A 60,482-nucleotide genomic window follows, 5' to 3' on the forward strand; every position below is an offset into this window, starting at 1 on the left:
GTCTCGTGGGCACCTCGTGTGCCTCCCGGACTCCGTTTTCTTGCACGTTACATATTTTGGTCGTTAAAAATTCATTATATATACTCCCGAAGGTTTTGACCACTGTATCACGCAAATATCCTCTGTTTTCTTTTTGAGGTGTTCCTGTTTCAGATCTAGAGCATCATGGCGTCTCCAAGCGATCCCAAGGACAAGTTTTTCGAGAGGGTTATCTACCCCTATCTCGCGGAGGTGCTGCATCATCCTCAAACCATTGATATGCGTGAGGGGGTGCTGCACATCCGTGATGTGGAGGGACCAAGGCATACCGGGAGCATGGAGACAAAGCTCGAAGCCGTGGAACAGGAATTTTCAAGTGCCAAGGGATGGTGGAGCGTGGACACAACGCCAACCAGATGATGATCACGGAGTTCACCAACAACCACAAGCTAGATGCTAACGTCATTGGGGAGACCATCTTCAAGCTTCAAGAGAAAATCTAGCACCTCCAAACCCAGATCTATGACCTACAAAACCAGAACTGTGAGTATGAATATATAGATTCAAGCGAATGAGTTTGGCTGTAGATTTAAGGATCCCGGAGACTCGATCATCCTTCTATGATGGAGAGCATATGCCTTGGAAGACGGACGACAAGCCTACATCATCAACAACTCCTACTTCACCAGCTCGGAGGACATAATCACATGGGTATGGGAACTCCCCTTGGCAACTCCCAATCTTGGGGGAGGTGCCCCGGTATCGTATCGCCATCACACTCCTATCTTTATCGCTTTCTTTAGTTCGATCCTTTTCTAGTAGATTGAAACTTAGATATCAAGTAGTTTTGAGTTTTGCTTTGTGATCTCTTTATGTAATCGAGTCTGTGTGCTATCTATAATAAGGATTAGTGTTGAGTCAAGGGCTTAGCTATGTTGCTATGATCTTGAGAAAGTAGAAAGAATAAAAGAGTTCATATTGATCTTAGGATAGTGATAACTTCACACATAGAAAGTATGAGGCATAAAAATTGTTGCGAGTTGATGAACGTAGCCCTGTTCATCGTTGCAATTAATAGGAAGTGATAAGGAAAGAGGGGTTCACATATAAATATATTATCTTGGACATCTGTTATGATTGTGAAGCGCTCATTAAGTATGACATGCTAAAAGAGTTGATGTTGGACAAGGAAGAAAACGTAATGGTTTATGTTTTCCAACATCTCAGTTAAAGTATACTATCATTGACCTTCCAAACATGTTGAGCTTGCCTTTTCCCTCATGCTAGCCAAATTCCTTGCACTAAGTAGAGATACTACTTGTGCTTCCAAATATCCTTAAACCCAGTTTTGCCATGAGAGTCCACCATACCTACCTATGGATTGAGTAAGATCCTTCAAGTAAGTTGTCATCGGTGCAAGAAATAAAAATTGCTCTCTAAATATGTATGACTTATTAGTGCAGAGAAAATAAGCTTTGTACGAACTTGTTGTGGAAGTAATAAAAGCGACGGACTGCATAATAAAGGTCCACATACAAGGGGCAATATAAAGTGACTTTCTTTCGCATTAAGATTTCGTGCATCAACCCTAAATGCGCATGACAGCCTCTGCTTCCCTCTGCAAAGGGCCTATCTTTTACTTTATGTTTTTTACTTTATGGTTGAGTCAAGGTGATCCTCACCTTTCCCTTTTTATTTTTATCCTTTGGCAAGCTCCTCGTGTTTGAAAGATCATGATATATATATCCAATTGGATGTAAGTTGGCATAGGCTATTATTGTTGACATCACCTAAAGGTGAGCACGTTGGGAGGCAACACAATAAGCCCCTATCTTTCTCAGTGTCCGGCTGAAACTCTATAACCACAAGTATTGCGTGAGTGTTAGCAATTATAGGAGACTACGAGATAATTGAGTATGTGAGCTTGTTGAAAAGCTCTATTATTGACTCTTTCTGATGTTACGATAAATTGCAATTGCTTCAATGACTGAGATTATAGTTTGTTAGTTCCCAATGAAGGTTTTGAACCATACTTGACATTGTGAATTGCATGTTACTTGAGCATAGAAAATCATATGACAAAATCTATATATGTTGTTGTTATTAGAATGATCATGATGCGCTCATGTCCGTATTTTATTTTTATCAACACCTCCATCTCTAAACATGTGGACATTTTTTTTGATTTCGGCTTCCGCTTGAGGACAAGCGAGGTCTAAGCTTGGGGGAGTTGATACATCCATTTTGTATCAAGCTTTTATATCAATATTTATTGCATTATGGGCTGTTATTAAACATTATATCTCAATACTTATGGCTATTCTCTCTTATTTTTACAAGGTTTACCATGAAGTGGGGGAATGCCGGCAGCTACAATTCTGGCTGGAAAAGGAGCAAACGTTGGAAACCTATTCTGCACATCTCCAAAAGTCCTGAGACTCCACGAAACAACTTTTTGGATTTAATAAGAATTTATGAGTGAAAGAAATAGGCCAGGGGGCCCACACCCTGTCCAGGAGACAGGGGGCACCCCCCCCCCTATAGGGCGCCCCCTATCTCCTGGGCCCCCTGGTGGGCCTCCAGTGTCCATCTTCTGCTATATCATCACTTTTACCCTGGAAAAAATCATGGGCAAGCTTACGGGACGAAACTCCGCCGCCACGAGGCGGAACCTTGGCGGAATCAATCTAGGGCTCTAGCGAAGCTGTTCTGCCGGGGACACTTCCCTCCGGGAGGGGGAAATCATCACCAACGTCATCACCAACGATCCTCTCATCGGGAGGGTGTCAATCTCCATCAACATCTTCACCAGCACCATCTCCTCTCAAAACCCTAGTTCATCTCCTGTATCCAATCTTGTATCAAAACCACAAATTGGTACGTGTGGGTTGCTAGTAGTGTTGATTACTCCTTGTGGTTGATGTTATTTGGTTTACTTGGTGGAAGATCATATGTTCAGATCCTTTATGCATATTATTACTCCTCTGATTATGAACATGAATATGCTTTGTGAGTAGTTACGTTTGTTCCTGAGCACATGGATGAAGTCTTGCTATTAGTATTCATGTGAATTTGGTATTCGTTCGATATTTTGATGAGATCTATGTTGTCTTTTCCTCTAGTGGTGTTATGCGAACGTCGACTACATGACACTTCACCATTATTTGGGCCTAGAGGAAGGCATGTGGAAGTAATAAGTAGATGATGGGTTGCTAGAGTGTCAAAAGCTTAAACCCTAGTTTATGCGTTGCTTCCTTAGGGGCTGATATGGATCCATACGCTTAATCTTGTGGTTAGGTTTACCTTAATACTCCTTTTTGTAGTTGCGGATGCTTGCAATAGGGGTTAATCATAAGTGGGATGCTTGTCCAAGTTAGGGCAGTACCCTAGTACCGGTCCACCCACATATCAAATTATCAAAGTACCGAACGCGAATCATATGAACATGATGAAAACTAGCTAGACGATAATTCCCAATGTGTCCTTGGGAGCTCCTTCCTCATTATTAGAAATTTTCCAGGCTTATCCTTTGCTACACAAAGGATTTGGCCACCTTGCTGCACTTTACTTCCTTTACTTACTTGTTGCTTGTTACTATTTATCTTATCACAAAACTATCTATAACCTACAATTTCAGTGCTTGCAGAGGAAACCTTACTGAAAACCACTTATCATTTCCTTCTGCTCCTCGTTGGGTTCGACACTCTTACTTATCCAAAGGACTACGATAGATCCCCTACACTTGTGGGTCATCAGCATGCAATGATGAATCACTCTTGCATGCTATAGTGTACATTTAGGCATCATCATACATCGCATAACCTAATACATGTGCATTCCATTGTAGAATCTGGAATATGCAATGTTTATGTTATTTCGTACGTTGCACATGATGTTTAAATGCCCCTTAAATCTGGTCAGTCAAGTGATGGTCTTTCAGCCTCCTTCTTTGCTTCTTTTCTTGATATGTAAGATTTGCTCACACAATTGTTCAATTGCTTGTTTGCATCAGCCAACCATACTAGGACTGTTTGCTTTGATTACTTGTTGTTCTTGACCTAACACTCTAACAGATCTTGTCAACAATTTAAACACTAAGGGCTGCTGTAGTGGGGCCTTGTCTAACTCATAGGTGACATAAAGGTTTGGTTGTACACTAAAGTAGGCTCTCCAAGAGTACCTAGAGATCCAGTTTGAAGGTATACCTAGTTTTACATAGTGCAGACATAGTAAATGCTCATTTCATTATGTGCAAGTGCAAGAGATGCGGCATGTTTCATTATGTGGTGTTGTTTTGTTATAATCTCATCCTTTTGTGTTCACAGACTGGAAAGTATGCATATTTATGTTCCAAGGAGACGAGTAACTAGTTTGTTTCACCTTGTAGAGGGGGTGCAATGAAGATAAGATTGAGGATTTCCAAGTACAAGATGTTAGAAAGGAGCCTTGCAAGAGAAGTAGGAGTTGCGCTGAGCCTCTTCAACCTGTTAAGGTAAGTCACTATTTCCAACTCAATAGTTCAACTCTTTGTTTGTTTCAGGCATAGTTAATTTGCGCTTTTCAATTGTTTTATTTGTCCTTAGTTAATGAGATGCCCAAAGAATGATGCCTGATGTTGGGTACTTGTATAACTATTAGTTGACATAATTAAAGGCCTTACCATTTAATTACTCTGTCGAAGTGTGCCTGAAGCTTTGAAGTCTATTAACCAACTATTATTGCATGAGGCTCACAATCTAGTTTATACCAGGCTGATGATTTCATAGTTTTGCTTGATGTAGTATGTTTGTCTGAAACCCTCTGTTGTTCATTATCATCCCTAAGACTTTAATTGAGCTATAGAATGTCCAACTGCTTGCTTACTTGTACGCAACATGTTGTCTAAATTTGTAACTTGTCTGTGTTTTGGATTGGGCCCCAACATCATGCTCCTCTAGTGAGCTAAGAGAGATTTCTGTATGCAGGCTGCACAGACTACCTTTTTATAATTTTTAAAATATCACCTGCTTATGTTTCATGACGTGTCACATTATTGTTAGTCCTATTTTGCCATGTACAAAATAGTCTGTATTGCTTGCTTCACTGTTGTAACTATATTTTTGCCCTAGTCATGTGTACTTATAGAAACATTTCAGGACGAAGTGACATCAACACAAAGATCTGCGAGCAGTGCGGCATGGCCATTACCGAATGATTATGTATTAGAATTGGAATGTGCTGATGTTCTCGAGCATCAACTGGAGGTGGCAAGACAACGTGTACATGATTCTCAACGTACAATCAACAAGTTGTGACTGGACATGCAGGTATTAGATGCAGGAGTCAAAAAAATGAAACAAGACACTGAGGTAACCATGAAGCAATTAGAGATTTTGCATACCGAAATTTGTGCTATCTGAATCCGGCCAATCCTATTTTCTGAAGAGATTATAGTTCAAATGGTAAGTTATGTTGATGCATGTCCATGATGTATGAGTTGTATTTGCCCAGTGTATGTAATTTTCTGTTTGTGTATGCTTTATTATCACTGGTGCCGAACCATAATGCCCAGTGGGTATAATCGGCTGTAATTTCTTTATTGTATAGTGTAGGATTATCGTACGTTTCTATGCCTTAGTCTCTTTATTGTATAGTGTATGTTTTTTAGAGGTGATAGTATAGAGTAGGATAATTCTTTGAATATGCTATATCATTCAAACGGGGGCCAACTCGCCCAAACGTTGTAGTGAACATGGCCCTCCACGGGCCATACAGTCCATGGGCCATCTACGAGACAGACGATCCATGGCCTTTTATGGCCGTCGGATCTGTGGGCCTTCTATGGGTCGTCGGATCCATGGGTCTTCTATGGGCCGTCAGATCCATGGGCATTCTATGGGCTGTCGGATCCATGGGCCTTCTATGGGTTGTCAGATCAATGGGCCTTCTACGTCCCGTAGGATCCATGAGCCTTCTACGGGCCGTCTCCTCTATGGGCCTTGTACGAGCCGTATAATGGGCCATAAATGGGCTAGAGTGGAAATCGTACGGTTTATGGGCTGACCATAACGGGACGTTAATAGGCCATATTTGATGATGCTATGAAAATGGCCCAACAGATTAACGGGCCACAAACGGGCCAACTATATCCTTGGGCTGAATTTGGCCCACAAGCAGAAAAGACCAGTAATGGGTCGTAAGTAACCGAATGCTGGAAATGAGCCCAAGAATAAATGGGCCCTGAGAAGGCTGAAAGGTAACATGGGCTGGAAACGACTCAATGGAATAATGGGCCGCTAATGGGTATAAAGCGATACACTGTTCATTATGGGCCGGTTTCACCACGGGCCGTTAATGGGCCAAGAGTTACAAAGGGACTCATATGGGCCGAAAGACGTCATGGGCCATACATGGGCCGGAAGTTACAATGGGCTGGAATCATATTGGACGGCCCAGATGACGCTACTAGGCCTAATTCCGGTAGGCCATAACGGGTCGTGAGTTAGCGGGCTGTAAATGGGCTATATGCAAACATGCCGTTAACAGGCTTTCTGTGGGCCGGCCCACCACCTTTTGACGAAGTCAAACGGGCCAGCCTTTTCACACGAATGGGCCTCTATTGGGTCGTGCCACATGTCGACGTATCATAGGCGCCTTGGGTCCAATGAGTGGATGACATCTGTCCCAACGGTGAGCCGACATGTGTTTTCTCCAGCCAACACTACTAGGAAAAAGGCTTGCTAGTGGCACACATATTTTGGCCATTAATGGTGCACTACAGGTGTGCCACTAGCATCATGCCATTAGTAATTAATACTAAACAATAGTGGCGCACCAGGGAGTGTGCACTAGGGAGTGCGCCATTAGATGTCAAGTGGTGGTTTTTTTCTTAATCTCGGGTCACAATGGCTTAATCTCAGGTCAATATGCTTAATCTCAAGTCAAATCACACTCCGTGGTCAAACTTCCCGAAAGTTCACCCATCCTCACACTACTCCAGCCCAAGCACGCTTAACTTCAGAGTTCTATCCAAGCCCAGCACCAGCTCACTTAACAGGCACTTGTTGATATATCTAGCATATCAATCCTATTAAACCTTGTTGATGTCTAGGACTTTGTTCATGTTCATGAGTGTGATGCATTTTGAAAAAATATTTCAAACTTCTGTTCATATTATGTATCATATTTTGAACATTTCTTCAAAAAATAATTGAAACTATTTTTTTTCTGTTACTAGTGGCGCACCTCTACTAAGTTTGAAATTTTTTCCATTCTTCCCCCTCTAGATCTTAAAAGCCCCATATCTTTTTTCTGTTAGGTGTTTGGGGATTCTGTTAGTTTTTCCCCTGAATTCGGATGTAACTTTTCGAGTAGATGATTTTTCATATAAAAAACTTTTTAGTCCGAGTTCGTATGCAAAAGTTATGCCCATTTTACAAATTCCAGAGAGATTTTGCAAATAACAACGAAAATCATATTTGTAAATTTTCCCAACAACTAGACTACATATCACATGGGAAACTTATTTTATTTTACTTTTTTTACATTTCCATCATTTTCTATTATTTTTTAAAACTGAAAAGGCGGTCCACATAGGGGGTGCATTCGGTGGAATTTTTGGGCAAAGTTAGTAATGGCGCACCACACCCACGGTGCGCCATTACTAGTTTTGAAAAAAAAATAAAAAATGAGTAGTGGCGCACCGAGGGTGACTAGTAATGGCGCACTATCCCCTGGTGCGCCATTACTAGTTTTGAAAAAAAAATTGTTTGTAGTGGCGCACCGAGGATGTGGTGCGCCATTACTAGTTACCCTGGTGCACCAATACTTGTTTTGAAAAAAAATAAAAAATTTGTTAGTAGTGGCGCACCATCGATGTGGTGCGCCATTAGTATTTGGACACTAATGGTGCACCAACACATGGTGCGCCACTGCAATATAGCAGTGGCGCACCACATATGTGGTGCGCCATTAATGTCCATAATATCTATAGGTCTTTTCCTAGTAGTGCAATGATAATTTTACACGTGGAAAATCCCCATTGGTCGAGGCTGTTAACGGGTTATCGGATCCAAAACCGAACCCGATAGCTTAACTGCGTTCCATTACGGTGGATGCCACGTGTCGGTCACCCTTGATGAAAGCATTTCCGTGACGCGCGATTTATTGTCATGGAAGTGGACACTTCTGTGATGATAATTTTGGTAATGTCATGGAACACTTCTACGATAGCACAGGTATGACTATCTTGATTCTGTCATAAAATCGTCATGGATGTACATGCATGACAAAAAACACGACCTACTGTGACAAACTCGTATGATCACGGAGGTGTATTTTTTGTAGTGTATACAACTCTTCTTCCAGAAATCCATTCAGGAATCCAGTTTTGACATCCATTTGCCAAATTTCATAATCATAAAATGCAGCAATTGCTAACATGATTCAGACAGACTTCAACATAGCTACGGGTGAGAAAGTCTCATCGTAGTCAACTCCTTGAACTTGTGGAAAACCTTTTGCAACAAGTCGAGCTTTGTAAACAGTAATATTACCATCTGCGTCGGTCTTCTTCTTAAAGATCCATTTATTTTCTATGGCTTACCGATCATCGGGCAAGTCCACCAAAGTCCAGACTTTGTTCTCATACATGGATCCCATCTCAGATTTCATGGCCTCGGGCCATTTCGCGGAATCTGGTTCATCATCGCTTCTTCATAGTTCATAGGTTCATCATGGTCTAGTAACATGACTTCTAGAATAGGATTACCGTACCACTTTGGTGCGGGTCTTACTCTGGAAGACCGACAAGGTTCGGTAGTAAATTGATCTGAAGCTTCATGATCATCATCATTAGCTTCCTCACTAATTGGTGTAGGAATCACAGGAACTAATTTCTGCGATGAACTACTTTCCAATAAAAGAGCAGGTACAGTTATCTCATCAAGTTCTACTTTCCTCCCATTCACTTCTTTCGAGAGAAACTCCTTCTCTAGAAAGGATTCATTCTTAGCAACAAAGATTTTTCCTTCGAATCTGTGATAGAAGGTGTACCCAACAGTTTCCTTTGGGTATCCTATGAAGACGCAATTTTCCGATTTGGGTTCGAGCTTATCAGGTTGAAGTTTTTTCACATAAGCATCGCGGCCCCAAACTTTAAGAAACGACAACTTTGGTTTCTTGCCAAACCACAGTTCATAAGGCGTCCTATTTAAAGTGAATGCAGTTGTATCTAATGCATAACCCCAAAACGATAGTGGTAACCGGGTAAGAGACATCCTAGATTGCACCATATCGAATAAAGTGCGGTTACGACGTTCGGACACACCATTTCGCTGTGGTGTTCTAGGTGGCGTTAATTGTGAAACTATCCCATGTTGTTTCAATTGAAGACCAAACTCGTAACTCAAGTATTCTCCTCCATGATCAGATTGTAGAAACTTAATTTTCTTGTTATTGTGATTTTCCACTTCACTCTGAAATTCTTTGAAATTTTCAAATGTTTCAGACTTATGCTTCATTAAGTAGATATAAACATATCTGCTCAAATCATCTATGAAGGTAAGAAAATAACTATACATGCCACGAGCATCAATACTCATTGGACCGCACACATCGGTATGTATTATTTCCAATAATTTAGTAGCTCGTTCCATTGTTCCAGAGAATGGAGTTTTAGTCATCTTTCCCATAAGGCACGGTTCGCAAGCATCAAATGATTCATAATCAAGTGATACCAAAAGTCCATCTTTATGGAGTTTCTTCATGCGCTTTACACCGATATGACCCAAATGGCAGTGCCACAAATATGTTGCACTATCATTATCATTGCATCTTTTGGCAATATTATCAATATGTGTATCACTACGATCAAGATTCAATAAACCATCAACATTGGGTGTATGACCATGGAAGGTTTTATTCATCTAAACAGAATAACAATTTATTCCTTGTCGTAGATGAATAATCGTATCGCAATAAACATGATCTAATCATATTTATGCTCAACACAAACACCAAATAACATTTATTTAGGTTCAACACTAATCTCGAAAGTATAGGGAGTGTGCGATGATGATCATATCAATCTTGGCACCACTTCCAACACACATCATGACTTCACCCTCAACTAGTCTCTGTTTATTCTGTAACTCCTGTTTCGAGTTACTAACCTTAGCAACCGAACAAGTATCAAATACCCAGGGGCTACTATAAACACTAGTAAGGTACACATCGATAATCTTTATATCAAATATACCCTTTTTCACTTTGCCATCCTTCTTATCCACCAAATATTCAGGGCATTTCCGTTTCCAGTGACCATTTCCTTTGCAGTAGAAGCACTCAGTTTCAGGCTTTGGTCCAGCTTTGGGCTTCTTCACGGGAGTGACAACTTGCTTGCCATTCTATTTGAAGTTCCCTTTCTTTCCCTTTGCCCTTTTCTTGAAACTAGTGGTCTTATCAATCATCAACACTTGATGTTCTTTCTTGATTTCTACCTTCATCAATTTCAGCATCACGAAGAGCTCAGGAATTGTTTTCGTCATCCCTTGCATACTATAGTTCATCACAAAGTTCCGGTAACTTGGTGATGGTGACTAGAGAACTCTATCAATCACTATCTTATCTGGAAGATTAACTACCACTTCATTCAAGTGGTTGTAGTACCCAGACAATCTGAGCACATGCTCACTGCTTGAGCTATTCTCCTCCATCTTTTAGCTATAGAACTTGTTGGAGACTTCATATCTCTCAACTCGGGTATTTGCTTGAAATATTAACTTCAACTCCTGGAACATCTCATATGGTCCACGACGTTCAAAACGTCTTTGAAGTCCCGATTCTAAGCCGTAAAGCATGGTGCACTAATCTATCAAGTAGTCATCATATTGAGCTAGCCAAACGTTCATAACGTCTGCATCTGCTCCTGCAACACGTCTGTCACCTAGCGGTGCATCAACGACATAATTCTTCTGTGGAGCAATGAGGATAAACTTCAGATCACGGACCCAGTCCGCATCATTGCTAGTATCATCTTTCAACTTAGTTTTCTCTAGGAACATATAAAAACATAGGGAAGCTACAATGCGAGCTATTGATCTACAACATAATTTGCAAAATTCTATTAGGACTAAATTCATGATAAATTAAAGTTGAATTAATCATATTACTTAAGAATTCCCACTTAGATAGATATCCCTCTAATCATCTAAGTGACCACATAATCCAAATCAACTAAACCATGTCCGATCATCACGTGAGATGGAGTAGTTTTCAATGGTGAACATCACTATGTTGATCATATCTACTATATGATTCACGCTTGACCTTTCGTCAAGTTTAGCCCGAGTACTCTGTGTGTGCAAAACTGGCTTGCGCCCGTTGTATGTGAACGTAGAGATTATCACACCCGATCATCACGTGGTGTCTCAGCACGAAGAATTGTAACAACGGTGCATGCTCAGGGAGAACACTTATACCTTCAAATTTAGTAAGGGATCATCTTATAATGCTACCGACATTCTAAGCCAAATAAGATGCATAAAAGATAAACATCAAATGCAATCAAAATATGTGACATGATGTCAGGACCCCGACTCGATGCCACATCGATCTAGCATGTAACACCACATATCACTTTGCGGCCTCACGCACGGTATTCCTACGGGTGTCATCTTACCTTTGCCCGGGACCCTTTGTGCCTTTTGGTACACGTATATGATAGTGTCGCTAGCATCCATATGGTAAAGAGCCCGGGCTGACATGGCTAGTCGTAAACCCAAAGTGGCACAGACTTACAGGGACAGGCATCCATGACCCAGCATCGAACGTGTCGGTCATCAGCAAGTGAATCCGGGCTGTAGCACTAGGCTAGCAGGACTCCGGTAAACCGGGCTGTAGCGGGCTAACAGGACTCCGATATCCATCGCGTGACATTTCCCCGCAGGGACAGAAACAGGAACGAAGAAGGACACATGCCGGCCAGCCTAAGTGTTCCGGAGCAGTAGCAAGCTACCAAGGCTCAATGGAAACACTAGGAGACATTTCCCAGTAAGAGAGGCTACTAAGAATAAACAACTAGATAGTCAGATCCTACACATAGCAATACACATTACACGTACGCATAACATGCAAGTATGTGCTGTACAACATGGCATCACAGCATAACTCAACAACTCATATAGATAAAAGCTCAGAAGAGCCATCATAGCATTTATTGCAAACAGGGGTCACAAGACCCATCATACAGAGCATACAAGCAACAAGCGGAAGCATTACATGTCTGGGTACAAACATCTACAAATAAAAAGGCTGAAGAGCCTGACTAACTACAATATCTGATCAAGATCGTAGCTGAGGTACAAGCTACTCATCGAAGTCCACAAGACACTAGTAAGACAGAAGTCTCCGCTGCAAAAACATAAATAAAGCAACATGAGTACAAAGGTACTCAGCAAGACTTACATCAGATCCTATCATACATGCATTTGTATCAAGAGGGACAACGTACCAAGGCTCCGGTTTAGTTGCAGCAAGCCAGCTTTGACTCTGTGGCTATCCTGTTCTACGACTACCAGAACTTCTTGAGGTGAGACAACGTACACAAGTCCACTAATCACCACACAATACACTACTATGGATTCATCCCCGTCTCCCTACGGGAAAGCCATCCATAGCACTCACACTTGTCTTGAGCATTTTATAGTATCCACTTCAAGTTGTCTATGTACCATGTAAGCATCCAAGAAGTCCATAACCGCGGACCCGGCTATTCGAATAGATCATGTTAACCCTGCAGGGGTGTACTTCTTCACACACGCTCTCGCCACTTACGCCATGTACACGTCATGTATCTCGGCAACCTTCAAGCGGAAGCCTGGCGAGGGTGTCGGCCACGACCTGACTAACCACACAAGACTCTAATCCAGGTTTATCGCCTATTCGGGTTCCATCCGCAAGGAGATCCGGCCGGGGTTTCACTCACGGCCCCAAACGATGCATGCAGGGTTCCCAAGCCCACCTCGCCGGATGGATCTACGCTTGGTACACCGTGCCACTTGTGCCTAGTCTGTCCCAAGCCCACCTGGCCGGGTGCCACTTGGTAGACTACTAACACTACCTACAAACACCAGAAACTAGTTGCGACTCCTGGACAGAGATCAAGTTGGTTAATAAGTCGAGAGGGCTTGGAGCGCCCGGAGCCCAATGTGTGGTAGTATCGAGTCATTGGACAACATACATAGAACTCAGTGCTTAAGGACGGTTCCAGTGAGACAACCCACCATGTACTCCTACATGGCCTCTCACCGCTACCTTTACCAAATCGTGTTGACACACTTAACTCTCAGCATCAGAACATATCGTAACACTCCAATTCATTCCCAATGAACCAGACTTGACACAACTGTAAGCAATAGCAGGCATAGTATGGTAGGAACACAACATGGCTCAATCAACTCCTACACATGCTAGTGGGTTTCAACTATTTACTGTGGCAATGACAGGTCATGCAGAGGAATGGGTTCAACTACCGCAGCACAAAGTAGCAGATGAATTGTTGTTGTCCTAATGTAATAACTGAGAGCAGGAGCGAGAGAGTAGGATTGTATCGGAATGAACAAGGGGGTTTGCTTGCCTGGTAGATCAACAAGGGGGCACTGCTCCTCAGACAGGTACTCTGGAACGGTCTCCGGAGCAGGACCTATCGAGAAGGAACGGTGCCAACAATCAATACACAAGCATATGCAACAATATGATTCATGAACATGGCATGAAGATGTGATGCTGTTTGAGCTAATGCAACTAGTATTCATTTGGTTTGAAGTCCATTTGAACCAAAGGTTCAAATGCATCTCCAAATAAGCTCTTTATATAAGCCATTTTAGTGTTTCACTTATACAGTAGGTATAAGTTGGTTTGTCATGCATGAAACTGGTACAGATGGAAAGATTGCATTTTTCTGATAATTTTTCATATATAATTTAATTCAATCTGAGCTACGGTTGAATTTCTATGAATTTTTGAAGTTTAAATCAATTTCTGGAATTTCCTGACTTACTTTAAATCCAGAAATCATTATTGCATCAGCATTGAGTAAGCATGACGTCAGTAGGTCAACTGCGGCTGGCTAGGGTCAAACCTGATGTGTGGGGTCCACACGTCAGTGACACGGGTTAGACAGGGGGGTTAGTTTAGTTTAATTAAAGATTAGGGGCACTGGGGCCCACATGTCAGTGTCAGGGGGTTAGATTAGGTGGTGATTAGCTTAAGCTAATCACCTGATGGCGGGGTCCACCTGTCAGGCCGGCGAGGTCGTCAGCGGCGACCACGGGACACGGCGGTGTCCGCGTTACAGGCCACGGGGACGGCGTCTGAGAGCACCGGGGCGTAGCCCGGGCTCTCGCGCATCTGGTGGAGCAGATGGGAGGAGCTGGGGGGGCCCGTAGCGAAGCTCACGGCGGCGGCCGGAGCTCGGGCTCGAGCGGGGATGCGGCTGCGGTGTGCGGGGGAGAGAACGGAGAGGGGGAGGAGGAGCGGCAGCTCACAGCGGTTGCAGCGGGCGTCGAAGCGGGCTCGGGGACGACCGGACGGCGGCGTGCGGGCGGTGGAGATCCACGGCGGCCGGCGGTGAAGAAGACGACGGTGACAATGATGGAGGCCGTCTGGAGGTGCGTGGCTCGACGAGAAGGTAGAGGGTGTCGCGGCGGAGCTGGGGAGCGTGTCGGGGAGGTGCGGCAGTGGTCGAGGATGCGGCAGCAGTGGCCGGTGGCGGCGGTGGCGCTCGGCCGTGAGAGAGAGAGAGCGAGGGAGAGGAGAGGAGAGGACTGGGGAGAGTGAGAGGGTCCGGGGGGGCGCGTGGCGTCGAAGCGTGAGGAGAAGGGCCTGGAGCGGCCAGGCAAGCAGCTGCGTGCCGGCGCGCGCGGCGTCGGGCACCGCTTCCCCTCTGCCTACTGGCAAGAGGAGGAAGACGGCTATGCCCCTGGTGGGCTGGGCCAGAACAGGAACGGGCCGGCCAGAGGCGCCAGGTAAGAAGCCCAGGTAAGGTTTTTCCATTCTTTTTCTATTTTTCTGACATTTGTTTTGATTTAATTAAAATATTAAATCATTTTATTACCTTTTGCCAATTTTTGCAGGAGCTAACTATATTATTCCAGAGCTCCTAAGCAAATGGCATAATCTTTGGACATATAATATATATATGACATATATATATCCAATGCAAATAATTATCGGATTAAGCCAAATGGCCAAAATAAATATCCATGAGCTCCTAAAATATTTGTTTGAATTTTACCTCTGACCAATATTTTCAGAGAGCAACATGAACATTTTCTTGGACCCTTTCGGAGCAATTTTTATTTGGGTCATTTCCAAAAATGATTCTGAGGGTTTCACAAATCCCCATTTCAAAATTAAATGGAATTTAAACATGATGCACAAATGACTAGCTAGCCCTGAGCATACCAGAACTAGGGATGTGACAACTCGCCCTCACTTGAAAGAATCTCGTCCCAAGATTCAAGGGTCGACGGAAAGAAAGCAGGGTACTCCAGTCGAAGACGATGTTCTCGCTCCCAAGTAGCTTCTCTCTCAGAATGATGAGACCACTGAACCTTGAGAAACTTGATGTTCTGACGTCGAGTGACACGCTCTGCTTGATCAAGAATGCGAACCGGGTACTCTCGGTATGTGAGGTTATCTTCGAGATCAAGCGTTTCGTGGTCCACTCCGCGGGTGTGATCCGAGAAGCAACACCTGAGTTGAGAGACGTGGAAGACATCATGAACTCTGGAAAGATGTGGGGGTAGTTCCAATTGGTAGGCAACCTCTCCTCGTTTAGCGAGAATGCGAAAAGGACCAATGTAACGAGGAGCCAACTTGCCCTTGATACCGAAACGATGGGTACCCTTCATGGGAGTAACCCGAAGGTAAGCCTTGTCGCCAACTTCATAAGCCACTTCCTTATGACGACGGTCATACTGGCTCTTTTGACGAGATTGGGCTGTTTTCAAATTCTCACAAATTATGCGAACTTGCTCTTCTGCCTCCTGGATCATGTCCGGTCCAAAGAATTGTCTTTCACTGGTTTCTGACCAGTTCAAAGGTGTTCGACATCTTCGTCCATAGAGAATCTCAAAAGGAGCTTTCTTGAGACTGGATTGATAGCTATTGTTATAAGCAAACTCGGCGAAAGGAAGACATTTCTCCCAATCCATACCGAATGAGATAACGCAAGCTCTAAGCATGTCTTCGAGAATTTGGTTGACCCTTTCCACCTGACCACTCGACTGAGGGTGGAAAGCGGTACTGAAGGAAAGATGGGTTCCCATGGCAGTTTGACAACTCTCCCAGAAATGAGAAGTGAAAAGACTGCCACGGTCTGAATTGATCTCTAGTGGAACACCATGGAGTGACACTATTCAAGAAATATATAAGTCAGCGAGCTGACTAGCAGTGATACTCTCTCGAACAGGAAGGAAGTGAGCCACTTTGGAAAGACGATCAACGACTACGAAGATAGCGTTATTCCCTTTCTTGGTCCTGGGAAAGCCGGTGATGAAGTCCATACCAACTTTATCCCATTTCCATTCAGGAATAGCTAAAGGCTGAAGGGTTCCAGCAGGTCTCTGATGCTCTGCCTTAACGCGACGACAAATGTCACAGTTAGCAATGAACTGAGCAATCTCTCTCTTCATCCTAGTCCACCAGAACCTCTGGCGTAGGTCCTGATACATCTTAGTGCTACCGGGATGAATCGTGAGAGGAGATTCATGCGCCTCCTTAAGAATCAATTGTCAAAGTTGTTGATTCTTGGGAATCACCAAGCGATTCTCAAAGAAAACAACACCACGATCATCCATAGAGAAACATCCACCAACTCCCTTCTTACTGTTTCTCTTGATTCAGGAAATTCCTGTGTCCTACTTTTGAGCTGCGATAATCTGATCCTCAAGATCAGGTTTCGCCACCAGGGTAGAAAGGAATCCGCGAGGAGCTATGTGAAGGTTAAGCTTACAGAATTCCTCATGGAGAAGTGGTTGGCCTTGCTGCAACATGAGATTATTGCAATAGGATTTACGACTTAGCGCATCAGCCATGACATTGGCTTTGCCTGGGGTGTAGGTAATCCCTAGATCATAATCTGTGATCAACTCCAACCAATGTCTTTGCCTCAGGTTCAAATCTGGTTGGGTGAAGATATACTTGAGACTCTGGTGATCGGTGTAGATCTCGCAACGTTTACCAAGAAGGTAATGTCGCAAGGTCTTGAGTGCATAGACTACGGCTGCAAGCTCTAGATCATGTGTAGGATAATTCTCCTCATGTGGATGCAACTGTCGAGATGCATAGGCAATCACATGACGATCCTGCATAAGAATGCAACCTAGTCCCTGTAGTGAGGCACCGCAGTAGATAACAAAGTCCTTTGTGAAATCCGGTGGCACAAGTATGGGAGCAGAGGTCAGGCACCTTTTCAGTTCCTGAAAACTGTACTCACACTGTGGGGACCACTCAAACTTTTTATCTTTCTTGAGAAGTTCCGTGAGGGGTTTGGCTACTTTGGAGAAGTTTTCAACAAAGCGGCGACAATAGCTGGCTAGACCAAGGAAACTCCTAACTTGTTTAACGGTTTCAGGTGGAGTCCAATCAAGAACGGCCTTAACTCTCTCGGGATTAATAGCAATGCCCTTACCAGAGATTACGTGGCCTAGGTAGGTCACTTCTGGCAACCAAAATTCGCACTTGGAGAACTTGGCATAAAGACGGTGCTCTCTGAGTTTTTCTAACACAAGTCTAAGATGTTCGGCATGCTCTTCCTAGTTCTTAGAGTAAATAAGAATATCATCGAGGTAAACCATGACAAATTTATCTAGGTACTCCATGAAGATCGAGTTAATCAAGCAGGAGAAAGTGGCTGGGGCGTTGGTTAGACCGAAGGACATGACGGTGTACTCGTACTGGCCATAACGAGTGACAAAGGCTGTCTTGGGGATGTCCCCGTTTCTGATCTTGATTTGGTAGTAGCCTAACCTCAAATCCAACTTGGAGAAGACTGAGGATCCAGCGAGCTGATCATACAGGTCGTTGATCCTGGGGAGCGGATACTTGTTCTTTATCGTGACCAAATTAACGGGACGATAATCTACAACCATCCGGTCCGTACCGTCTTTCTTCTTGACAAAGAGGATGGGGCAAGCCCAAGGAGAAGAACTAGGACGGATGAAACCCTTTTGCAAGGACTCATCAAGTTGTTTCTTAAGCTCGACTAGTTCTAAGAGTGCCATCTTGTAGGGCCTCCTAGAGATTGGAGCGGTTCCAGGGATAAGATCTATGACGAACTCTACATCTCGGTCAGGTGGAACACCTGGCAGTTCCTCTGGAAAGACATCCAGAAAGTCACGGACTACCGGGATATCTTCAAGGTCTGGAAGAGGGCTGGCATTAAGAAAATAGAGCTGACGCTTTGCAACTCTAGTGGAGACAGTGAGTATCTTGCTAGATGGGTGTGTGAGCTGAACAGACCTGGTGAAACAATCAATCTTGGCATGATGAGCTGTCATCCTGTCCATACCCAAGATGATGTTAATATCCGAAGACTTGAGAGATATCAAGGAAGCAAGGAATACAAGTCTGTCAACATGGATTTCATTGCCATAACATATCCTAGAAGTTTGCCATTTGGATCCAGGAGTTTGAATAAGTAATGGGGAGGGCATATCACAAAATGACATGTCGTGCAAGCGGGCATAGCTTTCAGAAATGAAGGAATGAGACGCTCCAGTATCGAACAAAACCGATGCCGGATGACAGTTGACAAGGAGTGTACCAAGAACGACATCTAGATCATCATGAGCGTCTTTAGCTGAGACGTGATGCACACGTCCATGTTCAGTGGGAGCTGACTTGGCACTGATCATCTTGCGTGATGGCTTACCATGGCCAATAGACTTCTCGGGCTGGGGTGGAGCAACTCTGGTCTGAGTGCAAATACGGGCAATGTGGCCTGGCTCTCCGCACTTGTAACAAATCTTGGAGGTAGGATGTGGACCCGCATTGGAAGGCGGTCCACCAATAGGCCTGGGTGGAGCATACTGCTGAACTGGATGAGGTGCCACATAAGATGGCCTCGGGGTATATCCGGGTGGAAGAGCGGAGTTTGGAACCCAAATCCGGCGCTTATGAGAACTAGAACCGGAGGAAGATCCCAAATCTCGGGTGTGCTTACGGGACTCATCGTAAGTGAGCTGAGCTGTCTTTGCATTGATGGCCTTGTTCACAAGAGCTTGGAATGTATTGCAATGGTGCAAGTGGAGATCACGACGCAACTTGGGGTTGAGACCCTTCCGGAACCTCGCCTGCTTCTTGGCGTCCGTGGACACCTCTTCTATGGCATAACGGGCGAGGTTCTCAAAGTCTCTACTATAAGCATCAACAGCCATCTTACTCTGGGTGAAACTACAGAACTCTTCTCTCTTGCGATCGATGAGGGCCTCAGGAATGTGATGCTCGCGAAAAGCCTCAGTGAAATCCCTCCAGGTAGGAATCTGGCCAGCTGGAAGCATAGCCTCATAGTTCTGCCACCAAAGACTAGCAGGACCTTCCAGGTGGTATGTGGCATAGGTGACCTTGTCATCTTCAGCTACGTTCGTGGAACGCAGCTTATGAGTGATGCTACGGAGCCAGTCATCTGCATCGAGTGGCTAGATGGAATGATGAAAGGTGGGTGGGTGCAAGCGAATGAAGTCATGAATGGTTGCAGACCCTTTGAACCGATGTGCGGTATTCTCCTCGATACGTGCCAACAAGCGGTTGGACTCACACTTGCTCCTCTCCATTTCTAACATGAACTCTGCCAACGAAGGCTGGTCGGGAGGATCCTCATCCCTACCATCTCTGTGGTTCTGGCTAAGAGCAACAAAACTTGATGACATCCTGAGGAACGAAAACCAGGGACGGAATCAACATTAATTATAGGCTATAGAATGTAGGATAAGGAAATTAGTAACTCTCAAACTCCTAGGGCAATTCCGGTAGAATAACGGCAGTAAAATGCTCAGAATGAGACATCCCGCCAACGATGGGGCAGTGCAACAACTCAACATCACCACTCAAGGTTCTGGGATAGTACTAAACAGACTACATCGGAAGTACTCGAAACTGGGATATGACTGTGATCAACCAATCCTATGGGACTACGGAGTAGTAACACGTGATCCTAATAGACGGAAGAGAAGCCTAGTTCCTTAACACCGTAGGAAAGGTAGGATGACTCAGATCAGAAGGCCATGAGGTAAAAGGAGTAAAAAGAGCCTTACGTTCCTTCCCACAATCAATTCCCTTACATAACTAAAGAATTTCTAGACTCAACTTCGACCAGTTTGGCTAGGTAATCCTACAGGCAGTCAGGCTCTGATACCAATGCTATCAGGACCCCGACTCGATGCCACATCGATCTAGCATGTAACACCTCATATCACTTTGCGGTCTCACGCACGGTATTCCCACGGGTGTCGTCTTACCTTTGCCCGGGACCGTTTGCGCCTTTTGGCACACGTATATGATAGTGTCGCTAGCATCCATATGGTAAAGAGCCCGGGCTGACATGGCTAGTCGTAAACCCAAAGTGGCACAGACTTACAGGGACAGGCATCCATGACCCAGCATCGAACGTGTCGGTCATCAGCAAGTGAATCCGGGCTGTAGCACTGGGCTAGCAGGACTTCGGTAAACCGGGCTGTAGCGGGCTAACAGGACTCCGGTATCCATCGCGTGACATTTCCCCGCAGGGACAGACACAGGAATAAAGAAGGACACATGCGAGCCAGCCTAAGTGTTCTGGAGCAGTAGCAAGCTACCAAGGCTCAGTGGAAACACTAGGAGACATTTCCCGGTAAGAGAGGCTACTAAGAATAAACAACTAGATAGTCAGATCCTACACATAGCAATACACATTACACGTACGCATAACATGCAAGTATGTGTTGTACAACATGGCATCACAGCATAACTCAACAACTCATATAGATAAAAGCTCAGAAGAGCCATCATAGCATTTATTGCAAACAGGGGTCACAAGACCCATCATACAGAGCATACAAGCAACAAGCGGAAGCATTACATGTTTGGGTACAGACATCTACAAATGAAAAAGGCTGAAGAGCCTGACTAACTACAATATCCGATCAAGATCATAGCTGAGGTACAAGCTACTCGTCGAAGTCCACAAGACACTAGTAAGACCGAAGTCTCCGCTGCAAAAACATAAATAAAGCAACATGAGTACAAAGGTACTCAACAAGACTTACATCAGATCCTATCATACATGCATTTGTATCAAGAGGGTAATGTGGGGTTTAGTTGCAGCAAGCCAGCTTTGACTCTGTGGCTATCCTGTTCTACGACTACCAGAACTTCTTGAGGTGAGACAACGTACATGAGTCCACTAATCACCACACAATACACTACTATGGATTCATCCCCGTGTCCCTACGGGAAAGCCATCCATAACACTCACACTTGTCTTGAGCATTTTATAGTATCCACTTCAAGTTGTCTATGTACCATGTAAGCATCCAAGAAGTCCATAACCACGGACCCGGCTATTCGAATAGATCATGTTAACCCTGCAGGGGTGTACTTCTTCACACACGCTCTCGCCACTTACCGCCATGTACACGTCATGTATCTTGGCAACCTTCAAGCGGAAGCCTGGTGAGGGTGTCGGCCACGACCTGACTAACCACACAAGACTCTAATCCAGGTTTATCGCCTATTCGGGTTCCATCCGCAAGGAGATCCGGCCGGGGTTTCACTCACGGCCCCAAACGATGCGTGCAGGGTTCCCAAGCCCACCTCGCCGGATGGATCTACGCTTGGTACACCGTGCCACTTGTGCCTAGTCTGTCCCAAGCCCACCTGGCCGGGTGCCACTTGGTAGACTACTAACACTACCTACAAACACCAGAAACTAGTTGCGACTCCTGGATAGAGAACAAGTTGGTTAATAAGTCGAGAGGGCTTGGAGCGCCCGGAGCCCAATGTGTGGTAGTATCGAGTCATTGGACAACATACATAGAACTCAGTGCTTAAGGACGGTTCCAGTGAGACAACCCACCATGTACTCCTACATGGCCTCTCACCGCTACCTTTACCAAATCGTGTTCACACACTTAACTCTCAGCATCAGAACATATCGTAACACTCCAATTCATTCCCAATGAACCAGACCTGACACAACTCTAAGCAATAGCAGGCATAGGATGATAGGAGCACAACATGGCTCAATCAACTCCTACACATGCTAGTGGGTTTCAACTATTTACTGTGGCAATGACAGGTCATGCAGAGGAATGGGTTCAACTACCGCAGCACAAAGTAGCAGATGAATCGTTGTTGTCCTCATGCAATAACTGAGAGCAGGAGCGAGAGAGTAGGATTGTATCGGAATGAACAAGGGGGTTTGCTTGCCTGGTAGATCAACAAGGGGGCACTGCTCCTCAGACAGGTACTCTGGAACGGTCTCCGGAGCAGGACCTATCGAGAAGGAACGGTGCGAACAATCAATACACAAGCTTATGCAACAATATGATGCATGAACATGGCATGAAGATGTGATGCTGTTTGAGCTAATGCAACTAGTATTCATTTGGTTTGAAGTCCATTTGAACCAAAGGTTCAAATGCATCTCCAAATAAGCTCTTTATATAAGCCATTTTAGTGTTTCAATTATACAGTAGGTATAAGTTGGTTTGTCATGCATGAAACTGGTACATATGGAAAGATTGCATTTTTCTGATAATTTTTCGTATATAATTTATTTCAATCTGAGCTACGGTTGAATTTCTATGAATTTTTGAAGTTTAAATCAATTTCTGGAATTTCCTGATTTAATTTAAATCCAGAAATCAATATTGCGTCAGCATTGAGTAAGCATGACGTCAGTAGGTCAACTGCGGCTGGCTAGGGTCAAACCTGACGTGTGGGGTCCACACGTCAGTGACACGGGTTAGACAGGAGGGTTAGTTTAGTTTAATTAAAGATTAGGGGCACTGGGGCCCACATGTCAGTGTCAGGGGGTTAGATTAGGTCGTGATTAGCTTAAGCTAATCACCTGATGGCGGGGTCCACCTGTTAGGCCGGCGAGGTCGTCGCCGGCGACCACGGGACACGGCGGTGTCCGTGTTACAGGCCACGGGGACGGCGTCTGAGAGCACCGGGGCGTAGCCCGGGCTCTCGCGCATCTGGTGGAGCAGGTGGGAGGAGATGGGGGGCCGGAGCTCGCCGGAGCGAAGCTCACGGCGGTGGCCGGAGCTCGGGCTCGAGCGGGGATGCGGCTGCGGTGTGCGGGGGAGAGAACGGAGAGAGGGAGGAGGAGCGGCAGCTCACAGCGGTTGCAGCGGGCGTCGAAGCGGGCTCGGGGACGACCGGACGGCAATGTGCGGGCAGTGGAGATCCACGGCGGCCGGCGGTGAAGAAGACGACGGTGACGATGATGGAGGTCGTCCGGAGGTGCGGGCTCGACGAGGAGGTAGAGGGGGTCGCGGCGGAGCTGGGGAGCGTGTCGGGGAGGTGCGGCAGTGGTCGAGGGCGCGGCAGTAGTGGCCGGTGGCGGCGCTGGCGCTCGGTCGCGAGAGAGAGAGAGCGAGGGAGAGGAGAGGAGAGGACTGGGGAGAGTGAGAGGGTCCGGGGGGCCGCGTGGCGTCGAAGCGTGAGGAGAAGGGCCTGGAGCGGCCAGGCAAGCAGCTGCGTGCCGGCGCGCGCGGCGTCGGGCACCGCTTCCCCTCTGCCTACTGGCAAGAGGAGGAAGACGGCTATGCCCCTGGTGGGCTGGGCCAGAACAGGAACGGGCCGGCCAGAGGCGCCAGGTAAGAAGCCCGGGTAAGGTTTTTCCATTCTTTTTCTATTTTTCTGACATTTGTTTTGATTTAATTAAAATATTAAATCATTTTATTACCTTATGCCAATTTTTGCAGGAGCTAACTATATTATTCCAGAGCTCCTAAGCAAATGGCATAATTTTTGGACATATAATATATATATGACATATATATATCCAATGCAAATAATTATCGGATTAAACCAAATGGCCAAAATAAATATCCATGAGCTCCTAAAATATTTGTTTGAATTTTACCTCTGACCAATATTTTCAGAGAGCAACATGAACATTTTCTTGGACCCTTTTGGAGCAATTTTTATTTGGGTCATTTCCAAAAATGATTCTGAGAGTTTCACAAATCCCCATTTCAAAATTAAATGGAATTTAAATATGATGCACAAATGACTAGCTAGCCTTGAGCATACCAGAACTAGGGATGTGACACATGATATGGCCATCATCATCTTGTGCTCATGATCTCCATCACCGAAGCATTGTCATGATCTCCAACGTCACCGGCGCGACACCTTGATCTCCATCATAGCATGGTTGTCGTTTCGCCACCTATTGTTACTACGACTATCGCTACCGCTTAGTGATAAAGTAAAACAATTACATGGCGATTACATTGCATACAATAAAGCGACAACCATATGGCTCCTGCCAGTTGCCGATAACTTTGTTACAAAACATGATCATCTCATAGAACAATTTATATCACATCATGCTTGACCATATCACATCACAGCAAGCCCTGCAAAAACAAGTTAGATGTCCTCTACTGTGTTGTTGCAAGCTTTACGTCGCTGCTACTGGCTTCTAGAAAGAACCGTTTTTACCTACGCATCAAAGCCACAATGATTTTTCATCAATTGTGTTGTTTTAACCTTCAACAAGGACCGGGCGTAGCCACACTCGATCCAACCAAAGTTGGAGAAATAGAAACTCACCAGCCACCTTTGTGCAAAGCACGTTGGTAGAACTAGTCTCGCATAAGCGTACGCGTAATGTCGGTCTGAGCCGCTTCATCCAACAATACCGCCGAATCAAAGTATGACATGCTGGTAAGCAGTATGACTATTATCACCCACAACACTTTGTGTTCTACTCGTGCATATAACATCTACGCATAGACCTGGCTCTGATACTACTGTTGGGGAACGCGGTAATTTATTTTGATGAAAGCATGCCTCCTATCTATGATGATTATTGTGATGACATGTATTCTATAAAGAAGAATGATAAAAATGAAACTTGTCATCAATGTTTTAATGCTCAAATTGATTATGTGAATAAAGTATCACATGTATGCTCCCACTACTATTCATGAGAGGAAATTTGCTTATGTGGAGAGTAATAAAAAATTTATGCTCGGGGATCATGAAAAGAATGCTTTATGTGATGGTTATATTGTTGAATTCACTCATGATGCTACTGAAAATTATTATGAGGGAGGAATATATGCTTGTAGGAATTGCAATAATATCAAGTTTCCTCTCTATGTGCTTAAAATCTTGAAGTTATGCTTGTTTTGCTTTCCTATGCTAGTTGATTCTTGTTCCCATAAGTTGTTTGCTCACAAAATCCCTATGCATAGGAAGTGGGTTAGACTTAAGTGTGTTAGTCATATTCTTCATGATGCTCCCATTATGTTTCCATTCTTATCTTTTATATGAGTATCATTGTCATCATCATGCCTAGCTAAAAAGGCATTAAATAAAAGCGCTTGTTGGGAGGCAACCTAATATTTACCCCTACTGTTTTTGTGTGTTCACATGATTATGCTACTATAGTAATAATATTTTATAGTTTTTGTTTCAATAAAGTGCCAAGTAGAACCTTTGAGAAGACTTGGGTGAAAGTTAATGTGATCTTGCTGTAAAAACAAAACCTTTGCGCTCACGAGATTAGCTGTCATTTTTTAACAGAAGAGTGCTTTTAAGTTTATTATTTTTTCAGAAGATTAATAGACAAATTCCTCACGTCCACCAATTTATTTATGAATTTTTGGAGTTACAGATGTATTCGAGAGTTATAGATTACTACTGGTTGTTCTGTTTTTGACAGATTCTGGTTTCTATGTGTTGTTTAGCTTATTTTGTGTTGTGAAGTTTTCAAGTTTTGGGTAAAGATTCGATAGACTACGAAATAAGGAGTGGCAAGAGCCTAAGCTTGGGGAGGACCAAGGCACCCCAAGGTAATATTCAAGGAAAACCAAAAGCCTAAGCTTGGGGATGCCCCAATAGGCATCCCCTCTTTCGTCTTCGTTCAGGGGTAACTTTACTTGGAGCTATATTTTTATTCTCCACATGATATGTGTTTTGCATGGAGCGTCATTTTGTTTTTTTTTTGCTAGCTGTTTGAATAATATTCCAAGATCTGAAATTCTTAAATGTTAGACAGTCTTCACATAGTTGCATAATTATTTGACTACTCATTGATCTTCCCTTATATCTTTTGGAGTAGTTTGTCGTTTGCTCTAGTGTCTCACTTAAATCTTTTAGAGCATGACGGCGGTTTTATTTTTAAGAAATATATGAACTCTCATGCTTCACTTATATTATTTTGATAGTCTTAGAACAGTATGGTAATATGCTTGGGTTATAAAACTAGTCCTAATATGATGGGCATCCAAGAGGGATATAATAAAAACTTTCATATGAAGTGCATTGAATACTATGAGAAGTTTGATTCTTTATGATTGTTTTGAGATATGAGGATAGTGATATTAGAGTCATGCTAGTGGACTTATTGTTAATTTGAGAAATGCTTGTGTTGAGGTTTGTGATTTCCGTAGCAGGCACGTATGGTGAACGGTTATGTGATGAAGCTGGAACATGATTTATTTATTGATTGTCTTCCTTATGAGTGGAGGTCGGGATCGCGCGATGGTTAACTCCTACCAACCCTGCCCCTAGGAGCATGCGTGTAGTACTTGGTTTTGCTGACTTATAGATTTTTGCAATAAGTATGTGAGTTCTTTATGACTAATGTTGAGTCCATGGATTATACGCACTCTCACCCTACCACCATTGCTAGCCTCTCTAGTGCCGCGCAACTTTTGCCTATACCATAACACCCACCATTACCTTCCTCAAAACAGCCAGCATACCTACCTATTATGGCATTTCCATAGCCACTCCGAGATATATTTTCATGCAACTTTCCATTGTTCCATTTATTATGACACGCTTCATCATTGTAATATTACTTTGCATGATCTTGTAGTTGACATCGTATTTGTGGCAAAGCCACCGTTCATAATTTTTTCATACATGTCACTCTTGATTCATTGCACATCCCGGTACACCGCTGGAGGCATTCATATAGAGTCATATCTTGTTCTAAGTATCGAGTTTTAATTCATTAGTTGTAAGTAAATAAAAGTGTGATGATCATCATTATTATAGCATTGTCTTGGTGAGGAAAGGACGATGGAGACTATGATTCGCCCACAAGTCGGGATGAGACTCCGGACGAAAAAAAAAGAGGCCAAAAAAAGAGAAGGCCCAAAAAAAACAAAAAAAATGAGAGAAAAAGAGATAAGGGGCCATGCTACAATCCTTTTACCACACTTGTGCTTCAAAGTAGCACTATGATCTTCATGATAGAGAGTCTCCTATGTTGTCACTTTCATATACTAGTGGGAATTTTCATTATAGAACTTGGCTTATATATTCCAATGATGGGCTTCCTCAAAATGTCCTAGGTCTTTGTGAGCAAGCTAGTTGGATGCACACCCACTTAGTTTCTTTTTGAGCTTTCATACACTTATAGCTCTAGTGCATCCGTTGCATGGCAATCCCTACTCACTCACATTGATATCTATTGATGGGCAGCTTCATAGCCCGTTGATACGCCTAGTTGATGTGAGACTATCTTCTCCTTTTTGTCTTCTCCACAACCACCATTCTATTCCACCTATAGTGCTATGTCCATGGCTCACGCTCATACATTGCGTCAAGATTGAGAAAGTTTGAAAATACTAAAGTATGAAACAATTGCTTGGCTGAAACCGGGGTTGTGCATGATTAAATACTTTGTGTGATGAAGATAGAGCATAGTCAGGCTATATGATTTTGTAGGGATAACTTTCTTTGGCAATGTTATTTTGAGAAGACATAATTGCTTTGTTAGTATGCTTGAAGTATTTTTATTTTTATGTCAATATTAAACATTTGTTTTAAATCTTATGGATCTGAATATTCTTCCCACAATAAAGAAGATTACATTGAGATATATGCTAGGTAGCATTCCACATCAAAAATTCTGTTTTTGTCATTTACCTACTCGAGGACGAGAAGGAATTAAGCTTGGGGATGTTTGATACGTCTCCAACGTATCTATAATTTTTTATGTATCCTTGCCATGTTTATAATATTTCTACATGATTTTGGTATGATTTGAGTAGAACTAACCCGGACTGATGTTGTTTTCAGCAGAACTACCGTTGTGTTGTTTTTGTGCAGAAATAAAAGTTCTCGGAATGCGCTGAAAATTAACAGAGATTTTTTAGGAAAATATTAAAAATAATGGAACAAATAGTTATTGGAGAGGAGTCCCGTGGGGCCCACGAGGGTGGAGGGCGCCCCCCTAGGGCGCGCCCCTGTGCCTCGTGGACACCCCGTGGGTCCTCCTGACTTGTTCTCAACGCCTAATCTCTCCTATAAATACAGAAACCCCCGAAACATAACCTAGATCGGGAGTTCAGCCTTCGTAGTCACTAAAAAACTCTCGGGAGCCCGTTCCGGCACCCTGCCATAGGGGTAATCCATCACCGATGGCCATCTTCATCATCGCGACACTCTCCATGGAGGGAGTAGTTGACCCTCGGGGCTGAGCGTATGTACCAGTAGCAATGTGTTCGATCTCTCTCTGTCTCTCGTGTTCTTGATATGGCCGATCTTGATGTATCGCGAGCTTTGCTATTATAGTTGGATCTTATGATGTTTCTCCCCCTCTACTCTCTTGTAATGAATTGAGTTTTCCCTTTGTAGTTATCGTATCGGATTGAGTCTTTAAGGATTAGAGAACACTTGATGTATGTCTTCCATGTGCTTATCTGTGGTGACAATGGGATAATCACGTGATCTACTTGATGTATGTTTTGGTGAACAACTTGCGGGTTCAGTGACCTTGTGAACTTATGCATAGGGGTTGGCACAAGTTTTCGTCTTAACTTTCCGGTAGAAACTTTGGGGCAGTCTTTCAAGTTCTTTGTGTTGGTTTGAATAGATGATCTAAGATTGTGTGATGCATATCGTATAGTCAAACCCACGGATACTTGTGGTGACATTGGAGTATCTAAGTGACATTAGGGTTTTGGTTGATTTGTGTCTTAAGGTGTTATTTTACTACGAACTCTAGGGCTGTTTGTGACACTTATAGGAATAGCCCAATGGATTGATCGGAAAGAATAACTTTGAGGTGGTTTTGTACCCTGCAATAATCTCTTCGTTTGTTCTCCGCTATTAGTGACTTTGGAGTGACTCTTTGTTGCATGTTGAGGGATAGTTATATGATCCAATTATGTTATTATTGTTGAGAGAACTTGCACCAGTGAAAGTATGAACCCTAGGCCTTGTTTCCTACCATTTCAATACCGTTTACGCTCACTTTTATCGCTTGCTACCTTATTGTTTTTATATTTTCAGATTACGAATACCTATATCTACCATCCATATTTCACTTATATCACCATCTCTTCGCCGAACTAGTGCACCTATACAATTTACCATTGTATTGGGTGTGTTGGGGACACAAGAGACTTTTTGTTATTTGGTTGCAGGGTTGTTTGAGAGAGATCATCTTCGTCCTACGCCTCCCACAGATTGATAAACCTTAGGTCCACTTGAGGGAAATTTGCTACTGTCCAACAAACCTCTGCACTTGGAGGCCCAACAACGTCTACAAGAAGAAGGTTGTGTAGTAGACATCAACACAATGCAGGGCTGGTCTGGCAACGATGAAACGAGAGGGAGAGGTCGTCCAGCGTGTTGCCTACAAGCATCAGCAAGCAAGTGTTTAAATAGCCCATGGGATATTTCCCCCTCCCCCAACCACCATAGGACCACAATAATTCAAATGTTGAAAAACCGGAAGGCAATCCAATCCAAACTCACAGTACAGGAGTTGCACATCACGGACTCATCAATTAGTCTGATAGGCCCATACGACATACGACCTGCTCCCATCGCCACTTGCTCAGGAAAGTAGGCACTTATCATAATTTTGACTGACAGAAAAGGTTCCACCAATATAAAAGAGATGCCACCACATAGCGAGCCGACATATCAACTTGTTTTCAAAACCACATGAGGCATGTCAAAGAAGGAAATCTAAGCATAACAGCACTAAGTCATTTTTACAGTCCAATCAAGTTGCGACATCCCTTATTGGAAAATCAAAATCACATGCCAAAACGAAGCCTAACAGCATGAAATCAAATTACAGTACCATCCAGCCAGGCACAAAGCTTATTGGAAAAATAAATCACAGTCCCAAATTAAGCCTAACTGCAGGAAATCGAACTACTCAAACTCTGGATTGGTTTTTGGATTCAACAACCTGCTTCAAGCGCTGAACCGAACATCACTCGACTGGCCCGTCGCAAGGCCGATTCACAAACGGCAAGACTAGGTTGAAACAACTTGTTTTTTTGTGCCCAGCTACACCGCAATTGCCGCATGTAGGGATTTTCTGAGGTTTCTTCGGAAGGTCAGCCTGCGGGGGCACGTCGTGCTCTTGTGCCCTTTCTCCCTACAAACCGTACAAAACCTTGATCGCGTGTCCTTGACCTCATATCCAGGTTTGTCCCTCGCTTTGGTTGGCCTACCTTTCTGCTTCTTCCTATCAGGCGGCAGGAACGTCGACAGTGAGAGGCTGGAGCCAGCTTCCCCTGAAATAGAACTAAGTCCACACTCGGTGGAGATGAAGATCTGAGAACACATGTCATATAGTTGCGAGGAACCTGCGCCCATATCCTGAGTGGGATTGGCTGGCTCCCCAATTTGAGTTTAGTCCACCAAACTTTTGCCATCCTTACCGCTGCCAAAACAGTCAGCTCTGCCTTGCCTGCAATCAGGATGTCCATTGCTCTATCGAGGGCATCGACATTGCTATCACCAAGCTGCACAAACTCGAGCGTGGTCAGGTGTAGTGATGTATGCCTTTAGGAGGATAACCGCGGAGGCCCTTGATCTTTTTGGTAATGGAGAAGGTGAAGTGGCAAACAGTCGCGGGCATCTACTGTCCACCTCTTCAGGACATGGAATCTGGGTATCTTTCTCACTCCCAAATGAATTAAAACCTGCTTGTAAGGAAGGGGGAGAAAGAACATTACAACCTGAAGATGGAAAACTGGATAAACCTTTGTGAAGAAATTGTTTCTAGCGAAGGCGCTCTAGTAGGTAGGGGTTGGTTAGTAATAACCTTGATAGCATGGCAACAAAGCATCCCCATGTGCTCGAAGAGCCCACATTCGCATGTGTACCTAGCACCGCCATCATGGACACTGACCACATGCATTTTGCCGCACCACTTCTCTCGCTTCTCAGCTTCAACGTGCCGCACGTGGTAGCTGATGCCCCACTCAACACCCTCAACCTCATACTTACCAGAGCGATACAAAGCTAGCCCAAACGTCTCATACATTGTCCAGGTATACACTTTACTTGCATGCTCCTCCAAAGGGTAATTGTATGGGAGAACTATCCCGCCCTGTTAAAATACACAAACAAATTTGTTAGCAAGGATGAAAAACAGAAAATAGATGATTTATCTGGTTGCGGAAAGTTTTTGTTTAACACCCACCAGCCTTGTTCTCTTCTCTTGGAATCCTTCTTCAGCTTCCCAGTCGAACTGCAATTAGCTATATTGCTTCACAAAAAGGTTCATGGGGCATGCAGGCGGGATGTAGCCCTTCAACAAATGGTTTGCACTCTCGCTTTTTTGCGTACTGGTTTGCTTCGCACAGAACTTGCCACTAAAATAAGGCTTCGCTCACTTGTGCCGAACCTCAAAAATTTGGATGAGGAACGTGTTGTTGTGAAGTTTGTATTTGTCCAGCATTTCAGCCAAGCTGCTTCAAACTCGTCCATAGTGAGCATTTCCTTGACCACCTTGTGCAATGCAGCCCTAAAATCATTCCGTTTTGTGTAATGCGGCGGAGGTGCTCCTTCACCTTCATAGCACATGCCACTTGCACCACCGGTGTGTGGTATCCGGCATCATTTGTTGTATAGCCACCTCCATTGCGCGCGCATGATCTGTAGGCAGAAAACGATAAATCAGGGATGTAACTTGTAATCAAAATAGGAGAACCCGCTCCACACACACAGTCGCGATGTGCATTTATTCTTGGTATCAGGTGTGATACAGAGGTGGCAAAAATAGGACATCGGAGGGAAACAAACAACCTGTAAGTATTGTTTTCGGAGGCTAGCCCCGTATCATCCTAATGAACTCGGTAAATACCCATTTGAAACTCTCAATCGTTTCTTCTCTCATCATGACTCCACCCATGATTATACTCTGGAAGTGATTGTTCACCCCCATGAATAGCCCGAAAGGCATGTCGTACAGATTTGTCTTGTAAGTAGTGTCGAACGTTATCACATTCCCGAAATAGTGGTATTGCATCTTACTTCTACCATTAGTCCACAACAGGGTCTTTATCTTGGTTTCTTTAACATACGGAAACTCAGGATCATTTGATCCCAGCTCAGAGAAGGCATTCATAGTCTTCCGCACATCATCATCCGCCTGCTCCTTAATAAGCTTTCCACAGAAAGTTCTAAGGCACCTCTTTGTGAACGAGACGTTCTCCATCCGACCAAACAGGCTTCCAATGATGTTGTAGACCTTCCCCAGGTTAACGTTGTTCTGGCGCAACTATTTCACGAGATCCCTTGTGTACGTGTCAATGTGCCGGTGTGATGGCTAGTGCAGCTTCTCAGCATAGGTCCGGAGCATTTCATGGTTGTTGGAGGCACGATTTTCAGGTACATACCACCCACCATTGGCCTAAGCGACAGAAAATCAATAGCTACTTGCGCTTCCAGCCAACGCGGATGATGGTGTTTCCCAAAGCCGACCCGTTTTGGCGTAAGGACTACACGGCGCAGCTCGAGACTATGGCCGACGTCTCATCGCAGACTCGCGCCGACGGCGGGACCACGCCCCCAGAACTGAATGTCATGCAGGAATCCGACGCGGCACTGCGGCGGCTGGACTTGACGGAGTTGTGCGAGACTATGGCAGGAGTCGCGCACCCGGGGTTTGCGGATGACACATCTCCACCCCCAGAACTGAAGGTCTTGCAGGAAGCCTCGGAGGACTGGACATCAGTCAAGGCCCCCCCTTGATCCAACCGACGAATGTCCGGCGAGGCCGCTCCGACGGTCGAATCCGGCGAGCCTACGGCCGAATCAGGCAAAGTGTTACCGCCCTCGCCCAAAACGGACAGCGCCTCACACGCCTCTGGATCCCTTGCCGCTGAGATCGATCTGCAGCACCGGCGACCGGAGCGATCTTGTTAGATCTATATTTCAACCAAGACCAACTGAAGAGAAGGGGGTTCACTCACCCAGAGTCCAACGCCGCCCTCGTCGTCGCTCCGGGAATCGGCATGAGCAGAGCCAGACGGAAGAGGAAGCAGCCCGGGCATCGGTGCTATTCTCGCGGCTCGGCTTGCTCTTCGCCCACCAAGACGGGAAAGGAATTCGTGCGAGACGCACCCAATGCGACTACCCAACAGGCACCAAATGCGACTAACCACCAGGTCCAGTCCGTACAAAGCTTAACGGGCAGACCACCGGGCCAGCGGAGCAGAAAAACAATGTCCCACTCTACACGCCACGCGTGGCACGTCCCTTCTCCGCATCAGACAAGTACCACGGACCGAGCCAACTGGACGGATGTGAGGCAGTGCATCTGTCTGTATTACACGATGTATCTCCGCTTTACCCCTTTTGCACATCAAACTGCACGCAACACCACGCGACGCGCGGGCGGCCGGATAACTGCGTGCAGATGCCGCTGTTTGCAGGACATCCACTCTCTACACCTTCCATCCATATATACAGGGATTGACTATTTGTCACCCTAGACGAGGAATAGTTATTCTTCACCTTTATTTTAACATCAATGCACTGTAATTTTACGTTCCGTAAATTTTGTCTTATTTTATACGTAAAAAGAGAACGTAAAAAAATGTATAATCGCCGTAAAATTATTTTATGTTACGTAAATTTACAAACATAAAAACAGAGTATAAAACAGACATAAAATGCAAATTTTCTATTCTTATGACCTATATATTTGTTTTCTTACGCCAGATTTTACGTAGTGAATAAATGTGAATGTAACTATATGTATTCCAAATGTAATTTATATCTGAAACGATCGTAAAATTACCTCGGATGAAAAATATATATAGGGCCTAATGAGTTTTTTGAAACTACCTATGACTATTGATAACATTAATAGTATAGGCAATATATAATGTGAAAATTATATCATGGAAAGCGCTTTTTAGGTATAAATTTGAGTGTAACTTGCATGTCATATATTATTGCTTTAACATGTAATCAAAATTAGTCTCGGAAAATTCATTAGGCTCTATATATTACTAAAAAGTAAGACTTAGCTACCTACGACCCACCACAGCGTTTTAACGTCATCAACCGTCGGATCAGGCACTGGAACGACCCAGATCGTTCGGTCATCTCACCCAGCACCGAAAGGTCAACTAGCGCACGTACTCGGGCTGCTGCTCCACAGGTCGAGCTAGGAACCCCCTGATCGCTGGCCAGAAGCCCATATAGGCCCAACAACGTGATTGTTTTTCCACCCGTTCCGTGTGTGTCCCCAGTCCATCCCGATCTTCCTCCAACCGCTAGATTTTTTTCTCTTTGCCCATCTTTCCCAGTACCTGGCCGTCAATTTTTTTCCCCAGTACCCACAATGTGCGAAGATGCGGTCGTTCGCTTTAGCGCCAGCGGCACGTGCTGTCGCGGTAGTACCTTCCGGTTCTGCACCTTTAGTCTGTATCCAGATCCAGGTTCGCCCAAGTATGTTCATCAGTTCATACGTTTAGGAAGTTGATTTCTTCATCATCCACTGTTTGTTGTGGGCTTTCGCATCCACCATCAAAATCATATAGATAAAGCCATAAAGGTTGACGTCTCTCTATGGAGAAACAATTTCCGCCATCATACTACGTCCTACCATTTCTTGATGCCTTACTACATCCTCGCATTGCCCACAGATTATGTTATGATGTGCAGGATATTTTTCTTTCTCCCTTCTTTGTGCTCTCAGACCTCCGGCCGTTCGTCACTAATGCTTTTTTTCTTTTCTTACTGCCTGTAAAGTCATAGTACAAGGCTGTACTTGAATCCAGCAACGGGAACATTTCTCATCAAGTACCATAGTCTTCTTCCTCTTCCCTTGCATGTACTCCCATTTTTGGCTCGCCCTCTCACAATCTATATAAATTTAGTAGTTAATTTCTAAATTGATATCAGTTATTGTTCATGTTTGTGTTTTCTCAATGTTCCCGTTAATAACTTTATATAGGAATAATAGCAGAACCATCTTGATCTCGATGCCGCATGGAGATGCATATTTAGACACATATTTGGTGCTCCTGTTTAGCATAAGTAGAAAAGCACTAGCTCCATTGATGATTAATTTAGGAGGAGACACACCTGTTGTGACTACTACTAGGTTCTAAGCAAATACAACTGCCAATCCTGATATGCCAATGGATCGGTTTTAAGTTCAAATATGCTAACTATTTCAAATATGTGGAATACCAGATCAAAAAAATATGCTAACGGATTGGTTCAAACTTCAAATAAATATGCCCAGTTATTGCTGCCATGTCATTCTAGTTTCAAGGGATTCAAATTTCATCAAATATTTATATTATTCAACTGTTTCACATATATCATAGCTTTTTGTTTAAGATGAACGGGCGCAACAACGCGCGTCTTCATGGTCTAGTATATATGGATAGAGGGATTATTTAACTTGCTTCTTGCTCTTGGCTCTTCAAAGGTCGCCAATGGAAACATATTTAAAGCCACCATAAAGTAAACATTAGTTTGATGGAATGTGGTCCAATAGGTAACTTTTTGATACTTTTGGCCGAGACTCACACGCACACGTCCAAGGTCACTTCCAAACAATCAGCTCATAGCATGATTGATTTGACGACAAACTCACGTACAAAATTAGCAATTAGATCTGTTCCACTGGCAGACGCAAGTATACCATGATGATTACTACTTTATTTCCATAATTCTTGTCGTGGTTTTAGTTTAAATTCTAGTGACAAAACACATAAGTACGCACACACGCATGCATGCGAACACAGGCTGAAGGACCGTGCCACTTCTATCTTTTCCCTTTTTCCTTTCTTTGATCTGAGTCGATTCTGCACCGGATCCACCATGTTGGGATCTGCTTTCGCCCCTATGAATTGCTGTGTGATGTCAATATTACGATTTTACACCTCCAACGAAAAGTACTACTAATATACTACTCCCTCTGCACAGAAATATAAGAGCGTTTAGATTACTAAAATAGTGATCTAAACGTTCTTATATTTGTTTACAGAGAGAGTACATAGTTTTAGCTCATATTAGTATGGGTTAATCTAGTCCGTCGGATGGATAAAATGGATGGTTCATACTAGTCTGATGCACCAGTACAAGAATACCGATGCAGTTTCACTTCCATTTCCTAGCTTTTTCGATAAAGGGAATATATTAATATCGCGAGATACCAATTACACCCAGCCTCTGCACCAACAAAATATCGAAAAAGACATCAAGGATGCACACAGCCAAGAAGAAAATAGAAAAAAAAAGAAAAAGAAAACAAAGACCCCGTCGCGATGATGAAAAACTCGCAACAGCAGCATTCTAACCACCATCGAAGACAACACCTGGACTACAAAAGTGATTCTTCAAAAGCAACGCCTCCAAAAAGGAAACAATGCACAAACGTTGTCGTCGCCGATCGAAGATCCTGAGTTTTCACCCTGAAAAAGTCCAAGTTTTCAAAACAGTCCCTACAACAAGGTCATTGCCAAGTACAACCAACGAAGGCAGACTTTGGGTTTCCATTTTCCTAGCTAGCACACCGCCACCATGAACTGGACATCGCTGGCTGCGATCAACTCGTCCTCTCACCTGGCTTGCTTCCTGTGTTGGATTAATTATGCATCTATGAGATGCCATTAGCAGAATCTAATTGCACCTAGATCACCTCACAACATGAACAGAGAAGGGTTTAGGGTTTCTTTACATGTCACGGGAGTGGACATGATCGCCTGCTCGGTGCAGGCGTGATGCAGGGGTGATGTAGTCGAAGTAGATGTTCTCCTCGACGTCCTGATTCCTTCAGGACGCCACCGGGACTGGCCGGGGACGGCGGCGGCGGCTGGCTTTGGTCTTCCCGTCGCTGCAGCGCTCCCCCTGATCGGATGGGGTCAGAATATCGGGAGGAGAGAAAACCGTACGTGAATTGTGATCGCGCAGGTGGCCAGCTCTCTCCTGTATCCTTTTATATGGCGCTGGCGACAGGGGACCCAAAACCTGAGTTGGTTTTTGGGCGCCCCCGATCAGGGCGCATTAGTTCTGATCGAGGCTCACGTACATTGGTACGTGGACCCCTTCACTTATCGTTATCCCTTCTTTCCATTTTTTTTCCGGTTAGACTAATAGATCTAATCTGGCATGTTAAGCCGTCAGATCAAACCAACATTCTCCCCCTTGATCGTTAGGCTTAACTTCATTCGCCCATTCTACATAGGAATGATGTACCAAAGTGAGGTGTTACAACAGCTCGAAACGCCATAGAACCTCAACACTTATTGTGCACCCGCCTATTTCGAAATGGAAAACATTTTGCTAATTGGGGAGTGGTTTATTTTAATGGTCCTCTTATTCCAGAATCATCAGGCCTCCAGTAGTCCCATGCCGGCAACATGCTCACGAAAAATACTGGGTGGTAAGCCTTTTGTTAGCGGATCCGCAAGCATATGCTTCGTTCTTATATGTTTAACATCAACTGTTTGATCCTGGATTCTATCTTTCACAACACGATACTTTATGTCAATGTGTCTGGCAGCATTACTTGACCTGTTGTTACTCGTATAGAAAACTGCTGGTTCATTATCACAGTGCAATAAAATTGGTTTAGATATGCTGTCAACCACTTTAAGTCCGGGTATAAAATTCTTTAGCCATACAGCCTGCCCGGTGGCCTCATAACATGCTACAAATTCTGCTTGCATCGTAGATCCAGCAGTTAACGTTTGTTTGGAGCTTTTCCACGATATAGCTCCTCCCGCGAGTGTGAATATATAACCTGACGTGGATCTCATACTATCCACACACCCGGCAAAATCAGAGTCTGAATAACCAACAATTTCTAGGTTGTTAGTTCTTTTATATGTAAGCATGAAATCCTTAGTTCCTTGCATATAACGCAAGACTTTCTTTGCGGCCTTCCAGTGGTCCGGTCCTGGATTTGATTGGTATCTGCCAAGCACCCCGGTTACAAAACATAAGTCTGGGCGTGTACATACTTGAGCATACATGATGCTTCCAACAGCTGAAGCATAAGGAACCGACTTCATCTGATCAGTTTCACATTGGTTCCTCGGACATTGAAATGTCCCAAACTTATCGCTCTTAACTATAGGAGCAGGTGAGGGTGAGCACTTATGCATATTGAATTTTTTCAGTACTCTCTCAAAGTATGCCTTTTGAGATAGTCCTAACGTTCCTCTGGACCTATCTCGATGAATCTCGATGCCGAGGACATACGAGGCATCACCAAGATCTTTCATATCAAAACTGGATGACAGAAAATTCTTGGTCTCATGCAGCATATCCTTATCGCTACATGCCAACAATATGTCATCAACGTATAGGACTAAAAATGTGAACCTAATGCCTTTAAACTTAACGTATATGCAGTTGTCCACAACATTTTCGGCGAAACCAAAAGTTTTGATAATTTTATCAAACTTGAGGTACCACTCTCTTGAAGCTTGCTTCAAGCCATAAATTGATTTCTTTAGACGACATGCTAAATGTTCCTTTCCTTCCACAACAAAGCCTTCTGGCTGAGCCATGTAAACGTCTTCTTTTAAGTCACCATTTAGAAATGTCGTTTTAACATCCATTTGATGTAGTTCTAGGTCGTAATGAGCTACTAATGCCATTATGATTCTGAAAGAATCCTTGGTTGACACAGGAGAGAAGGTTTGCTTATAATCAATGCCTTCTCTCTGTGTATACCCTTTTGCCACTAGCCTTGCCTTGAACCGTTCGACATTCCCTTTGGAATCATACTTGGTTTTGTAGACCCACTTGCAGCCTACTTTCTTAGCTCCATCGAGAACTTCTACTAAGTCCCATACGTCGTTTGAGCCCATAGATTTCAACTCGTCTTCCATGGCAACCAACCGTTTGGACGAATTTTCGCTTTTAATGGCTTCCTTATATGAGGTTGGATCCTCCACCTTTCCCATATCATTCATGTCCTCCATCAAAAAAGTGATATAATCATCTGATATGGCTTTCTTCCTCTCACGCCGTGGTCTACCCATGGGCGGAGGTGGTGGTGGAACATCATCATTTTCATTATTTTCTCGGAGATCCTCATTATTAGTTTCTGGATCACCATTCGACTGAGAGACTGAACCGTGAGATTCAGGATCATCAGATGTCACATTTCTTCGTATTGGAAAAACAATCTCTTGGATAGTCGGGGATGGTACACAAACCCGTTTCTCCTCAAGATCGATCTCCCTTAAATTTGTGACCTCATTATCCTCAAAAAATACCGCTTGTCTAGTCTCCACAAACTTGGTGGTGTGACTTGGACAATAAAAACGATATCCCTTTCCCCTATGAGGGTATCCAACGAAGAAACAGCTAACTGTTTTTGGATCCAATTTCTTAAGTTGTGGATTGAAAACTTTAGCTTCAGCAGGGCAACCCCAAACCCGTAAGTAATTCAAGCTCGGTTTCTTTCCCGCCCACATCTCGTAAGGTGTGTTCGGTGCTGACTTAGTTGGAGCAAGATTTAGTATGTGTGCAGCTGTCTTTAATGCCTCTATCCAAAGGCTTACTGGTAAACTCGAGTGACTAAGCATGCTTCGCACCATATCCATAAGGGTGCGGTTGCGGCGCTCGGCCACACCATTTTGTTGCAGTTCACCAGGCATTGAGTACTGAGCAATGATTCCATTTTCACATAAGAACTTGGCAAAAGGTCCAGGAATCTGCCTATAAGGAGCATGCCTACCATAATACTCTCCCCCGCGATCAGATCGTACAACTTTGATTTTTGCGTTCAGTTGATTTTCAACCTCCGCTTTATAGACTTTGAATTTCTCCAAAGCTTCCGATCGGTCACGTATGGGATAAATATACCCATAGCGGGAAAAGTCGTCTGTGAATGTAATGAACGAATCAAAACCATCTACAGACTTAACATTAAGGGGTCCACATATGTCGGTGTGAATTAATTCTAAAACCCCTGTGGCTCTTACTGCTCCTTTCTTAATTGTTTTTACAAATTTTCCTTTGATGCAGTCGACACATTTGTCTGCATCTGAGAAGTCTAATGGGAGGAGTATTTCATTTTTAACTAAACGTTCCATTCTCCCCCTCTAAATGTGGCCCAAACGACAATGCCACAATTTCGAAGAATTACTAACTCCTTTCCATTTCTTCTCAACATTAATTTCATCACTCACATGCATAACTGAATCATTATTAAGAGATAACACGTATAGTTGGCCTCATCTAACACCGATGCCTACATTCTTATTACATTTGATCAAAGCAAATTGTTTCTTGCCAAAATGGCACTCATACATATCATCATCTAAACGAGAAACTGAAATCAAATTCCTACTTAAGGTAGGCACATAAATAACATTATTCAATCTAAGAGTGTGGCCAGTGTGTAGCTCCAACGTGAGAGATCCCACAGCTTCAACATCGGCCTCAACTCTGTTCGCAACCTTAAGCTTTCTTGTTCCTCCACTTATGGTTTGGATCGTATCGAATCCCTGCATAGAGTTAGTAACGTGAGTGGTTGCCCCTAATCAATCCACCATGACTTTATTGAAAAATCAACATAAAGAGATTCATCTACAAAAGTAATTTCATCAATACCTCTTTTGTTCATCCATTTTAGAAAGCCTGGGCAGTCCCTTTGATAGTGTCCCTCTTATTTGCAGAAGTTACAAGCATTTTCTCCAGCACTGGAGCTGCTAGGAGCAGAAGAAGAACCACCGGCTTCTTTACCCTTGAATGCCTTAGGGTTGAATGGCTTAGTGCCTTCTTTCTTGACTTGCCTTTTCTGAGGCTTAGGGAAACCTTGTCCGTCATGCTTTCCCTTGTTAGAGCCAACATGAAAGACATGGTCTTTCTTCTGCCTCATGATCCTTTCTTCCTCCTGGACGATCCTTGCGGTCATCTCAGAGAGTGGCCATTTTTCCTTTAGAGAGTTATAGTTGACCTTAAATTGTTCAAACTCTTCAGGAAGAGACTCAAGAATAATTATGACAAGAAGGGCTTCACTTAAAGAACACTCCAAAGCCTTAAGCTTGGTGAAAGCATTTACCACCCTCAATATGTGCTGCCTAACATTTCCGTCAATAGTGTATTTCTGAAAAAGTTTAGCAAAAAGCTCATGAGCATACACTTTGTCGGATCCTTTAAATTGCTCCTCCATTTCAGTGAGGAAATCTTTAGCAGTATCTTTCTTAGGGAGTGCTTCAGAAATGTCCAGCGATATTGTCGCTTTCATGATGAGAAGCGCAATATGGTTGGACTTATTCCACTTTTCCATCTTAACATCATACTACTTCTTGAGTTCTGCATACCCTGTGACACCTGCCACAGGTGCCACAGGTTTTTCTTCCCTCAAGGCATAGTCAAATTCATTACAACCCAAACATAATTCGACTTGGGACTTCCAACGAGGGAAGTTATTCCCCATAAGTGGTTCGATCGTGTCGGACCGGAATGGAGCGGAAGCTGAAATCAACATAAAAGTTCATAAGTAAACTTGCATGATTATAAATTTACGTTGGTAAATAAACAAACATGCCAAGTATTTAATTTCAACTCCATGTCAAAACACCGTTGGGCAGAAAAAAACATGGAATTAAAATATCATAGGGGATGACTCATAATAATAAAACAACGTTGGTCCGAATTAAAATTAGAGTCATTTCATGCTCAATTTAAACATCAACATAAAAAAATATTATCATTATTTGATGTATAAAAAAGGTTCATCATCCAAAAACACATAATAAATCCTGAATAAAATATCTCGTTGGTTCAATTTTACCCAGAATAATAATGTGTTCATTATATTTTTATGCATTTTATGTTTTAAACAGTGCAAAAACATAATAACTATTAACTTTAACGCACCGGAAAAACAGAAAATGGCGACACTGATTTTGGCCCAAGAACCCCACGGCTGTCCGAAATGCAGCTCAGTCCAGTAGCGTTTTTTTTGCTGGACTGAAACAACCTGGGCTGAAGCCCGCGGCCGGATATGGCCCGTTAAACCCCCGACGGCCCAGCTGGGAGCCGCGCGTCACTTACAGCCATTCGATTGAATCGGACGGTCCGTATCGCTCCCGATCGGAACAAAACAGCCGCCCGATCCAGAACCCTAGCTTAGTTCCCCCGACCCCCCCGCATCTCAAGCTCGTGAAGAGAGCGGCGGCACTACGGCGGCTCGAGGCGCGCCGACCATGGTGGCGCGGCGGCTGCGCTCGCCGGAGGAGCGTGCAGCAGGATGAATCCCGCACGCTCCCCCGTCGAACGTTGCCCCGGCGTCCGTGCAGATGGCACATCAAGGAGGGAGGAGGGACGCCGGCCACCGCGGCATGAGGAGCAACGGCGACTTGCTCAGCGTCGGCCAAGCCAAGGGCGCATCCATTCGTGCGGAGGTGGCGGCGGCTCAACTGCGTTCCGCGCGTCGTCCCGAGGACGGCGGCGTCGCGGCGTCTTCGCCCTCGCGCAACGGTGGGCGCTGCGCGGGCCCTGAAGGGAACAGGCGAGTACGCGGCACATTAGGTGAGGATTTCATCTCATTCTCCCCAAAAATCGTATTCATCAAAGCTTAATTGGTGAAAAAAACATGCCTAATTGAAAAATTAGGGCTCTACCGAAATTGGGGATTTTTTCTAGGGTTCTTGATGTGGGGATTCTACTGTTTGTATAGTGTTCAGACCTCTGCCTTCTAATGTGCTTAGCAAAAAAAAACCAGTACTTAAACATGATTTATTCTTATCCGTGACAGAACCATGAGCATTAAGGGTATCACATAATTATTTGCAGATGGCAATTGGCATGAACAACAAACAGTAGCATGAGCATCAGGCTAAAACTTTAAATCTTGATCATAAAAAACCCTAATCCTGACTTGATCTAAACTTGATGTTGATCTACAGATCAATAATATAGGGACCTAATGCAATCAGAATTGGCGACTGATACCATTGTTGGATTAATTATGCATCTATGAGATGCCATTAGCAGAATCTAATTGCACCTAGATCACCTCACAACATGAACAGAGAAGGGTTTAGGGTTTCTTTACATGTCACGGGAGTGGACATGATCGCCTGCTCGGTGCAGGTGTGATGCAGGGGTGATGTAGTCGAAGTAGATGTTCTCCTCGACGTCCTGATTCCTTCAGGACGCCACCGGGACTGGCCGGGGACGGCGGCGGCGGCTGGCTTTGGTCTTCCCGTCGCTGCAGCGCTCCCCCTGATCGGGTGGGGTGAGAATATCGGGAGGAGAGAAAACCGTACGTGAATTGTGATCGCGCAGGTGGCCAGCTCTCTCCTGTATCCTTTTATATGGCGCTGGCGACAGGGGACCCAAAACCTGAGTTGGTTTTTGGGCGCCCCCGGTCAGGGCGCATTAGTTCTGATCGAGGCTCACGTACGTTGGTACGTGGACCCCTTCACTTATCGTTATCCCTTCTTTCCATTTTTTTTTCGGTTAGACTAATAGATCTAATCTGGCATGTTAAGCCGTCAGATCAAACCAACATCCTGCTCCCCTTAGGTTCAAGTTAGTTCATGAACGGGACGACTCACCACTTCACCTCTTCTTGCCAAAACGGCAAGACAAGTTAACGGGAGTTGTGCCCGAACCATGGTGGGGATTCCATGGATGATGAGTTGATGATGGAACAGCCCAGAGACGACGATCCAAGCACATATTCGATGCCTACCCAACTTTATGTTTAACCGGGCTGTGTTTTGCACGGGCAGTAGTAAACTTGGAAACGACAACCCAGTCAGGCCATAATTCCTGCTTCAATAACACTTCGTCCTTCATTGTTGGCTGCACGCCTCTTTACATCAAAATATAGCTGCTTCCTGGGTCGCAGCTTGCCCTACTTAGCCATGTCCAATACTCCCTCCCTTGCTAAATATAAGTCCCTTTTAAAGATTTTAATATGAACAACATACATATGTATATAGACTTATTTTAGAGTGTAGATTCACTCACTTTGCTTCGTATGTAGTCCATATTAAAAACTCTAAAAAGACTTATATTTAGGAAGGAAAGGAGTAGATGTTATAATAAGGGGCGTAGCTACGTACAGCTACCCGGTGTCACTGGCACCGGGTCCAATCTACACTTGCTTAAGATAATCCATTGATTTAGTGTGTAGGTCATTGATTTTTGGATGTGTTCTTCTATGTGGACACCAGGTAATCTTCAGTCTGGGTCCGCTCCTGGTTATAATGGCGAACCAACCTGTGGTCCGATGGTTAGAGGGATAGTGGTATCCCCAGCCCACCAGTGTTCAAGTCCTAGTACTCGCATTATTCCTGGATATATTTTAGGATTTTCGGCAATGCGCTTTCAGTGAGAGGGGACATTTCCGTCGACGACGAGGCGCCTACGGCGACTTCGTAAATCTCAAGATGATATGTTGGCTCAGTCTCTCGGAGGTGCTCATAGGGATAGGGTATGCGTATGTGCGTTCATAGTGGTGAGTGTATGCGCGTATGTACGAGCGCTTGCGTCGCTACTGTGTTCAAAAAAAGAAAATGATATAGTGCAAAAATAACTAACTTTTCATTCCCGAGGTCTAAAAATCCATTCTTTAATACATGATGTAGATGCAAAAAAAAAAATACATCTCCACCTCCAAGAGATGTAAAATACAACGTCTGGAGATCCAAATTTACATCTCTACCTCCAGGAGATGTAAAACTGGCGGCCGCGCGCCAACCATCCAACCACCTTAAATTCACTTCCACCCGCCCGCCCGCCTCCTCACCACGCGATTTCTGCCCGGAAACGCCGTCGCCACCCAACGATTTGAGTCCCCCGCCGCTGACCGCCCGCCTTCGCCGCCGGTGATTTTGTGCCTGGATATGCCACCGCCGCCACGTCTGTCAGTCCATCCCCAATCCCACCGCAACCCTGCGGCCTATACCCCTCCGCCAGCCCCCTAGCCGCTGACGACCCGTCGATTTTAGTCTGCCCCCCAATAACCACGCAGCCGATTCAGAAATTCGACGGAGCTCCGGCAGCCGTAATGGCCGTAGCGGCTCACGGTAGCCTTCCCTGGTAGCTGTTACCTGCCGCCGAAACTAGTAGCGCAGCCGCACGACCACCGCAACACACCGAGCCGGCAGTTTCTCGGTTGTTGCCTCCGTTGTTGCGTCTCCGCGAGCGGAGTCGTCCGGCAGCCGCGCGGCTGTCCACAGGCTGTTGAAGCAGCCACCGACCACCCCAGACCCTTTGTGTTGCCCAACAATGCTCTGACCGCCGCCCGCCGATTTCTTCTTGCTCGCACACAACGTGTTCGCTAAAATATTTGTTATTGGAGTTGCACTTTTACATCACCAATATACATTATCTGTTGGAGTTGCCTTTTTTTTATATGTAAAGTGTGTTTTTTGAAGATGTAAATTTTTACAACTTTTGATTTACATATTCAAATTTATATCACTATTGGTATAGTAGGAGCATCTCATTTTTTTGCCCGCAAAAAAAAATGCTCCTACTATACCAATAGTACGTTTTGGAGTAGTGCGTGCATGCGTCTACAAACAAATTTTGCCATCTGTTCTGACTATGAATCAAAAAAGTTCTGAAGCTCACGGCAAGTCAATGATGATTTACCGATCATGCGTGTAACTGACAAAAAGGATTGGGTTGAAAGAAGATTGTAGAAATAAGTTTTATTATTTTTTGAATGAAAGGGATTTTACCCTCGATTTCATTAACCAAACCATAGATCCTTTTTGTAACTACAGCCATAACGCAAAACACCACCTCTAGGAAGCCGAAAACAAGACCAGCTAGTTCGTCCACCATTTTACAGAGAGCATCTCATTGTACATACGTACGTGAAGTGAAGTTCTGCCAGTGTACGTCGAATCTTCGATCACGTTCGTCTACACCGTAATCACAGATCGGCGTAGCATCTGAACCTTGATCGACTGAAAGCTGAGGCCGTGAAGAAGTCAATTCGTGCATGCAGGTATCGGTGAACAAAACAGAAGAGCGATTGGAGGGTAGCGCGCCTCCTCCCTAGTTTCTAGTTTTATTAAATGTTTTTATTTATTTATAAAGTCGGGCGTATGCTTTTTATCTAAAAAAAGAAGTAGACTCGTGACTCTCGCTGGCCTTTGTGGCCGGCATTAATTATTAATTAACTTTTTTTATTTTCAAAATATTTACGGTATTTTTTTTCGCGACCTTAAAAATTTGTCGAACCAATGTTGGGCGCAAGCGTCGAGCCAAACGTGAAAACAAACATGGGTGTCCGCCAGGCCGATCCAAACAGACAAAACACGGATAAAATCATGATCTCTTGGGGTCAACCGGTTGGAGTTGCTTTAAGCACTGCAGCACCGTCTCCGTGTGGCGGGCAGTGTTGGCGTGGTGGACTTGCCACCTGTCCCGCCAACATGGTGTGTTGCCCTCGAGCATGGTGTGTTGTGCTCGAGCCCAATGTACACAACGCAGAAGGAGAAGACATTGCTCAGTGAGGAACCTGCACCTCCTCCATCTGCAGGGTCAGGTGCACCAAGCACCGCTGCTAGGGTGACATTGTTTGTGCTCTTCCTCCTGTCTGAACTTTGATCTTAAAATTAATGTAGTACTGTTAACTGTGTGGTAGTGCACTGTTAAACTGCGTGGCAATTGTGTGGTAGTGTTAATTGTGTTGCTTCTTTATATGTGTTGTCTTGCTCTGAAGTGTGTTGCATTTGGATGGTAAGCTTGGATTTAAAAAGGGTGAGCAGAACGACACAATGCACGCAACTAAAAGGGATGTATCTGCTATTCAAATTACCAAACAACATGCATGAACTACTCACTGATGCAATGCAGGCTGCCAAACTACATGCAGAATACGATTTGTGTCATGTATTTACTCATACAGCCAGACCCAACTGTGTTAAAGATACAAAGAGGCAAAAAAAGACGGAGCCTACCAAAAGCGTCCCTGGTGCGATTGACGGAATGATATACATGTTGGTCGGTCCAAGTACTTTTTTGGTGTTTTTGACCGAGACCCACACGCACATACTGAGATAGGATGATTGATTTTCCGACAAACTTCCGTACGAAATTAGCAATTGGATCTATTTCACCGGCGGGCGCAAGTATACCCAGTAGCCAGCGAACTTTTTCTGCTGCGAAAAACATCAGGCTAAAGGACCGTGTCGCCTTTATCTTTTTCCTTCCTTTGATTTGATCTCAGTTAAACATCAGGCTAAACGAGAGTTGTGCCTGAACCATGGCAGGGATTCCATATAGATGATGCAAGTGATGCAAGTGCAACAGGAAGAGATCCCCCATGGATCTCTACAGCGGCCTCCCGCAGAACCTCGTCGATCGTTTTGCATGCCCGTCTCCTCCACGACAGCCTCACGCTCTTTTTGCCGCATCTCCATTTCCGCCCTCCGAAAAAGTTTTTTTACCGGAGCCGGGATGTACCGGTGCTTGATCCATCGTTCACTCTTGTCATCGAGATCCGTGGTGTCTTTCCGCGTATAACTCGTGAAATGCAGATGCAGCACCACATTCAGCACCACATGCGCTCTCTCTCCACATGTACTCATTGCAAAAGCACCTAGTTCATGTATCTTAAATAATCTTATTTCACTCATTTCTGATCTTTGATTTTATTGATTTCATGTATTCCATATATATTAAATAACCAGTTTCACATGTGTGGACACATTCCATTTGACTTCATGCTCTTAGATTTCAGTGAGTTTCACATTTCACTAGTTTTAGAAAAACCTTTCAGTCAGTTTCACATTTCACTAGATTTAGGAAACACATTACACCCGTTTACAAAAGATAGATTTCACTCATTTTAGAAATGACATTTCACTATATTTAACGTATTTCACACCAAAAATATGTGTCATGTGTATGGAAAACAAATTTCACTCATTAAAGAAAATTATTTCACACGGTTGAGAAAACATGCTTCACTCAGTTGAGAAAACATATTTCGAAATTGATTTCACTCAATGAAAAAAAACTAATTTCAATTATTTCAAAAAACCTATTTTACTAGTTTTAGAAAACCTTTCAGTCAGTTTCACATTTCACAGATTCTCAAAACACATTACACCCGTTTACAAAGGTTAGATTTCACTCATTTTAAGAAATCACATTTCACTATATCTAACGTATGTCACACCGAAATATGTGCCATGTGTATCGAAAACAAAATTCACTCATCTAAAGAAAATAATTTCCACGATTAAGAAAACATACTTCACTCAGTTGTGAAAACATATTTCAAAATTGATTTCACTCAATGAAAAAAACTAATTTCAATTATTTCAAAAAACATATTTCGCTTGTTTCAGAAACCTGATTTCAGTCATTTGAAATGTTGAAATTAAAATATTTTTGAAACGCATCCAATTTTTGTCTTATTCTAAAGCTCTTGGCTTCGGGAATTCAAATATACTCCCTCCGTCCAAAAATACTTGTCGGAGAAATTGATAGAAATGGATGTATCTAGAACTAAAATAAGTCTAGATACATCCATTTCTCCGACGAGTATTTCCGGACGGAGGGACTATAAAATATTTCATACATAATAGTATGGTTTAAAAGATAGAAATGATTGAAAATCCTAAAGAGAAAATGAAAGGAAAGAATTTGTACCACGGCACCACATGCAACGTCAGGATAGACTCTCTCTCTCTCTCTCACCTGACATGGGTCCCATCAATCTGACATTGATTTTGACTTAAAAAAATACAAGAAATTATTTACATCAATACTTTGATATACACATGCATGTGGTCCCACACCTTTACACATGGCAGCAAGACATTGGTGAGAGAATCGCCGATAGCTCCCAGCACCGGTAAAAAACACTTTGCATTCCTCCCTCTGCTCCCATGTGGACGCCAGGACCTCAAAAACCTATGTGTTAAGGAGTGTTTCAAAAACTGTTCAAATTCATAAAAAAAATGGTGTAAACTTTACGTAGCAAAAACGACGATCCAAGGACCTATCAATGCCTGCCCGACTTTGATTTTACCGGCCGGCGCTGTGTTTTACATGTGGCCCCATCTATGACAGACCCACCTGTCAGTGAACATGTTATGTCATGGCACGGGTAGGTTGCTAAGAGCATCTACCGTCGGACCTCTCAAACCTGCTTCATACGCCCCAACGGGCCGCCTAGTCATTGACCAATCATGTTTTTTCGATTAGTGATGGCAGTTTTGTCCATGGGTATGGGTACCTGCAGGTACCCTACCCGAAAACAATGGGCATGGGCATGACTTGGAAAGATTTTGTACCCACGGGTAATGGGTATCCATACCCGCAAAATCTATGGGTAGAGCATGGGTTTTCAATTGCGCCTATGAGTAACCCAATGGATACCCAAAAAATTAACAAATCAAAATTATTCCTATGAAATGTGGGGTAATCATCTAACTCCTATGTCCCAACCCTAAATCTTGTATTCTCTAAACGAGCCATAGGTCATAGGCCTGCAATCGCCTGCTCGACACTCCTCTGACGTCCTATATAACTTCTTGAAAGAATGGAATCTTGACTCATCGCCATCGAACTCCTCTAAACTCTCGATCAGTGACCCCCAATTCCAGGTGCTCATTCCCACTACGTCGGGCTTCCACCAACCGTTGCTCATACTTCCTTGATGCCTCCAAGAAGCCACCCATCGGAGGAGAGTATGTTGGTGCCATAATGCCCGCCAATATCACTTGAATTTCAGACTCATTTCTCTAAAAAAAATCAACATTTAAATGCTATCTATGGTGCCCAATGGATACCCATTGGGTACAGGATAGCCGATGGGTATGGGCATGGGTATCAATTTATGCCCATGGGTATTAAAGTGGGTGGGCATAGAAAGTACCTATGGGTATGGTTTTGGGTAGAAGGAGGTTGTACCCGCCCATACTCTACCCATTGCCATCCCTATTTTCGATCCAGATGGCACATTAAATAGGTCTCAAACGCCCGGGCTGACTGACAACTATATCCAGCCCAAATATGGGGCAGATATGGGGCACCCGGACACGCCCGCCACGTCGGTCGGATGGCGTGGTCCCACACGGATATGCACAGAAACACGGCGGTCCGACGATCGCTGCGTCCATCGCGGCGGTTTGAATGTCGCGTGGCGCCACTTCGGCTCGCCGCCCAAGAGCAAACCCATCTGTTTAAGCTGGTCGGCGTCCCACAACCCTAACCCATCCCCCTTCCCTCTCTCCGCGCCGCTAGTCCGAGCCCATCCACCTCCTCCCTCTCCCGCTTCGGTGCTCTGCCCATGGTCTGATACTCCGCCCACGCTCTGGCACTTCGCCATGGTCCAGAGTAAGATTACCTACTATGCCATGCTGACACCGGAGCGCCGCTATGAGATCTAGCAGAAGATCCGGGCAAGGCAAGCACTGCATGCCGCCTGCATCACTGCCAGGCTGCCTCCGGACTCGTCGGAGCCGGAGGAGGAGAAGTCGGGGAAAGAGGAGGAAGAAGAGATGTCTTCGATGGAGGTGGAGGAGGCGGAGCAGCCGGAGCAGCAGCTGTCGGGCTTCATAATAGAGCAGGCGGAGGTGGAGTTCATCGTCGCCCAGTCAGAGGAGATGATAGAGCAGCAGGCCATCCTAGAGTCCATCTAGGATGAGTTCTATGTGGAGGCCAACCGGGCTTTCCTCCGGCAGGAGCAGGCGAAGTCCGACACACTCTTCGCCCAACTCGACGCAAAGATAGTGGCGGAGGAGGTCGGAGTGGAGCAGCCGGAGGAGCCGAAGCAGCAGCTGCCGCCCATGCTGCCGGAGCCGGGCACGAAGATCATCGTGATCTCCGACGAGGGGTAGCTACGATCAACGTAGTACGTAGGTTCTAGTTCCTTCTTCATGTCTTTGAATGGATTTAAGAATCTAGTATGAGATGTCCGGATGCAACAAGTGAAATTTGAGGCATGCCCGGCCACTGCCCGTGCTCGTCCACGGACGTTTGAGGGGCCATATTTATCATATGGGGCTGTAGATGCTCTAAGTTGGGGGCCTGTCTACCCTGGTGGCTTTTTTAGCATCATAAACTTTATTCATCATATGATAGCCAGATTGTTTACATAATGGTGTAGAACAAAGTTAGGGAAGACAGTTTCCCATGCTTCAGACTTGCTAGAGCTAATATAATGTTTTGCCAAATCATCCGCAATCAAATTGGCGTCTCTGCTACAGTCATCAAAACTGATACTAGCAAACTCCAGTGCCAGGAGGGAGCACTCGGCTATGATTGGCACACCTATTCCCATATATGTGTTTGGGACAGAGATGGCCTCAAGTGCATTGAGAAAGTCAGACTCGACTGCCAAATTCGTGCACCCCATATTTGCTCCAAGATTTAACCCACATCGAATAGCGATTAGTTCTGCTACTTCTACACTCGCCACATGCGGTAATAGATGCGTCGCTGCACCTAAGCACTTACAGTGGTCATCGCGGGCAATGACACCACAAGATCCCGTGAACCTATCCGCATGAAAAGAAGCATCAACATTTATTTTAATAGCTCCCAGTGCAGGCTACTTCCATACATGGTCTTGCTTGCGAGTAGGCTGATTTGGAGTGTTTGCTCATAAAAAATTTGTTGCTAGCACCCGAATCGTCATAGCTGCTTGTTGAGGCATATGAACTATCTCACCTTTTTTATGGATTCACCTTTGCCACCAAGTAAACCACATTGCTACAAGGGCGAGCTCAGCTATAGGAATGTTATGTACTAACGACTGCATCTGGATCAGCCTGTCAAGGTTAATAGAGCCCGATTGCTCCTAGCAAACCACAAGTTCAATCTCTTGTGATAGTCCTAGCTTCGTCCAAATTGTGCGCGCCCCGGTACAAGTGAACAAGCAATGTTGTATATCTTCTAATCTGATGGAATAAATTGGACATTGAGGGATCAGAGGAATATGCTACTAGCGAGGACACCATAGCATGAAAGAACCCCCTTCAACACTTTCTAGCCAAAGTGTTTGATCTTCCCTGGTAGTCGCAGTTTCCAAAGATCTTCCCAAGCTCCATTTAATGAGGCACAACTTGGGCTAGTCTGATTCAAGTGTTGTCTAAATTGATGCTCAAACTCAACATGGTATGCCGAACGCACGGAAAAGGTCCCAGTCCATGTATGTTGGCAAGCTTCAAAATCTTCAACGACCTTCACATGAAGAGGAATCTGTAGAATTCTATGCACATCGACAGAAGAAAAGACGCTGCGAATAAGTGCCTCATCCCATTGTCCTGTGTGGGGGTCAATTATCTCTTCCACTTTTGTTAGCATAATACCCCCCTAGGGGTAATATGCTTCCTGTTCATACTAGTGGGTATCCACGATTCATCCCAAATGTTAATGTGTGAACCAGAACCCACATGCCATACACATCCCCTTCTGAAAGTTCTAATACCAGCTACCATACTCTGCCAAGCGAACGAAGAACCTTTCTTGGGGCTAGATTTTAGAATATCTCTATTGGGATAATATTTTGCCCTCAAAACTCGTGCACACAATGAATCAGGATTTTGGAGTAGTTGCCAACTAAGGATGGCAATTTTATCCATGGACATGGATATCCATGGATATCCGACCCGAATGAATAGGGTTTGGATATACTTTTGTGTCCACAGGCGGCACCCAAACCCGACCCGATTGTTTGTGGATAGGGCATGGATATAATCTTGTACCCATGGATATACCCAAACCCGACCCGATAGTATGACTTAATGGGAAAAAAATCTGCTATCCCTGCCCCACGTTCAAATGTCCCACTGCAATTTTACACTTTTTTTATCTAAAACATGCATAAGAAATTACACCATCCCCATCGTAACTTTTATAACTTGATAGTCAATCCCCTCCGTAACATCAACACCCCTTCCCTTATTTTTACCTCCTTCTTAAATGACTCGTCATTCTCATCTGTTAGAAAAATACTAAATGATCTTAGGTTGTTACTGGATATTGATTTACCATAAGTGAAGCCTAGCCTGCCACGAGGTGAAGAATGGAAGAGTTTATGTTAATACTGTGTTAAGTCTTAGTTATATGTCTCGAGAGGACCCAATGGATATCCAGTGGATATGGACATCCATCGGATTTGGACATGGACACAATTTTTCACCCATGGATTTTTTCATGGGCGGGCAAAGACTATCTTCATGGATATGGATATGGATTTGATATTGTTCAACCCGATCCAAACCCGACCCATTGCCATCCTTATTGCCAACGCTGCTTTGCTAACATAGAAAGATTAAATCCGTGAAGGTCTCTAAACCCCATGCCACCTTTTTTCTTTCGGTACACACATTTTCCACCAAGCAAACCAATGCATTTTTTTCTTCTCTGCTCCATCACCCCACCAAAACCCGGAAATTTCATGAGTGATTGATTTACATATCCCTTTAGGTAACTTGAACACAAACATAGTATATGATGGAATCCTGTGTGCTGTTGATTTCAGAAGAATTTCTTTACCTTGTATTGAGAGGATTTTTTTCTTTCCATCCCTTGAGCCTCTAGCATACTGTGTCCACTAAGTGCTGAAAACAATCACTAGGGTCAACAAAAACCATAGTTGGTAGACCAAGGTATTTTTCTGACAAGGCATCATTTAATATATCCAGAATTCCACAGACAATTTCTCTGTCGTTTACTCCCGTATTTGGGATGAAAAAGATATTCGACTTTGGAGTACTCACCCGTTGTCCTGAGCTAGCACAATACGTGTCAAGAACCCTCTTAAGAGTGTTTGCATTATGGTTAGAGGCTTTCATTAGAACCAAGGAATCATCTGCAAATAAGAGATGAGAGATAGACGGGGCATCTCTGCATACCTTTATACCTTTAATACCTCCCATTTCCTCCTAAAAAATAGCATGCTCGATGGCCCCTTAGAACAAATCAAGAACAGATAAGGGGATAGAGGGTCCCCCTATCTCAAGCCCCTAGTTGGTATGAATTCCTCGGTTCCAGTGTCATTGAATCTGATTCTATAGCTCACTAAGGAAAGACACTACATGATAAGCTCTATCCATTGGGAATGGAATCCCAACTTAATCATCATCTATTGCAGAAAACCCCATTCATCGGTTTGGATGGTGTGTCTAGCATCATCGGTGGGCTTGTGGAGGTGTGTCCCCGGCGGGTCTGTCCTTGGTGGATTCACCTGGATCTTGTCGTAATCCGTCTACATTCATGTGTTTTCAGGTTGGATTCTTCCAATCTACATTATTTGTTGTTCTGTTGCGTTGGTCCCATGGGGCCTTAGTGTTGGAAATATGCCCTAGAGGCAATAATAAAATGGTTATTATTATATTTCCGTGTTCATGATAATTGTCTATTGTTCATGCTATAATTGTATTAACTGGAATCCGTAATACATGTGTGAATACATAGACCACAACATGTCCCTAGTGAGCCTCTAGTTGACTAGCTCGTTGATCAATAGACGATTATGATTTCTTGACCATAGACATTGGATGCCATTGATAATGAGATTACATCATTAGGAGAATGATGTGATGGACAAGACCCAATCCAAAGCATAGCACAAGATCATGTAATTCGTTTGCTAGAGCTTTTTTAATGTCGGGTATCATTTCCTTAGACCATGAGATTGTGCAACTCCCGGATAACGTAGGAATGCTTTGGGTGTATCAAACATCACAACGTAACTGGGTGACCATAAAGGTGCACTACAGGTATCTCCGAAAGTGTCTGTTGGATTGGCAGAAATCAATACTGTGATTTGTCGCTCCGTATGACGGAGAGGTATCTCTGCGCCCACTCGGTAATGCGTCATCATAATGAGCTCAATGTGACTAAGGAGTTAGCCACGGGATCATGCGGTACGAAACGAGTAAAGAGACTTGCTGGTAACGAGATTGAACAAGGTATGGGGATACCGACGATCGAATCTCGGGAAAGTAACATACAGATGGACAAAGGGAATTGTAAATGGGATTGATTGAATCCCCGACATCGTGGTTCATCCGATGAGATCATCGTGGAACATGTGGGAGCCAATATGGGTATCCGGATCCCGCTATTTTTTATTGTCCTTAGAGGTATCTCGGTCATGTCTGCATGGTTCCCGAACCCGTAGGGTCTACACACTTAAGGTTCGGTGACGCTAGAGTTGTAATGGGAAGAGTATGTGGTTACCAAAGGTTGTTTGGAGTCCCAGATGAGATCCTAGACATGACGAGGAACTCCGAAATGGTCCAAAGGTGAAGATCGATATATTGGACGAAGGGTATTTGAGTCCGGAAGTGTTCCGGGAGTACGGAGCTATGGCCAGCATGACCGAAAGGTGTTTTTGGGGGCCCCGACACTACTAGGAAAAGGGCTATAGATGGAAATGACACTAATGGCGCACCAGACACATGGTGCGCCATTAGTATATACTAATGGCGCACCACCTTCTGATGCGCCATTAGTGTTGAAACTACTAATGGCGCACCCTGCCCACGGTGTGCCATTAGTACCAATTTTTTTGAACTAGTGCGCCTGTCCAAACATACTAATGGCGCATCCACTGGTGGTGCGCCATTACTAGTTGTAACTAGTAATGGCGCACCAGCTAGAAGGTGCGCCACTAATGTTATTTTTTTTATTATTGTTTTTATTCCTTTTTTGCAAAAATACTAATGGCGCATCACTAGGGGGTGCGCCATTAGTAACCTGGATTACTAATGGCGCATTTGTTGCTGGTGCGCCATTAGTAAGTGGGCAGCAACAAGATATTTTGGACAGCCTCTCCTCCCACACTCACTTTCTCCCCACTTCATTCTCTCCACCGCCTCCTCCTTGTCTCGGGTGCCTCCTCTTTTTCACCTCATTTCCACCATAGATTCATTCAAATTAAGTGGTTAAGTTACCTTGTTTTGCTAGGTAAGTAAGGGGGGAAGCTATATTTATGTTGTTCTCCCTACAACAATGTGCACATGCACTTTTTATGGCCTAGCTAGATCTATGTATGTTCGTGGTGTTGCATATGTTTGTGGTGTTGCATATGTGTTTGTGTTTGGAGGTGTACCGGTATTTGAAATGCGATAGTTGCCAATATTTTGCCGGAATGTTGATTCATTTCCGTTTCGGCGAGAATTTTGGCATTAAGCATTCTTTTTGGTCCTATTTTTAGGGAAAGTCATGCCAAATTTTTTCTTGGTTCTAAAATATCGTTTTGCTCTACCCCGCAGGCGACCATGGTCCGCACGATGACCGAAGGCATCATGAATAGGTTTTTGAGGTTTGCGAAGGCCGAGATGCTTCAAAAGAACGAGACGGAGATAAGATGTCCGTGTCGAAGATGCAAGCTAAATAGCCTTATTGCGGACCCGGATTCCGGGCAGGTGCGGGACCACCTGCTCTTGCGTGGTTTCATGGATGTCTATCGGTGGCAAGGTGATGAAGATGACTACGAAGTCGTCCATGGGGGCCGGGCAAGAAATGAGGAAGGGCAGCAAGACAACCACCGCGGCTCGGGGGGGCGAGAAGACGAAGAATCCCCAGGAGATGATCACGACGGTGATGCTGTACACAGTCATCATGTAGAAGATGCAGGACATGATGATGATGCCGGCGGAGCAGACAACGCTGGACCATCGATGGGCTGGGTGCAGGACCCTCATATTCAAGAGCTGCTTCTCAAGCAGACGGATAACGCAAGAGCTGCCGCCCGAGAGAAAGCCAAGATGGATCAACTTGAGTTAGACGCGGTTACTCCATTGTATGAAGGATGCAGGCCCGAGGATACCCACCTGAAAGTAACGCTCATGGCTCTGGAGATGAAGGTAAAACACAAAATGACCGACGCATGCTTCGACGAGAACATGTCATTCTGGCACGAACGTCTTCCCAAGGGGAACAAGTGCCCGACCAGTTTGGAGGAGGCGAAGAAAATCGTGTGTCCTCTGGATTTACCGCACATGAAATACCATGTGTGCATGAACAATTGCATCATTTATCGGGACGAGCACGCGGAGTCACCATATGTCCGGTGTGCGGTGTCACTCGATACAAGAAGAGGAAGAAAGCTCCTCGAAAAGTGGTGTGGTACTTTCCGATCACTCCTCGTCTGCAGCGGTATTTTGCGGATCCTAAGGTAGCAAAGCTCCTGCGTTGGCACGCGGATAGGGAGGAGAAGAAGCGAGAAGATGACGCAAATGATCCGGAGATAGATAAAAAAGACAAGATGCTGAGTCACCCTAAGGATGCGAGCCAGTGGCAAGCGTTGAACTTCGAATACCCAGAATTTGGGAACGATCCAAGGAACATCGTGCTGGGCGCGAGCACCGATGGAGTCAATCCGTTTGGCAGCCAGAGAAGCACACATAGCACCTGGCCTGTGTTTGTGTGGATGTACAACCTTCCCCCCTGGTTGTGCATGAAGAGGAAGTACATTCACATGAGTATGCTAATTGAAGGGCCGAAACAACCAGGGAACGACATCAATCTGTATCTGGGGCTGCTGAAAGAGGAGCTTGACAAGCTGTGGAAAACGCCAGCCAATACGTGGGACGCCGCAGAGAAAGAATATTTCCCTATGAGAGCCGCACTGCTCACGACGGTGCACGACTATCTCGGTTACGGATATCTTGCGGGGCAGGTAGTCCACGGATTTTCTGGATGCGTAAGGTGCATGGATGACACAACGTATCGCTAGCTAGATAGAGATCCCGGGTCTTCGAAAACCGTGTTCATGGGACATCGAAGGTGGCTTCGCGACGATGACCCGTGGAGGAAACGCAAGGATCTGTTCGATGGTGAAACCGAACCCCGAAAACGCCCGTGTACGAGGAGCGGCGAGGAAATAGACAAGCTGTTGAAAAATTGGAAAGACTGCCCACTGCCGGGAAAGAAGCAAAAGGCGCCAGAGCCGGGAAAGAAGCGAAAGGTGCCAGAGCCGCTGCTGAAGGTATGGAAAACGAGGTCTGTTTTCTGGGACTTGCCGTACTAGAAGATCCACCATGTGCCTCACAGCCTTGATGTCATGCATATCACGAAGAATGTGTGCGAGAGTCTGCTTGGTACCCTGCTCAACATGCCAGAGAGGACCAAAGATGGGCCGAAAGCAAGGGCAGACTTGAAATCAATGGGCATCAGGCAGGAGCTTCACGCTATATATGATGATGATGATGATGATGATGATGATGAGGCGAAGCAGGACACAGAAAGTCGTCGCAAAGGCAAAAAGGCCAAGAAGACCGGAAATGACTACCCTCCCGCGTGCTTCACTCTAAGTCAGGAGGAGATCGAGCAGTTTTTCACCTGCCTCCTAGGAGGGAAACATCCTTACGGTTACGCGGGGAAGATAAGCAGATACCTAGACCCAGCGAAGCAGAAATTCAGCGGGATGAAGTCTCACGACTGTCACGTGCTGATGACGCAGATACTTCCAGTTGCAATCCGTGGGATCATGGACGCGCACGTCCGTGAAACGCTATTTGGCCTATGCAACTTCTTCGACATCATCTCTCGGAAGTCGATTGGCGTGAGGCAACTCAGAAGGCTACAGGAAGAGATCGTGGTGATACTATGCGAGCTTGAGATGTACTTCCCGCCCGCATTCTTCGACGTTATGGTGCATCTGCTGGTCCATATAGTGGAGGATATCATCCAACTCGGGCCGACGTTCCTGCACAGCATGATGTCGTTCGAAAGGATGAATGGTGTCATCAAAGGATACGTTCGCAACATGTCACGTCTAGAAGGAAGCATAGCCAGGGGCTTTCTGACCGAAGAGTGCATCTCCTACTGCACGAATTATCTAGGCATCGAGAACCCCATTGGTCTGCCCGTCAACAGGCACCTCGGCAGGCTCGCTGGATGGGGTCACCGTGAGGGTCGCCGCGAAATGCATGTCGACTTCGAGGGTCGACTCGCCGACTTTGAAAGAGCAAACCTAGTCGCGCTACAACACATAGACGTGGTCGATCCTTGGGTGGTAGAGCACAAAACCTTTATTAAGAAGATGTACAATGACCGAGGCCAACAGAGGACGGACGGAGATATACTCAAAGAGCACAACTCATGTTTCACGCGTTGGTTCAAGTAGAAGCTTCTGTCGTACCCTTTACATGAGGATTCTTCCGCGGAAGAACAACTCATATTCGCCTTCTCACAGGGCGCCGAGCACAACCTGATGACCTATGAGGCGTACGATATCAACGGCTACACATTCTACACCGAGGCCAAGGACATGAAGAGCGATGGTTATCGGAACTCCGGGGTAACGATGGAATCCTACACCGGTAACGACAAGGACAGATACTACGGAAGGATCGAGGAGATCTGGGAGCTGAGCTACGCTGGAGAGAAGGTCCCGATGTTCCGTGTCAGATGGGCCAAGAACGTCATAAAAGAAGACCCGTATTTCACCACCATGGTTATACCCGAAGCCAAATCCAAGACCGCGGGCGCAAACGTCACCGCGAAAAATGAGCCATGGGTACTGGCTTCCCAAGTGGACCAATGCTTCTTCATTACCGACCCGCCAAAGCCCAGTCGTGTTGTCGTGAGGAGAGGCAAAAGGAAGATCATCGGAATGGATGGAGTAGCCAATGAGCAAGACTTCAACAAATACGGCGACCCGAGGATCGAACAGGACGACGATGATGAAGTAGCAGCATACACCACAAGAAGAAGCAGGACCACCCTACCTAAAGGACGTCCGTTCCACAGAAGAACTCCATTTGCGAAAAAGAAGGGCAAGAAGATTGTGAACAGATAGCTAGCTAAGATCGATTGTATTTAAATCGTAGCCTTCATTTCTCGATTGTATTTCATGGGTACTTTTTGAACTATCATGAATATTTTTAAATTTCATGGACACTCAATCTCGATCCCCCTCCATCTCGATCGCTATCCCACTTCGCCAAATCCGGTCCCCCTCGCCGCCGAGCACCCCCCAGTCCACCGGCTGCCGCCGCCGACCCCCCGCACCCTCGATTCGCCTACTCAACCGCCGCCGCCGACCCCCCGCACCCCGCGCACCGTCTTATAAAAAAATAAGTATCAAACAG

At 44.7% G+C, this 60,482-nt stretch overlaps 1 long non-coding RNA gene across 1 annotated transcript; it reads right to left on the reverse strand.

The window, feature by feature from the left end:
• Window positions 1-30,193: 30,193 nt before the first annotated feature.
• LOC119280927 lies at window positions 30,194-33,569 on the reverse strand. Its single transcript, XR_005138222.1, has 4 exons — window positions 33,426-33,569; window positions 31,652-33,345; window positions 31,271-31,558; window positions 30,194-31,148 (listed from the first exon to the last, which is right to left on the reverse strand). It is a non-coding gene; the product is annotated as an uncharacterized LOC119280927 (long non-coding RNA).
• Between the last annotated feature and the right edge of the window lie 26,913 nt (window positions 33,570-60,482).

The sequence above is a fragment of the Triticum dicoccoides genome, chromosome 3B (assembly GCF_002162155.2).
Source record: "Triticum dicoccoides isolate Atlit2015 ecotype Zavitan chromosome 3B, WEW_v2.0, whole genome shotgun sequence".
In the NCBI taxonomy this organism is placed as follows: Eukaryota; Viridiplantae; Streptophyta; class Magnoliopsida; order Poales; family Poaceae; genus Triticum; species Triticum dicoccoides.